The 72,089-nt window shown below is 36.7% G+C and overlaps 1 long non-coding RNA gene across 1 annotated transcript; it reads left to right on the forward strand.

The window, feature by feature from the left end:
* Nucleotides 1-5,129: 5,129 nt before the first annotated feature.
* Nucleotides 5,130-58,089, forward strand: LOC121144250. The gene is made up of 4 exons (XR_005881566.1): nt 5,130-5,219; nt 51,597-51,683; nt 56,944-57,113; nt 58,001-58,089. It is a non-coding gene; the product is annotated as an uncharacterized LOC121144250 (long non-coding RNA).
* The last annotated feature ends 14,000 nt before the right edge of the window (nt 58,090-72,089 follow it).

Consider the following 72,089-nt stretch of genomic DNA (forward strand, 5'->3'; position numbering starts at 1 on the left):
TATAAATGTTCTCTTGTCATTAATTTAATCAACCAGTGATGTGCATGTGGTTGGGTTTATTCACATTCTCAGTATTAACCCACGTTTTCTTTTTAACCTTGGCTGAAAGTCATTACATATGATAATGACTACATAAATCTTCAAAGGAAAAAATTAATGTTGATATTGGTAAATTTCCTTCTGGTGTCTTAGTGAACTACAAAATAGAAATAATAGAGACATTTAACAGAACCTGGGCATGTAAATGCATGGCACAATTTTAAGGGCACAAATATTTGTATTGGCTTTAAAATGTCACTGAATTGTAATTATAGTGACAACATCAATATAGAATCTACTGAGATGTTCTTAATATTCAAATTGAGGGGGAATTAATCCATTTCTGTCTTTAACAAATATTGTGGTATTCTTAAGATTCTAAAATAAAACAGATGTAAAAATTATTTAGAAAAACAATGAATCTTATGCCAAAAACACATTTTTATGGAATAAAATATGTATGCATATGCAATTTTCAGCAAGTGAATGATATATATGAAATAATATATATTTACATATTCTTAAGGAGGAGAATATTTACATTAAGATGGATAAAATAGAAGACCAGAATATTGAAAATGACAACCATAGTGAGGTTTGTCAACTTCAATAATCATTAGCTGTATAGTTTGCTATCTTTCTTACATTGTCATTTTGATAAAACAGCTATGATACTGATTTATATATTTGAAAATTCTCATTAAATTAGAGAAACAAAAATGTTCCAATTTCTGATACTCAACAACAACTTCAATGTATATATTTTGGCTTCTGACTTTAAGTGAATTTTTTTATGAAACAACCTAGGCAGACTTTCTATAGTTTTGTATTATATATGACACAAATTCTCTGGTACAACAGAAATGGAGATAGCTACATTAATTTTAGCTGACAGTCATATCTCGTGGAACACATGAAAGACCTGAGGTTCTTTGCATTCCATCTTATCATGCGGATTGTTTAATATTCTTTCATACAATGATTCCATACAATCAGAATATATGTGAGGTGTACTGAATACGGCACCTAAAGTTCTAAGTGTCACTGAAAAAAATACAATAGTAAGATAACAATCATTTCAATTTTGACATTTAATTTCATTAAATTTAGTGAGATAAATTTGAAGATCATGGTTAAATGATATGGACTAAAATAATCTGCTAAAGATTGTAGAACACACTAATGCAATCTTTGATATTTTATACAGAGTATATATATATAGGTTTTTATTTATATGAAAATATTCTTGATAAATCACTTAGTGGCATAAAGTGGCATATTTTCTTTCATAGTTTCAGGTTTTCAGTCAGGAGTTACAGGTAGTAATGAAGTTGGGTAGAATGATCTTGGCAGTAGTAGTTAGTGAATGGGAGGCTGACAGTCTGGGAAACAGGGAGGACCCGAAAAGAGATATGCGTGGTACTGTTGAGAAGAGGAATGGGGCAGGATCTCCTGAGTAGATTGGGAGCATGGGGCAAAGGGAGAGGGAGCTGGGAGAAAGAGAGGGGAAGAAGAGGAGGGGAAAGGAGGACATGGGGGAGCAGGAAGGTTGAATTGGGGGAAGAATAGAGGAGAGCAGGGTGAGAGAAACCATAATAAAGGGTACTATTACAGGTTTGAGGAGAGATCTGGCACTAGTGAGATTTCCAGAGATCTAGAAGGATAACAGCAACTGGCAATCTAAACAATAGTGGAGAGGCTACCTTAAATGACTTTTCCCGATAATGAGATTGGTGACTACCTTATATGCCTTCCTAGGAACTTAATCCAGTGGCAGAGGCAGACACCCACAGCTAAACACTGGAACCAAGTGTCAGAGAAGGAGATGTGATGATCAAAGGGGTCAAGATCAGCTGAATCCCACAGAAACAACTGACCTGAACAAGGGGGAGCTCATGGACCTCAGACTGATGGCTGAGAGGCCAACATAGCACACTGATCCTGACCCCCTGAACGTGGCTGTCAGTGAGGAGGCCTCGGCAATCTGTCGGGCCTAGGGTAGTAGATCATTATTTATTCCTGGCATACAAATGGACTTTGGGAGCCCATCCCACATGGAGATCCCCTTGGGGAGTGGAGGGAGGATGGGTTGGGGACAGTGCACGAACGGAGATAGAGGAAGCTGGATTGATATATTTCTAATTTAAATAAAAATACTGTTTTGAATGATTAATGAATCAAGTATTGATCATAGGTTTACATGTCTGATAAGGCATAGCAACTTAGTAAATAAAATGAGGAGTATTAGGGGAGTTATGTTTATCACTCAAGTTTAGCAATTTTTGCAGAGATTCATTGACATGCTGTTATTTATTCTTATGGCTATTGCTTGCATCATAGAATCAAAATTTTAAAGCAGCCTGCATAAGTCATAAAGTTTTAAAGCTCTAAACCAGAGTCAAAAGATCCTACTGTCTAAGGTACTGGAATATGATTACTTTAGAATATAATTATTTGATGACATGAATAAAATTTATTTTGTCAACATAATTAACATCATCATATTCATCATTTTATTGATGCAAAAACTAAATTATTTTTATATAAACAATGTAAAACAGTTATTCTAAGTTGCGATATTTATCATTAATCCTCTGAGTTATTTAAATGCCAACTTCTTACTACCCCAAATATATAGATATTGGATTCTTTCATATGTCCCTAGAAAGACATTGACAAATTCATTGAATAATTATTTCATGCCTCTAAATTTTAGTATGAGTGACCTAAGAGAGCAAAAGGGAGAATGCAAATTTATGACTTGAAGAAAATTATACAAATGGAAATATCTACAGATTGTGAAGGGCTAGTTCAAAAACATATGATTTGATTTCATCTGAAAATGATGAAATATGTATAATATCAAACACTAACTTGGTCTCAACTATCCAAATAGGTAAATTACTATGGTACTTGTAAATTGAAGGAACAAATGAAGATTTTGCGTTCTAACTGAGGGTTAACATTAAGACGTATGGGAAGTTTGTTCACATAGACTGAGTTTTATAATAAATTAAATCAAAATTGCTGTAATACAGTCAAAAATCATTATTTGTTACTCAATAACAGTGTTGCTCAATGTCCAATAAATAGCATGAATCAACAATGAAAAACCTTTCTGTTCTATCAGTATTGAATGGTTTCAAATGACATAGTATCTTCAGTTCTAAATGTGGTATGTTTCAAGCAAAGAGCTGCTTCTCATACTCTTTCTATCTGTACATTCTGGAAACAAGGTTCCTTTTGATGCCTGATGGGAGATGCCTTGGGTATTTTTTTTTCTTTTATTGGTTGATGCGTAAAACACTGTTTTGCCAATAGCCAGTAGACATAGGAAGATAGGCAGGGCTAGGAGATGAATAGAATTCTGGGAGAGGTAGGCAGAGAGGTGCTTCAAATAGTACAACAGGTAGCCCCCAAAGGAGAAATAGGTTCTGGAATTCTCTGATAAGACAAGACCATGTGGAAATACTTAGATTAATAGAAATGGGTTTATCATTAAGAAAGAGCTAGCCAGTAAGTAGCACTAGCTATCAGTTAACAATTTAATAATTAATATAGCATCTCTGTGTGTTTTCTTTGGTGCTTAGGGGTGACAGAACCTGGCAGGACAAGTAACTCCAGAATCAGAATCCATGATTTTCAAATATTTGGAAGATTCATTATGGGAGCTCTAACTGAAGTTAGTGAACAGAGAGAGGCTGGGGTCTAGGAAAGAAGTTTTAGTTGACAGGTGTATGTACAACAGCTATCAGTGGCCCAGAATAGCAACACAGAGCCATGATTCATACCAAAGATTAAAGGAAGTACTGCCTGGGGATTATGGACTGAGAAGAAAGTCTTACATGAACATCATAAACAAATGACTTATAATTTTTAAAAATATCTTTTGCTAGAATTTATAGTTATCAGGAACACTGTGAAAATCACTGGCAAATATCAAAATCTGGTTTCAGATGTGAGAAGTAATCTAAAAGTTAAGAGAAATAAATAACAAGAATGGGTCATTATTTTAGACTCCTTGTTATAGAAGAAAAGTGACATATGTCATGATATACGCAAGTGAGGTGGGCCAAAGTGAATACTGCTCTCTATTTATTTCTCTAATGTCTAAACGACAGGAGCTTGATGTTTATGGGTGACTAGCAGGTAGCTCCCAGAAATGAGACAGATGATGGTACATGAAACACAGGGGTAATGGATTGGGAAAGTCCCCGGAGGGTCCTCATAGTGAAGGGATCAACAAATTCATGTTATGGATGAAAAAAGAAACATCTATATATGAACAATGGGAGCAAGCGAGAACACTTACAGAATCCATTTGTACTGAAAGCATCACACATCACTGTGGTTGTCAAGGTAAATGTACAGGTCGCTGCCAACCCTGCATTATGTTTCCTGTGACAGATGTATAATGTCAAATAAAAAATTCGGAAGGCTGTGGAGAACTGCGATTTAAGAAATATCACCAGAAAACTTTTAAAATGATTCAGGTCATGCTTCTTTCGTAATTACTTAACTGTGAATAAGTGTTAAATAGTTTACCAAGTTTTTTGAACTTCAAAGTGAAAATTAGGTATGGTTGAAAAATATATTTTATGCATAACTTTTTATCTAACTTTAAAACCATGTTTCTCTGTTTTTTTCAAGCATTTCTAGTTTTATTTTCTTTCATTCCACTCTCTCTGTAGTACTCTCCATGAATTCTGTCTAGTTTAAGACATTCTCTCAATTTCTCCACTTCATCTGATCATAACCTTACATCTACTATCTGCCTTTCAAGATCTTTCTTCACAACCTACCCCTCCAATATCATGCTACCACTCTATTCACTTGGCTTCAGTAATTACTTCAGTATATAGTTAAATGTAGAGATTCAGAGCTAAGGTTTACAATTAAGAGAAAGCATATAGCATTAGTCTTCCTAGGGCTGTATATTCTCATTCAAATATAATGTTTTCTAGTTCCATCTATTTATGTGCAAATTTTGTTTAATTTTTATTTGCAGGTGAATAAACTCTACTCTATACAGCTTCCACATGTTCATGATAGATTCATCATTTGAAACATTTTGTTTTTTTCTGTTTGCTAGGTGTAGTGAATTGAGTGTCATTGAACATGGCTGAACAAGTACATCTGTAACAAACTACGTAGCCTTTGGACAGATGCCAAGGAGTGCTGTAAGTAGATTGTATGGTAGATAATTATTTAGTTTTTTGAGAATTCTCCATACTGATTTCTGTAGTAGCTGTACTAGTTTGCACTCTCATTAACAGCAAAGGAAAACGCCCTTTCCACACATTCTTACCAGCATTTGTTCATAGTTATTTTCTTAATCTTAACCCTTTTGACTTGACTAGGATTAAATACCAAAGAGTTTAAACTTGGATTTCACTGACTGTTCAACATATCTTTGTCATATTTATTTCTTCTTCTGAGAAATTTCTGCCCAGATGTGTATACCAATTTTAATTGGGGCATTGTTATTTTTTTGACTCTTGGGATTCTTTTTTATAATCCTGACATTAATCCTTTCTCAGATGTATAGCTGGCCAAGACTCTATCTCATTCTGTGAACTTCCAATTCACAATATTGTTTGCTTTAATGTACAGAAGATTCATATTTCTGTGTGTATGTGTGTGTGTAACAATAAAGCATAGCAAATTAGTTAAATATTTGTCTATATATGTGAAACCATAATAATAACAGAATTAGAATTAGAATTAGAGCTGGAGTTGGAGAGTATTAAGAGTAATTTGAAGTGGGAGAGACAACAGCAGAGAATTTTCCCCTAAACTAAAAAAGGAAGCAAACAAATAACCTAGCCTATCAATGTAACAGCTTAAAATTATTAAAATTTAAAAAGGTTTTTGTATTTTTATATGACACAGACAAGAAAACTGTGCTAATAAATGTTTTCTAGTTAGCTAACAAGAATCTGTGTAAATATACCCAAAATAGTTTAAATTGTAGGTATAAAAAGCAAGTAAAGGTGAGAAATATAATATTAATTCATAAAGGAAAAGAAAGGATAAATATCATGCAGTAGAAAAACCTATCAGCAGCTCTTAGTTAAAGGAAAATGACTTCTGAGGCAGCTCTTGACCTAGCACAGGCTTATATCTGAATGTGTACCTGATGTTACATTTTCCATATCAGCACTCAGGGCAGTGGGGTCTTAATTAGACTTCATCGACACTGAGGAAGTTGTTAGGTGGCAGTAGAAAGATCAATACGAGCACATCAACCTGAGACACTGGGTTTTGTAAACAACCATTCTCAAGACATCTGGATCTTTAGTAGCTCTTAACTTTGATCAAAATGTAAATTTTACAATGAGAAAACTGTTTTCTGATGACATAGAGGAGCTTCTGAATGTCAGTTCTGGATAAGTGAATGATATTTACATATGTAATGGAGCAAGAAGAAATGTTGAACATATCCGAATTTAATCAATATAGTCAGAAGATGGAAGAAAAGACACCATCATATGCTGTGTTGAAATATTCTTACCTCATTATTATGCATAATAGGTAAAGAGTTCAGATGTGTCATCTTTCCTTACATAATTCCTATCAATCTATTTAAAAAACCTTACATCTCAAACTATTCACGCAAGGGTATTAAATTCATCATTGTGAGGATTACTTCAAAACTATTTCCTCATCCACTGAAACATATGAAAATCTGCACAAAGAGCATCTGAGATAATTTCTGACACTTATACTCATGTTACCAAAATAGAAAGGACAGGGCTATCTATCAATTATTAGTTTCTACTTATATATTTTGAATATAGTGTCAATCAGTGTAATTATGGTAATAAAAATACAGGAATGAAATGCGCATTACACCATAAAACTTTTTTATTTTAATTTTAAATAGCTTGTTTTACACGTCAATCCCAGTTCCCTCTCCTTCCCCTCCTCCCGCACCCCCCAACACCCCCCCAGCTTCCCACCCTATTGCCAATTCCTTCCACATAGGGGATATCTAGAGTCTGTCATTTCACTCAGGGTAGGGTCCAGGCACTCCTCTAAGAGTCCAGGCTGAGAGGGCATCCCTCTTTGTGCTATGGACACATGATGTCTGTTTGTATTCCAGGGATAAACACTGACCCACTGCTCAGGGCCCCATAGGTTGCCCAGGCCTCCTCACTGACACTCACATTCAGGGGGGTTCGGATCAGTCACATGCTGGCCTCCCCGCTGATAGTCTGGGGTCCAAGAGCTCTACCCTGTTCAGATCAGCTGTCTCTGCTGGTTTTGCCAGCCCATTCTTTGCCAATTTGCTCATTGCTCCTCTCTCTCTGTCACTGGGTTCCTTGGGTTCAGTTCAGTGTTTAACTGTGGGTGTTTGCCTCTGCTTCCATCAGTCACTGGATGAAGGCTCCCGGATACCATAAAACTTTAAAGAAAATTTCTAAAATTGCTTCAGTGACATTCTTTGAAAAGTACATTTACTTGCTTTGTAGGTATGCTGCCGAACTCACTGTTGTGTTTAAGAAATATTCAATAATGCAATGACGTGTAGAATCCTACATTTCTACAGCTGCAAGTAGACAAACTGTTTCAGATTTTAATTCAGGGTAGTCAGTCTTTAAGGAGTCATCTAAAATTGTATTGATATAATGAATGCTTGTGCAGCGATCAGTCATGACAGCAGTGAACTTCCACAATTTTCATCTGCACCTTCAGTAAATTGGGGCAATTGCTTTGCAATGCTCTTACACCTCCTTCTAAATAAAAAATATTCACAATTCTAAAACTTCACCCTGGCTGAACAGAAAACTGCTCAAACTAGAATTAAATTTAATGATAAAATATGTTCAGAAATATTTCTTCCATGGTCACTGGCAAGAGATTAAAATTAGAATAACATAATATAGACAGCAGCCCTCATGTACTTTAATAGTTTCTACAAATATTAAATACTTTTATTATAGATTTTAATGGATTTGGGACAGGCAAGAGAACAATCTGCAGTGTAACTTAATTGGCTCAAGTCTCCACAAAAACTTGAAATTAAGTTTAGAATCTGGATTTGGTGCTGAATATTTTCTTTCTCTGAATACTATACTCTTGTGTTTATTACTTTCAAATGTGCATCATCCAATATTAAAGATAAAGAGACCACGTATTGGGGTTACTTAGCTCAAGGATGGCTCAAATTAAGTTTACACTCCTCTTTCTGAGTTTTCCATCTGTCTTTAACAAACAGCTTTGTTCTACATTTGTCTTATGGTACAGAAATCATAGTATGGAAAAGGAATTAAGAATGTGTTTGTTTAGGAGGGCAGTGGAGGTGCAAGCCTTTAAGCCCAGCACTCGGGAAGGAGGCAGGCATTTCACTATGAGTTCAAGACCAGCCTTCTCTATGGAGTGAGTTCCAGGATAGCCAAGGTTACTCAGAAAAACCTGCCTCAAAAAAAGTCTTTGTTTAATTGACATTTTGCCAGAGTTTACAAGACACAAAGTTACTTTATTGACTCCTACTGCAGCAAAATTACACCTAGAACCACTAACAGAAGTAAACAATCTATACTGACAGGCTACTTCCAAAATTTGGATGAATGATATTGTAAGGTTTCTTTCAATTTTTTTTGTTTTCTTCTGCTTTCAGCAAATGATTGCCACAACACACGCACACACACACACACACACACACACACACACACACACACACACACACACACACAGTGTAACTTTGATCAGTGGCATGGAAGTATACATAATTTGAGATTGAAGATTGAAGCTATGCATTTCCCCCATGTTTAAGATATTTATGCTCTGTAAGGTCTGTTATCTTCTCAGAATGATCACATGGTAGTAAGCCAGGCTTAGTACCCAGTTTTAAATGGTCTAAGGTATATTAACTTGGTTGTGTGGTCTGGCAGTGGTTCAGTTTCTGAAATCAAGAGGTATTTAGGAAGAGAGGAAGAGAGTTGGTCATGGGGGATCAGGAAGTTGAGTGGGTGGGGGTAGAATGTAGGGGGAAGAGGGAATCATAGGATAGAAGACAGATCAGGCACCAGTGAGATCTCTAGTGATCTAAAGGGATAACACCAATTGGCAAACTAAGCAATAGTGGAGAGTCCACCTTGAATGCCCATTCCTGATAATGAACTTGATGTCTATACCCATCCGGGAGCCTTCATCCTGTGACTGATGGAAGCAAGGGCAAACACACAATTAATCACTGAACTGAACCCAAGGAACCCAGTGACAGAGAGAGATGAGTGATGAGCAAATTGGCAAAGAATGGGCTGGAAAAACCAGCAGAGACAGCTGATCTGAACAGGGGAGAGCTCTTGGACCCCAGAGCGACAGTGGGGAGGCCAGCATGGGACTGATCTGGACCCCCCAAATGTGAGTGTCAGCGTGAAGGCCTGGGAAACCTATGGGGCCCTGAGCAGTGGATCAGTGTCTATCCCTGGAATACAAACAGTCATCGTGTGCCTATAGCACAAAGAGGGATGCTCTCTCAGCCTGGACTCTTAGGGGAGTGCCTGAACCCTACCCAGAGTGAAGTGACAGACTCTAGATATCCCCTATGTGGAAGGATTTGGCAGTAGGGTGGGAGGGTGGGGGGGAAGGGGAGTGCGGGAGGAGGGGAGGGAGAGGGAACTGGGATTGACATGTAAAACAAGCTATTTAAAATTAAAATAAAAAATGATAATAAAAAATGTGAGAACAAAAAAAGAATTTATTCTCATACGAATAATTGAATAAAGTCCAGATTTATTAGCACAATATATGATCTTCAGGGTTATGTATGGAATTAGGTGTTTGTGATGTATAAGCTTGATTGTCACCTTGACTGGAAGAGGAATCAAAGGGTAAACTGAGCATACTTGTGAGACATTTTCTTGATCAGACTATTAAAGTGAAGATTACTCACAAATATGGATACCTGCTCCTGATGGCAACCCATCTAAAAGCCTGCAGAAGGAATCTTTCTTTTTTGTCTCCTTTTCTTCACTTTTTAAATTTTTTTATTGAAATTAGAAACTAGCTTGCTTTACATATCAATCCCAGCTGCCTCTCTCTCCCCTACTCCACTCTCCCCTCAGCCCCCCCAGCCCCCTACCCAATGCCCACTCTTTTACCCAGGGAGAATGAGGCCCTCCATGTGGGATCTCCAGAGTCTGTTATTTCATCAAGGTCAAGACCTAGGCCTTCCTCCAAGAGTCCAGGCTAAGAGAGCATCCCTCAATGTGGGATGGGCACCCAAAGTACATCTGTATCTAGGGATAAATACTGATCTACCACCCAAGGTCCTATAGATTGCCTAGGCCTCCTCACTGACATATTCATTTATCCTGTATTCCTTCCCATCAACTCAAATACACCCTGAAGACCAGCGGATCTCCTAGAATCCACTGGGCTTCTCACACCAGATTTGACCTTCTGAGACATTCATTATGGCAGATTGAGCACCTACTGTGTTCTATATCTCTTCTGTGAGAGATAGTCATTGCTGATTTACTCAAATTACATCATTTAAGCTATTCAAACAAGGACCCTTTTAAAATATATTCATAATATAGTTTGGTTTCTCTAGAGAACTTTTAGTAACACAATATGTAATCAAATATATTTAATTTAAGCTTAGCAAATTTTGTTGCTTTATATTTGTATTTATCACTGCATATTATATATAAACTCTGATAATAAAACTGTTTATATAATACAAATAATAAATAAAATTAATGATAATAATTCCCTATTATATTTAGATTGATTAAATTGTAATAAATTTTCTACTTTTACTTTAAATGTCAACCTTAAAATAATCGTATAAATTTCGTTTACAAATTACATCTCAGTGACAGATAGATTTTAATATGAAAAATACACTTGGTTCTATTCTCAATACTTTCAGAAAATAATGCTGGTAGTGATTTTGTTAAAAATTAAGTTATATTTTTGTTATATGGACATGATAGGTATTATTTAAATGTGTGGGTACACACACAAGCACACATTTGCTATTTATTATATTCCAGTAAAAAGCCAGTAAATTAATATTCTATTTTATATTCTATATTGTATCTATAAAAATGAATTTCTTGGGAAATCTTTATTCTCCTACTATATCTGAAATATTTTATGCAAAATGACCATGTTTGGGTAATATTATATATTTCCCAAGAAATTCGTTTTTATAGATACATTATAGAATATTATTTTACCGGCTTTTTACTGGAATATAATAAATAGCAAGTGTGTGTTTGTGTGATTACTCACACATGATTAATTAATAAATTTCAAATTTGAGTAATTCTGCTAAAAAGGTCCATAATTAAAATTCTAATAACCCATGATTAAAGACTAGTTGGCATTTCATATATGAATATATACATATATACACATATATCAAGAGTGAAAGAGAGATAGAGAGACAGTAGAATTTTGAATTATATGAAAATATTTTAAGTTAATATATGCCAGTATAAATAGAGGAAATGTTTAAATGTGCATATGTAATATGGAACAGAACACCCCAGGGCTAATGAATTATTACTAAACTGATATACTAATGGATAGTGGTGTATACATGGAAGGAAGGAACAAATGCATGAAGCAAAGAAAGAAACATGGGAGGGAAGAAAAAGGTGGGTCAGGAGATGGATTGAGGAATGGCTTTCTGAATACTGAAGCTTACCCTGAAGTAGAAATTGACAATACTTGTATTAATATATCTCATCTTTTTATCAAAACATTCTGTATTTGACTTCAGTTCTTCATGCATTAATGACTTTTCAGACATTCACATTTCTGTTGATAGCTGATGCAAACCTTTATTCACTTCACCTCTTCAGGATTATTGGAACACATTTTAATTCCTCCATACCCTTGTGTGAGTGCCGATATTTTTCCCTTCTTATGACTAGCTGGCCTTGCCTGCTCCTGCTGTGTAGGTCCTCTCTTTATTGATTCCCCCTCGCACTCTCCCTGCTGTTTGTACATCTGCAGACATTGCTGTGAACTGCCGCATTGCTCAGAGTCTTGGCTTCTCTTCCCTGCCATTGCTACCCCCTTTTCTTTCCCACAGCTGCAGACCTTTCTAATAAAGCTAGTTCTTTCCCACTGTCTCTGCTCTCATTCTTCTTGGCTGCAGATCTGGGCACAGTTTACACAGCCAAATTCAACCAACCCTGTGACTCCAACGGAAGACAGGGATTTTCAGAAAAGATACCTTCTCACGACAGTAGTAGAGCACTTTCCCCCCCCCCTCAGCTCGTTGTCTTTAACAGGCTCATTAGAGCAAACTTCTGCCATCCCAGCTGTTTCACACCTGCAGTAGTGTGCCACTGGAAGAGATTTTGGATTCACATGTGAACTTTAATAAACGGTTTCCACCAGGTACTAGATCTGATGTGTCTCTGAGTCATAGCATTACTAGTACTCAGCATAATTTTTGTATTCAATTCATTTATTCAAGAAAATGCAGTGGAGTTGGGTGGACGGCAAATTAGGGAGTATCTGGAAAGACCTAGGAGAGGGGAACGGCATAATCAAATATATTCTGTGATTTTTTTCAATAAAATATGAAAGAAAATTAAGTGAAAATATGCAAGAGACTCAAATATGTTGTTGGTGATAGGTATTTTATGTGTGTTTCTCACACAAAATATAGGCCTTTCTTTCATTATAGACTTTTAATTCAGAGTGGCAATGCAAGTTACTTGCAAAGCACCTGTCTAACACATACAGGTTGAAGGAAACACCACCAAAACCACAAATTACTCTATGAAATAAAACTCCAACCAGTGTGTGTTTCCAGTATTAATAAATGAATGTTAATTTTTGAACCAGTAAAGGTGTATATGTTTACCTCTTATCATTATTGATCATTTCAAAACTTATGTGATTATCATTGTCATAATAAATTGAAAAACATGATGCCTTTTATTCTCTGTAACAGTCATGTGACATTGAGACTCATCTCTGTCCTCATTACACACCTTAAGATAAGTCTGCCTTACAGCAAACATTTGCCCAGCTTTACATACTATTAATAATAAAATCCAACTCCACACCTTAGAATTTTTTCTTTGAAAATAGTTTATTCTCTCATATATCACCACTACTTCTCTCATAGAATACATAACCACCACAGTTTCCCTTGAACTTCCCTCTTGCCAGTTCCCCCTCACTGCTGGTTTCCCCATATCCACTCCTCCATTTCCTTTCACAAAAAAAGCTGGCCTCCAAGGAAAAAACAAATAAACAAACAAGCATGTCAAAGCAAGATGCAGTAAGACAAGGCAAAAACCCTCATATTGAGGCCGGAGGGGGCAACCCAATAGGAGAAAAAGTGTACCATAGCAGGCAAAAGAGTCAAAGACACATCCGCTCCCTAAATATTCACAAAACATCAAACTAACAACTATACCATATATGCAAAGGACATGGTACAGACACTTGGAGGCCCTAGGCTTGCGTTTCACACGCTATGAGCCCATGTGAGCTCTGCTTAGTTGGTTTATTGAGGTTCATGTTCTAGTGTCCTCTGTCCACTCGGACTCCTAGAGTCTTTCTTCCCCTTCTTCCAGGGGTTCCCCTGAGCTCCAAGAAGAGGGACCTAATGGAGGCCTCAAAGTTAGCCTCCTTCCAAATAAAGCTGGCTTGAGTCTCCGCACCTGCTCCTTTCTGTTGCCAGCCGAAGCCTCCCTGATGACGAGTGGACAAATCACTGATCTGTGAGTATATCAGAGTATCATTAGGAGTCATTCCACTGATTTTTTTTTCATACTGCTTTAGGCCTCTGGGCTATCAAGGCAGTGTCTGGCATAGGTTCCCACTCATTGCTTCGAGTTAAACAAAACATTGGTTGGTCATTCCCACAAGATGTTTGCTATCATTGCCCCAACACATCTTTCAGGCAGGACAGAATGTGGGTTGAGCATATTGACGCTTGGTTGGTGTCCAGGTTTCTTTTTCCACTGTCTGCAGAGTAACACCCTTCACCAAAGAGATGAGAACCTAGGGGTGAAGGTTCCATGCAGGCAGCAGCTCGATCTCTCTATGTTAAATGAACTGTATGGATATTGTCCTTTGATATGGGGCCCCAATTGTCAGCTTCCAGATAGTGATCCTCTGGGCTAGCATCAGCCAGGTTTATTTAGGGAACTCCACAGGATCCCTTTGGGAAACAAGTCAGTCCCAGCACTGGAGGCCATGCCTGGCCACACAAGCCAGCCAGTACATACATACTATGAATTCTCCATTACCAGAAGTCCTCAATAGTGTCATTCTCATGCATTACAGATAATTTCCACTGAGCTAGGTTTTCACATTGTCCACCAACTCCCCTCCTCCATCTCCAGCTGTCTCTCCCCAAACTATATTCACAAGATCTATTCTACTCCTCTTTCCAGGAAGATCCAGCCCTGTTCCCCAGAGCACGACTCTCTTCCTAACCTATCTTGGTCTGTGGATTATAGTTTGATTACCATTTACATAACAACAAATATCCAGCTATAGGTGAATAAATACCATAATTATCTTTCTGGGTCTTTTTTTAAATCATTTTTTATTTTAATTTTTTCTCAATTTTTTAAATTTTAAATAGCTTGTTTTACATGTCAATCCCAGTTCCCTCTCCCTCCCCTCTTCCCGCACTCCCCTTCCCCCCCACCCTCCCACCCTATTGTCACTTCACTCTGGGTAGGGTCCAGGCACTCCCCTAAGAGTCCAGGCTGAGAGAGCATCCCTCTTTGTGCTATAGGCACACGATGACTGTTTGTATTCCAGGGATAGACACTGATCCACTGCTCAGGGTCCCATAGGTTGCCCAGGCCTTCACGCTGACACACACATTTGGGGGGTCCAGATCAGTCCCATGCTGGCCTCCCCACTGTCGCTCTGGGGTCCAAGAGCTCTCCCCTGTTCAGATCAGCTGTCTCTGCTGGTTTTTCCAGCCCATTCTTTGCCAATTTGCTCATCACTCATCTCTCTCTGTCACTGGGTTTCTTGGGTTCAGTTCAGTGATTAATTGTGTGTTTGCCTCTGCTTCCATCAGTCACAGGATGAAGGCTCCCAGATGGTTATAGATGTTAAAGAGAAGCTTTTTCCTTGAGAGAAGCCTTTCCGCCAGCCTGGTTCTAGATCCGCATCAGTCCCAAATAAACACACAGGAGGCTATATTAATTATGAAGCTGTTGGCTTTGCTTGTTTCTTACTAGCTAGCTCTGACTTAAGTAATTACCCCATAATTGTTAATCTAAGTATGTTTCTTACCGGAGAATAGTTCCAGGCTTCCTACCCCCATGGCGTTACATGTTGACTCTCTGTGTTTCTCCTTCCCAGAGTCCTCCTGGACTCCTAGTCCCTCCTATCTAGGTTTCCTATTGGCTCAACAGTACTTTATTGACAAATGCACAGGACTTCCCCCAACATCTCCTCTTTTCTGTTTAAACAAAAAGAAAAGTCTTAACTTTAACACAGTCAAATTGTGTATAACAGAACAGTTATCAAATAAGAACATAGTTACAATATTTTAGCAAGATTTAAAGAAAATATCATCCATCCCATTCCTGTGAGTCCAAAGTTCTATATGTAGCTTATCTTTTATCATCACTAAGGAAAACTATAACTATAACTATCTGGCTTCAACTCCATCAAAGACCACAGAAGGATAATATATAAACACTAGGATTGACAGAGATATCTTACTGCCTGGACAGTCACCCGAAGTTCCTCTGTAACGTTGGGGCATCCATCTTCAGCCCATAGGCCACAATGTGTTTGGAACGCTTCTCAGCAAAGCAGGAAATTTCAAACTGTCCATCTGCATTGGCAGTCTGTCAGTCATTTCTCTGTGTCCTGCAGATAGTCTGGTAGACTCTTCCATGAATCAGGAACCCTGTAAGACTGAGTTCAGCAGTCACTTTCCCATGGGTCCTCCATGTCCAGTTTATACAGCAACAGTCAAACAGTACAGGTAAGAGCAGTTTCTTGCCCAAATGGCTAATCTTGCCATGTTGAAAGCAAACTCCATAACAAGTTTCTTCAATGGACATCTTCCTCTCAGATGTAATTGGTAATGCCAGGAGTAGACATTTCTCATTGTCAAGAAAAACCCTAAACCATTTTAAATGCCATTTTCTGAAGGCCTTTGAGAGGTTTGGAGACTGTTTATCTATCTCAAATATATTTCTGTATATCTAGAAAACCTAACTTGCCTAACTATAAGTTCTGACTATTATAAGTAACTATCTATAGTCTGTATTTAATTATGCATTACATTTTAAAAGATCAGTATAAGCACAATACTTAATCAAGAGGAGAAATATACATATCACAAAATTGACCTTGAATTTGTATCAATAAATGAAAAACAATACCCATAATGTAATTCCCCTTTTTACCATTAACAAGAGATCGGCTGTGATCATTAGCCAATTATAAACAATCCCATTGAAATGAAAACAAAGATTTATAAACAAGATGGGAATTGGGACGTCGCTCATTCCAAACTGCTTCTTGCTGGAAGGGGGCGCCGTTCATACCATGGGGATCATGACAAAACTCAGAAACCTGTATAAGTCCGTATTTTCGGGGTCTGTAAAACTGCATCATCTTAGCTGTTTCAATAGTTGGAACACCTGGTCCACTGCTTCCGGGGGTCTTGGTTCGTCAAACCACAGAAGCATGGAAGGAATCCTCAGCTTTTCATTTTCTGTAGAAACATAAGCAAAAACTCCTTTTCCAAGTAACATATCCTTATACTTAAATTTTGAAGTCAAGGCATTTTCAAAAGATAGAAGTTGAATTAATTCAGCAGCATTTATAATCAAGTGTACTTCAGTAGCTGTTCCTTCCTTAGCAATGAAAAAACTGAAAAACATAATAGTGTACAGTATCCAGACTCTCTGTGTATTTTCCATCTTTATGTGGCTTAATTATTTATCTATTACTACTTTATTCCTTTTATTTTTATTTATTTTTCTCTGAGACAGGTTTTCTCTTTGGAAATCTGCCTGCCTGTGCCTCTGGAGCAATTCCTACTGTTGTGCGCCACCATAGCCTGCTTTTGTATTTACATACCACTTTGCCGTTTCATTTTCTCTCTCAATCTCACATATATTTTTAAACACACTGTAAACCTTTAGAGGTTTTGTTCATCCAAGTCTGACTTTACTGTAAATCTTTACGTTTTTCTGGCCACGTGTCTTATCTGTAAAACCGCGGCTGTTTTAAACTGCCGTTTCAAGATGGCGGGCGTAAGCGTGATTCCAGCTTACCGCCTCAGTCCATGCTGACATCCAGCAAAAGCTGCCACTTCCAGCTGTACGCACACCCTTTTTAATCGTTAGCAGAGTCTCTTAAAACAACCTTTCTGGCTGTTTTTTTTTTTCTTTTTATGCCGAGTCAGGAAGACTCCCGTAAGCGAGCCGCGTGGATCTCGGCTAGTGGCTAGCAAAACAGAGCACACCTGAGAAAAATGTTGCTACCAAAATCTGTGCTTCTCTCTGTTCTTCTGTTTCTAAAATTCCTTTAAAGCTTTTGTTATTTTGCATGGAAATTCATAATCCCACTCCTGATCACCATTTTGTTAAGAGAAGCATTTTCTTTGCAAGCTGCTTTGGTTTATCCCCCCTGTCAGCCGCCTGGGCTCTGCTGCATTGTAGTCCCCAAATAAAGACACAAGACGCTGTATTAATTATGAAGCTGTTGGCTTTGCTTGTTTCTTACTACCTAGCTCTGACTTAAGTAATTACCCCATAATGGTTAATCTAAGTATGTTTCTTACCGGAGAATAGTTCCAGGCTTCCTACCCCCATGGCGTTACATGTTGACTCTCTGTGTTTCTCCTTCCCAGAGTCCTCCTGGACTCCTAGTCCCTCATATCTAAGTTTCCTATTGGCTCAACAGTACTTTATTGACAAATGCACAGGACTTCCCCCAACATATAGACATCAAGTTCATTATCAGGAATGGACATTCGAGGTGGTCTCTCCACTATTGCTTAGCCTGCCAATTGGTGTTATTCCTTTAGATCACTCGAGGTCACTCTGGTGACTGATCTGTCTTCTATCCTATGATTCCGTCTTCCCCATATTCTAACCCACCCACTCAACTTCCTGTTCCCCCATGACCAACTCTCTTCCTCTTCACCCACTCTCTTCTTCCCAGCTCCCACTCTCCCCACCCCTCTCCGTGTTCCGCATCCATTCAGAGGATCTTGTCTCAATCCTCTTTTCTTGGGTACTATGCTTATATGCATATCTTTTAGGTTCTTTCCTGTTTCCCAGACTCTCTATCAGTGGAAGTGCAGACTAGCACTATCCTGATCCATGTCTAACATCCATATATGAGTGAGTATATACCATTTTTGTCTTTTTGCGACTGGGTTACCTCACTCAGGATGGTTTCTTCCAGTGCTATCCATTTACCTGCGAATTTCAAGATTCCATTCTTTTTTTCTGCTGAGTAATACTCCATTGTGTAAATGTACCACATTTTCTCTATCCACTCTTCAGTGGAGGGGCATCTAGATTGCTTCCAGTTTCTGGCTATTACAAATAATGCTGCTATGAACATAGTGGAGCAGATGCCCTTGTTGTATGAATTTGCCTCATTTGGATATATGCCTAAGAGTGGAATTGCTGGGTCTAGTGGTAGATTAATTCCCATTTTCCTGAGGAATCTCCATGCTGATTTCCAAAGAGGCTGTATGACTCGGCACTCCCACCAGCAGTGAAGGAGTGTTCCCCTCTCTCCACATCCTCTCCAGCATAAATTGTCTTCGGTGTTTTTGATTTTAGCCATTCTGACAGGAGTAAGATGGTATCTCAGAGTTGTTTCGATTTGCATTTCCCTGATGGCTAAGGATGTTGAGCACTTTCTTAAGTGTCTCTTGGCCATTTTAGCCTCCTCTATTGAGAATTCTCTATTTAGCTCTGTACCCCACCTTTTAAGTGGATCCTTTGGTGTTTTGGAGATTTGTTTCTTGAGTACTTTGTAAATATTGGAGATTAGCTCTCTGTCAGATGTGGGGGTAGTGAATATCTTTTCCCATTCTGTGGCCTGCCTTTTTGTCTTTTTGACTGTGTCCTTTGCCTTACCAAAGCTTTTTAGTTTCAGAAGGTCCCATTTGTTAATTGTCGATCTTAATGCCTGTGCCACTGGTGTTATGATTAGGAAGTGGTCTCCTGTACCAACTCGTTGAAGAGTATCTCCCACTTTCTCTTCTAAAATTTTCAGTGTGGCTGGATTTATGTTGAGATCTTTGATCCATTTGGACTTAAGTTTTGTACAAGGCGATAAACATGGATCTATCTGCAGTCTTCTGCAGACCAGTACCCAGTTATGCCAGCACCATTTGTTGAAGATGCTTTCTTTTTTCCATTGTACAGTTTTAGCTTCTTTGTCAAAAATCAAGTGTTCATAGGTGTGTGGGTTAAAATTAGGGATTTCGATTCGGTTCCATTGGTCTACCTGCCAATTTTTGTGCCAATACCAAGCTGTTTTCAGGACTATAGCTCTATAATAGAGCTTGAAGTCAGGTATGGTGATGCCTCTTGAAGTTCCTTTATTGTATAGGGTTGTTTTGGCTATCCTGGGCCTTTTGTTTTTCCATATAAAGTTGATTAATGTTCTTTCCAGGTCCTTGAAGAATTGTGATGGAATTTTGATAGGGATTGCATTGAATCTGTAGACTGCTTTAGGCAAGATTGCCATTTTTATTATGTTGATCCTACCAATCCAAGATCATGGGAGATCTTTCCATTTACTGGTATCTTCTTTGATTTCTTTCTTTAAAGACACAAAGTTCTTGATATACAGGTCTTTCACTTCCTTGGTTAACATTATCCCCAGATATTTGATGCTGTTTTTGGCTATTGTAAAGGGTGATGTATCTCTGATTTCTTTCTATGTCACTTCATCATCTGTATATAATAGGGCCACTGATTTTTTTGAGTTTACCTTGTATACTGCCACATTTCTGAAGGTGTTTATCAGCTCTAGGAGTAATCTTGCGGAGTTTTTTGGGTCACTTATGTAAACTATCATATCATCTGCAAATAATGAAAGTTTGACTTCTTCTTTTCCTATTTGTATCCCCTTTATCTCCTTTTGTTGTCTTATTGCTGTAGCTAGAACTTCAAGTACAATATTGAAGAGATATGGAGAGAGTGGACAGCCTTGTCTTGTTCCTGATTTTAGAGGAATTGCTTTGAGTTTCTCTCCATTTAGTTTGATGTTAGCTGTTGGTTTACTGTATATTGCTTTTATTATATTCAGGTGCATTCCTGTTATCCCTGATCTCTCTAGGAACTTTATCATGAAGGGTTGCTGGATTTTGTCAAAGGGTTTTTCAGCATCTAGTGAGATGATCATGTGGTTTTTCTTTCGCAGTTTGTTAATATGGTGCATTACATTGATAGATTTTCTAATGTTGAACCATCCCTGCATTCCTGGGATGAAGCCTACTTGATCATGGTGGATGATTTTTCTTATGTGTTCTTGAATCCGGTTTGCAAGTATTTTATTGAGTATTTTTGCATCGGTGTTCATGAGGGAAATTGATCTATAGTTCTCTTTCTTAGTTGTGTCTTTGTGTGGCTTGGGTATCAAGGTAATTGTAGCCTCGTAAAAAGAGTTTGGCAGTGAGCCTCCTGCTTCTATTGCATGGAATATTTTGAGGAGTATTGGAATTAGTGCTTCTTTGAATTTCTGGTAGAATTCAGCACTGTAGCTATCTGGGCCTGGACTTTTTTTGTTTGGGAGACTTTTGATGACTGCTTCTATTTCATTAGGGGTTATAGGTGTGTTTAGATTGTTTATCTGTTCTGGATTTAGTTTTGGTAACTGATATCTATCCATGAAATTGTCCATTTCCTTTAAATTTTCAAATTTTGTGGAGTACAGATTTTCAAAGTATGCCCTGATGATTCTCTGGATTTCCTCAGAGTCTGTTGTTATGTCCCCTTTTTCATCCCTGATTTTGTTAATTAGCATGCTCTCTCTCTGTCTTTTGGTTAGTTTGAACAGAGGTTTGTCTATTTTGTTGATTTTCTCAAAGAACCAACTCTTTGATTCATTGATTCTTCTCAGTGTTTTCCTGGTTTCTACTTGATTGATTTCAGCTCTCAATTTGATTATTTCCTGGCGTTTGCTCCTCCTGGGGGAGTTTGCTTCTTTTTGTTCTAGAACATTCAGCTGTGCTATTAATTCTCTAGTATGACTGTTCTCCAGTTTTTTCATGTGGGCACTTAGTGCTATAAACTTTCCTCTCAGCACTGCTTTCAAAGTGTCCCATAAGTTTGTGTATGTTGTGTCTTCATTCTCATTGAAATCAAGGAAGTCTTTAATTTCTTTTTTATTTGTTCCTTTACCCAGGGATGGTGCAATTGTGCATTTTCCAATCTCCATGAGTTTGTAGGGTTTTTGCGATTTGTGTTGTTGTTGAATTCTAATGTTAATGCATGGTGGACTGATAAGATGCAGGGGATTATTCCAATTTTTTTTGTATTTGTGGAGATTTGCTATGTTTCCTATTATGTGGTCAATTTTAGATAAGGTTCCATGTGGTGCCGAGAAGAAGGTATATCCCTTTGTATTTGGGTGGAATGTTCTATAGATGTCTGTTAAACCCAGTTGGGTCACAACTTCTATTAGTTCTTTGGTTTCTTTGTTAAGTTTCTGTCTGGAGGTCCTGTCTAGCGGGGAGAGTGGAGTGTTGAAGTCTCCTACTATTAGTGTGTGAGATTTTATGTGCATTTTGAGCTTTAGTAATGTTTCTTTCACGAATGTAGGTACCTTTGTATTTGGGGCGTAGATGTTTAAAATTGAGACTTTGTCTTGATGTACTTTTCCTTTGATGAATATGAAGTGTCCTTCTTCATCTCTTTTGATTGATTTTAATTTGAAGTCTAATTTGTTAGATATTAGGATTGCTACACCAGCTTGTTTCTTGGGACCGTTTGATTGGAAGAACTTTTCCCAACCCTTTACTCTGAGATAACGTCTGTCTTTGATGTTGAGATGTGTTTCTTGTATGCAGCAGAAGGAAGGGTTCTGTCTTCGTATCCATTCTGCTAGTCTGTGTCTTTTTATAGGCAAGTTGAGGCCGTTGACATTGAGGGATATAAATGACCATTGATTGATGATCCTTGTTTGTGCTTGATTTATTGTTAGTGAAGTTATTTTGTGTACTTTCCCCTCCCTTTTGGTGTTTTGTAAAGTGGGATTATATATTGCCTGTGTCTTTGTGAATGTAGTTATCTTCCTTGGCTCTAGGTTTTCCTTCTAGCATTTTCTGTAGAGCTGGATTCATGGATACGTATTGTTTAAATCTGGCTTTGTCATGGAATATTTTGTTTTCTCCATCTATGGTAATTGAAAGCTTTGCTGGATATAGTAGTCTGGGCTGGCATCCTTGTTACCTTAGCGTTTGTAGGACATCTGTCCAGGATCTTCTGGCTTTCATCGTTTCCATTGAGAAGTCAGGTGTAATTCGGATAGGTCTGCGTTTGTATGTTACTTGGCCTTTTTCTTTAGCTGCTCTTAATATTTTCTCTTTACTCTGTAGGTTTGATGTTTTGAATATTATATGGCGAGGTGACTTCTTTTTCTGGTCCAGCCTATTTGTTGTTCTGTAAGATTCTTGTATTTTCATAGGCGTATCTTTCTTTAGGTTAGGGAAGTTTTCTTCTATGATTTTGTTGAATATGTTTTCTGTACCTTTGAGTTGTATTTCTTCGCCTTCTTCTATACCTATTATTCTCAGGTTTGGCTTCTTCACGGTGTCCCATATTTCCTGAATATTTTGTGTTAAGGATTTGTTGGTTTTGAGATTTTCTTTGCTTGACGACTCTATATCCTCTAATGAGTCTTCAACGCCTGAGATTCTCTCTTCTATCTCTTGTATTCTATTGGTGATACTTGCATCTGTAGTTCCTGATCGTTTACCCAGCTTTTCTATTTCCAGCATCCCTTCATTCTGTGTTTTCTTTATCGTTTCTATTTCAGCTTTCAATCCTTCAACTGTTTGAGTTGTTTCCTTAATTTTTTTGGTTGCTTTTACTTGGTGCTCTTTAGATTCTTTGAGAGATTTGTTTATTTCTTGAATTTTTCCCCCATTTCATGGATTTTTTGGTTGTTTTTTCTTCTATTTCTTTAAAGGATTTCCTCATTTCTTCTTTGAGGGTCTTCATCATCTTCATGAAATAATTTTTAAGGTCTGTCTCCTCTTCTTTGTCTATGTAGTGCTTTTCGGGTCTTGCAGGTGTTGGATCCCTAGATTCTGGTGGGGTCATGTTGGTGTTTCTATTGCTGAGTGAGCTCTTATCCTGTCTTCTTCCCATCTCTTCTTCCAGTGGGTGCTGGTGGGGTCTTTCTGTCTTCACTGGTCTCCTTCCTTCCTGAAGCTGAAGCGGGGGATGCTGACACGGAGTTTGGGTCCTGGAAGGGCTGATGTCTTTCCTGAAGCTGGACTCGCTGGGGTTGGGGTCTTGGAATGGCTGACGTCTTTGCTGTGTGGGCCTCTTTCTGGGTCTTGGTGACCATATTCAGGATAATTTTTTTTCTAATTACATTTGAGTGCCTGCAAATTTCATGATGTAATTTTTTTTAACAACTAAGTAATATTGCGTTGTGTAAATGTACCACAACTTTTTTTTTATCCATTTCTCTATACAAAGCTCCAATGAAAACAGTTGAGTAATGTATTTGTGGTAGGTTAGAAAATCTTAAGTATGTGACCAAGAGTGATATAATATACATTTGGGTCTTGAGTTAGATGGAGTCCCAATTTTCTGAGGCACCACCATATTGATTTTCAATGAACCTGAACAAGTTTGCATTCTCACTAGCAGTAGAAGACTGTTTTCCTTGTTCCATATCCTCTCTAGAATGAGCTGTCGTTTGTGTTTTTGATATTAGCCATTCTGACAGATGTAAGATGGAATCTCAGAGTCTTTTTGATTTGCATTTCCTTTATGGCTAAGTATAATAAACATTTATTTAAGTGCTTCTTGGCCATTTGAGTTTCCTCTGTTGAGAATTCTGTTTAGATATGAACCCAATTTTTAAATGGAGTATTTGAACTATGTTCTAGTACTGTTTTTGTTCGCTTCAGAGAAATACCTCCTGTGCCAATGCATTCATGGTTATTCATCAATTTTTCTTCTAGTAGTTTAAGTGTATCTGCTTTTAGGTTGAAGTATTGATCTATTTACAATATGGACCTATTTAATTATTCTATGTGCTGACATCCTGTCATACTAGCACCTTGTATTGAGGATACTTTCTTTTTTCCTTTGTATAATTTTGACTTTGTTGAAAATAAGATGTCCCTGGGGATTTGTGGGGGCATAGGATGATGGGAGGGAGAGGTAACTGGGATTTATATGTAAAATAAGATTGCTTCTAATTTAAATTAAAAAATCTAGAGAAAAAAGGAGTGTGAAGGACTATGTCTGTATCAACAAATTTCCATATATTCTTCAATTATGTAAATATAGTAAAATGTTAAAATTAAAAAAAAGAATAAAAGACATCCCTAAGTATGTGATTTGACTTCTGAGTCTTCTATTAGATTCCACTGAACAATCTGTAAGATTTTATGCCAAACGATGTGGTTTTGTTGCTATAGTTCTAGATCATGACTTGAAATCAGGAATGGTGTTACCCCAGCAATTACTTTATTGCTCAAGATTGTGTTAATTATCATGATCTGTTTTTTGTTTGTTTTTTTCATATGCAGATGAGAATTGTCCTTTCAAGATCTGCAAAGACTTGCCTTGAATTTGATGAGAATTGTTTTGAATCTGTAGACTGATTTTGGTAGGATGACCATTTTATCTATGCTAATCATACTGAATCATGATCATGGAAGATGTTTCCATCTTCTGGTGTCTTCTTTAATTTATTTCCTCAAGGATTTGAAGGTTTTATTTTTGAAGCCTTCTACTTTCTTGTTTAGAGTTACCCCGATATATTTTATATTATTTAAGGCATATCTCAGTCTTAAGAAAGTATAAAATGAAAGTTCATTTGTATAGTGAATTAAAAAACATGAAATATTTTGTTGGCCTAATGATCTCTCATGGGATTTCATGGAGTAAAAAAGGAAGTCTGGAAATGGTTTAGGGTTCATTCCTTTGCTAAGTAATAATTGTTGAGGTAATACCCCACAACTTAGCTTGAACTTCATTGATTGATAATCTTGTTGATAATTAATAAGCTTGTAAGTCAGCAGCACATGGTAAATAATATATTTTATAAAACTCATTGAAGTGGATTGTCAACTTGCCAGAACTACAGAGTACTTTTTAATGACAGTACTAAAACTGAGGAGAATATATAAATTATTTAGAGTAGGAAAAATGTTGACTTTTCTACAGTGATAATGAGATTATTCACAGAACAGAAATCATGATAATTTATTTAAGATGATTCATTTAGTTTACTTTCCATGGAAGGATAAAACATAGGCATTAAAATAAAAGTGGCAATCAATTTTGCTTTATTTCTTAAAGTGAGATTGTCTTCAAAGTAACATTAGTGATGTATGCTACTATGATTAATTTCTTAATTAAAATAGTATTTTAGAATTTATTAATATCTAGAAGTATCTCATTTTAATGAGTAAACTGGTACAGAGATTTGTTGTGCAGACATATTTTTTTGATGTTTTCACTTGTATTCTTAAATATGTAATTCTGTCCTTGTAATGAACCTTCACTGAACCATTCAATAGGAGTAATTTGAATGCCTACTATGTGGCATGAACTGCTATATCCACTGGGAAGTATAACAAAAGAAATATTCCTGAATTTAAATCTCCTTATGGAATGTTAGTCTCATATATGAACCTCTATTTGTTAATTTCTTTATAAATCATAAGTGATTGTTCAAGCTTATTTCTGATATTTGTGCATGATAGCTATTTCAAGCTCTATTATAGAACTATAGTTCTGAACACAGCTTGCCACTGGCACAAAATAGAGAGGTAGACAATGGAATCGAATTGAATATCCTGGTATTAACCCACATACATAAGAACGCTTGATTTTTGACAAAGAAGCTAAAATTATACAATGGAAAAAAGAAAACATCTTCAACAAATGGTGCTGGCATAACTGGATACTGGCATGTAGAAGACTGCAGATAGATCCATATTTATTGCCATACACGAAACTTATGTCCAAATGAATCAAAGACCTCAATATAAATCCAGCCACACTGATCTTCTTAGAAGAGAAGGTAGGTGGTACCCTCAAATGAATTGGTACAGGGGACTGCTTCCTGAATATAACACCAGTAACACAGACACTGAGACAGACAATTAATAAATGGGACCTCCTCAAACTTAGAAGCTTTTTTAAGGCAAAGCACACAGTAAAACAAGATACATAAGCCCATAAAATGGGAAATATTCATTAACCCTACATCTGACAGAGGAATGATTTCCAAAATATACAAAGAACTCAAGAAAATAGTCACCAAAACACCAAATAATCCTACTAAAAAGTGGGTACAGAACTAAGTAGAGGATTCTCAATAGAGGAAACTAAAATGGCTGAGAAACACATAAGAAAGTGCTCAACATCTTAATACTTAAAAAACAAAAATGTTAGCCGAGATAGTGGAAAGGGTTTTTTCTTAGGAATGCTATTTAGGGTCAAGAATTCTTAAATCTGTGCTGTCCTTTTAAGTGGTTCTTACCAGAGCATTTGGGTGAACTAATAATATGCTATTTCAGTTCTTGTCTTGTGAACACTGCTGAATATTTAATCTTCTGAATATTTAATCTTTGATATTCAAGAAACTTATTCATAGATGAGCATGCAAATTCATTTTCAAAGATATGTATCTATATGGTCTGGTCATATGTCATCTTGTTATTACTTAGTATTCCAGGCTTTTCTTCCAGATGCTAAGTGGCTCATGAGAGACATAGAGTTATTACTAGGCTGTCAAAAGTATAATTTATGTGAATGAAAATATTTCTACTTCTAAATTAACACAACGCACTAAGATGTCAGTCTGAGCATGATGTCTTTGTAATCATAAATATAAGTACTATGTATTTGGTAAATTCATATTAAATATGGATGATATCGTAAGCAAAATGAAAGACTTGTAGAAAAAGAACATGGGTTTTTACTCAAAGTTCCTCATCCTAATGATTAAAATTAGTCCTTTTGTTTTGTTAATTCCTCTGCATGAGTGACTTATATTGGTCACTGTATGTGTTGATGGCTTACATCACAGTGACAGCCTAACAAGAGGACAGGTTTATTTCAGCTTATGGTTGCAAAGGGTCAAGTGACTGTTATGGATCACATCAGGTTGGTACTGATGTTATTATGGGCCCTGGTCATAGTAGGTCCCCAAACCAAAGCACAACTGATTTCATCATGACAGCAACTTTCAGACTGCAAAACTTAACACATAGACAATACTTTTTGACAAATGTAAGAAAAATCCTAACCCATTAAATTTTCTATTTCTGGGAAAGTCTCTAAATATTATAACATTGCCTTTGACTTCTATAGTTCTGCTTCTGGCTAACTGTTCTTCTTAACTGAAGTATTTCTACCCTGGACATATTTTATGTTCATAAAATTTCACCCTGAGAAAGGTTTGGGGTTATACTGGGGTCCCTAATAATTAGTATAGTCACCAGCAGGTTAATGAAGACTTTCTATTGGCTTAAACCCATATCTGAGCATCCTTCTATGGTGAATTCTGTAAAACATTGCAAAACCAACTGAGGGACAGACATGCTTTATAGAAGAAAGCCGATTAACCCTTTGGTGACCAGAAAAAAGAAACAGCGAGAATGAGGCTAGAGCCGATATATTTCCTTCTAGGATATATATCTCTGTGTAGCCTAATTCTTGCACCTTGGTAATGTGCACTTAGAATTTATAGCCTCTGTAATATTTGATCAGATTAGGAATGCATCAGTAAGCTAGTTCATGAACAAATGGAGCATTCTTATAATTCATGACCTAGTCTTTCCTAAAGTTCATTGCCTCTCAAGCGAGCATTCAACACATGGCTTATGAGAGATACTTACATCACACTATATGTTTTCTCCCTACTTATACAGCTCTTCCCAGATCTACCTACCCTTTGCCCCTTCCTGATGATACAGCCTGGTATCCTTTTTTATGGAAAATAGTTTCTTCTCTCATTCAATACAACCCAACCACAGTCTCCACTCCTCCCACACCCCTCCTCAACTTTCCCTCTCTCCTAGATTCACCCCCCCCAATCTCCCTTGAGAAAAGACTAGCCATACAAGAGACAACAGCCAAAATGACAAAACAATAAGACAGAGCAAAATCCCTCATACACAGGCTTGACAAGGCAACCCAACAGGAGGGAAGAAGAGATAAAACAGTCAAAGACACATCTGCTCCCACAGTTAGGAGTCCCAATTTGAGCTGCTCAAATTGCTTTGGATTCATCATTTTCTAATGGAGTATGTGATGCTTACCATGAGCTATGAGCTAACTGTTTTTTATGGTAACCTACTTCTCCCTCTTCCAGCAGCTAACAATTTACAATAACTCTGAGTTAGCTGGAGATTGCTGGAGTCTTCCATTTGTTTGTACAATGACCTTGGGCAAACATACCTTACTCAGTGGAAACACTGCCTTCTTAAGAGTTTCAGTCTAATTGCTAACTTAGGTAGCTATTACTATGTATATTTCCTGGAGCATTTGCACTGAATTCCTTGTCACAGAGGCTTAATGTTCCAAGTTATGCACATTTTCAAATGGAATTCCCAGTCATGTTACCCTCCAGATATTAATTTACATTTATCAAGACCTTCTATATATTTACATTCTCTGGCACCTGTTGTATTGCAGAGGGTTGATGGTGACATTTGAAAAAAAAGCATTTGTATGTTGGAGAAATGGATCTGAGGCATTGGTAGCTAATGTGATCAGGAATGTTCATATTTGCATACTTTCTTCAAGGAACTGTAAGAATTATTAATATAATTGTTTTATAGATATCCCTTATTGTGGGTTCCAGGACCCTGCAGCAGTGGGTATCACATGCATTTGGAAAGGAGGATTGGCAGACAGGGACACAAGCCTCTAGTTTCACTTCAAGAATAAATTATTTTTATTTTATTCACTGCTGTTTAATATTGTTTAGCCAGTTACTAGAGATAGCAATGCAGGCAGAGATTGAGCAAACAGTGTCTTTGATACTTAAAGTTCTACTGAGTTCTTCTTTCTTTACTTCTTAAATCTATTTCTTTTTAATCTCAGAAAACACTGATTTTAGGCATTGTCTTTTGTTTGTCATTTACCAAATGCCATAGTGCTTCATCTAATTCAGGGCATGTGATTGAGAGGGGAACTGTATACTGTCTGGACCTTAACAGTATAATCAAGGAAGTGATAAAAACATCTATAGGTTCACATTTTCAAAGATAAATACCAATTGAAAACACTCATAATAACAAAAAATGCAATGCAACAACAACAACAACAACAAAAGAACAAGGTAAAGAACTAGCAATATTGGGGAAATAAAAGCTGACAGTTAAATGAACCACTCACCTCCTGGGTTCCACAGAAACCCTAGTATCATTGGACAAGTTCTCTGCCTCTGGCTGCTGTCTAGTCATGAAACCTGGCCTTAGGTATAGTTCAAATTTCATGAATAGAAACAGTAGGAGGGGCAAGTTCATTTACTTCATTAAATATTACAGTGATGCAAGACAAGACACAGAAAGCATGAAGTTTCCCTCCTAGAGAATAAAGCTGAAACAGTGCCCTTTGAAAGGAAAACAATGAACAATTGCTCTTCAACACTTGTTATTTCTGACCCAGGAATGCATTATCTTAACTTCCACTGTTATGATGAGTCAGGAATGTAATGGCCTTCTGCATTCAAAAACTAGAATGATAATAAGTATATTATCTCTGCATTTATGAGATTGATGAACAAATGCATCTGTTGTTCCTACTGCTTTTGTCTGAAACCAGAACAACTTATTGAATTTTACAATCAAATTATTTAGAATTGATTCTGCTGTTTCTGCATTTCCACCAGTATTATTTTTATTTTATTTTCCTGCCGTTGTTGAATGAAACTATTTTTGGTCTGTTATTATTGATTCAAAGAAACCTGAAGCATAAATGTTTTCCTGTCTTCAGCAATGAGAGTCAGTGATGTTATGACCATCCTGGTATAGATCTCTTGAAGCAAATTGTCTTTGCATATATTGATCTACATGGAATATTTAGGTCACATGAATGAATCACTCTATCATTCCTCATCAAATAATCATGTATAAGCATGTAGTAAAACACAATTTATACTACGTTTGTAAGTTTGCTTTTAAGATGTGAATATTCACAACTTTAACTGAATACATGAACAGAAGTAAGTTTTTCTTTCACCCACTGTAGAATTTCCTGAAAAATGTCAAACAACCTCAAATGATGTGCTCTTTAAAAACTACAGTTATTGTTTTTCATTTGTTTGTTTGTTTGTTTGTTTGTTTTTCTAGATAGGGTTTCTTGGTAAAACAGTCCTGGCTGTCCTGAAACTTATTCTGTAAACCAGGTTGGCCTTGAACTCACAGGGTTCAGCCTGCCTCTGCCTCCCTAGTGCTGGGATTAAAGGTGTGTGCCACTAACGCACAGCAGAATCTACCATTTTATCATTAGTTTTCTTACTGTTCCAAAGTTAACACTGAGGCTCTCACTTTCTGTAGAAGACTTCTGAATTCTACTGTTAATTTGTGGGTATGGACAGGGAAACATGAGATGAAGTGGTCATAATGGCTCTTAGTTAGGTAGACTTAGACTGACACAGATCCAGTTTGCCACGAGTGTATTAATATGATCTGAGTGCTTGCTGATTCAAGAGGAGGGAATTATGAATAGAATATAATAAAGAAATGAAGGATCAAACAGAGAGGCTGAGCTCAGCATGGCAGGTGCTGTTATACATATGAAAAAGGAAAATTAAATTAGTTTTGCACTCATACCGAAAATAAACTTTATGGTTATTACAGACATAAACATAAAATTAAACATTTTATACTTTTTAAAGAATTATAGCACTGTAATGTCTCTAGGTTGTTAAGGATTCCTTAAACAAAATTCAATAAAGTGTAACTGCAGTGGAACACATTAATGCTCATATGCATAAGAGGATTTTAGAAGACTTGCCCATGAAAAGAACCATAAAGGTTTTCATTAAAGCAAAGAAAATTATTCACTATGTTCGCATGACCAGTGGTGCACTCTGCATTGAACCTCTCTCATATTTGAATAAGAAACTTCTGCCATTGCCTTCAAGAGAAACGTAGTTGGAAATGATATCCTCTCCTCTTTATACCACTTCTATAAACTTTTTTTGGGGGCGGGGTAAGATAATATTGGTTGTCTGATTTGAGAATTTTAGACAAGAACTTATACAAATTCTCCTTTTCCTTTTCTAATAAAGTGACCTATTATCAATACTTGCATTTACTTTACCTTACAGAATTAATTTACTCTGTTTGTTTGTCATTCTGAAGTGACTGTAGGTGTCTGTGCTCTCATCTGTATGGTGACACTCAGTTCAGGGTCAAGCATATGAGATATGACTTGTGTCACTACAAAACTGCAATTTTTAGTCAAATTCATAACTTGGAAATGTTTTGACTAGTCATTTCATTCATATATAATATTTTTTATTTATGCTAAACTGGAGGATGATTTAAATGAAAAAATACAATATGCATCTATAAATGTAGTATAGTGATAAGTATGTATAATTTTGAGTCAATAGATACCATATCTATGAATCTTTAAAAAGCTAAGTTTTGAGCTTCTAGGGCCAAGCTTTGTGTTTCAAAATTCCACATGATTTATAGGAGTGAAAATCATGAATTTGGACATTACCTATATACACATAAGTGTAATTACACATAAAACTCCTGTTTACTAAACTTTATTTTGGGAAACTTAATTTTAAATCTCATTTTGGTGAATTTTATTCCTCTCTGATACAAAGTAGACTAAATTAAATTCAGTTTAATTCCAGGACCCTCCCCTGGAAAGTATTAAATTACAAGTAATAGAATGACTAAAGCTGTTGTATTTGAAAGTTTTGCTGCTTATAGTGATCTTAGCTGGCATCTTTGATCTCTGGAGTTTTTACATCTGTCAAGACTCTTATGGCCTTTAGTGTCTCTATTGAAATTTGAGGTGCTATTTTAATCCACCTGCCTTTATTTGCTATTTTTAATATTTTTCACTGTTATTAGTATGTTGATTATTATGTGTCATCTGGAATTTCCTTTTTGTTCCAGTATTTGGCATTTTTTAAATATTACTTTACATTGATAGGAACGTTGATCTTTTGGTTTGAAAAAAACTGTTCTTGTCCTTTTTCTTTGTTTTTTCTCCATCTGCTAATATTGAATAGGTTTGTTCTTCTTTTAAGCTTTAAATTTTTCTTTGAATGAGATAGAAATTCCTTTTATCTTGTCCCCAATGCCCGAGATTCTCTCATATCTGGTAGTCTGTTGGTGATGCTTCTCTCCAAGGTTTCTGCTTAAATCCCTAAATTCTCGTTTCTAGTTTTATGTGTGTTTGGATTTTCTCTGGTGATTCAATTTTCATTTATTGAATTGTTTTCTTCATTCCTTTCCACTGTGTGCATTTTTGTGGTTTTCAATAATGTATTTATTCATATCCTATTTGAACATATTCATAATTACTATTTTGTAGTCCTTGTCTTTTGTTTCAAATCTAATGAATTTCCCATGCACTACTGCAATAGGATTGTTTGGTTCTAGCACAGACATTTTTCCTGGCTTTTAACGATTGTGGTTTTATGCTGTTGTCCAGGCACCGGGGTTTAGAATTATTTTTAATCTTGGTGTTGGTATTTTTTGCTATTGTTGTTTAATGTGTGTTCCATTTCTTCTTTTGTGTGTCCCTTTTGGACCTTAGTAAATACGTTGGCTTTGTTTTGCCTAGGAGGGATTACTTCTGAGACCTTGCCAGGTGTGCCCACTTAGGGTTCTGTGTAGATTGCATTTCTTTCTTTTTATTTTTTTTTTATTTTAAATAGCTTGTTTTACATGTCAATCCCAGTTCCCTCTCCCTCCCCTCCTCCCGCACTCCTCCATCCCCGCCCCCAGCGAAGCTATTGCCAATTCCTTCCACATAGGGGATATCTAGAGTCTGCCATTTCACTCAGGGTAGGGTCCAGGCACTCCTCTAAGAAGAGTCCAGGCAGAGAGAGCATCCCTCTTTGTGTTATGGACACACCATGTCTGTTTGTATTCCAGGGATAAACACTGATCCACTGCTCAGGGCCCCATAGGTTGCCCAGGCCTTCTCACTGACACTCACATTCGGGGGGGGGGTCCAGATCAGTCCCATGCTGGCCTCCCCGCTATCGGTCTGGGGTCCAAGAGCTCTACCCTGTTCAGATCAGCTGTCTCTGCTGGTTTTGACAGCCCATTCTTTGCCAAGTTGCTTATCACTCCTCTCTCTCTCTGTCACTGGGTTCCTTGGGCTCAGTTCAGTGCTTAATTGTGTGTTTGCCTCTGCTTCCATCAGTCACTGGATGAAGGCTCCCGGATGGGTATAGACATCAAGTTCAATATCAGGAATGGGCATTCGAGGTGGTCTCTCCACTTTTGCTTAGCTTGCCAGTTGGTGTCATCCCTTTAGATCACTAGAGATCTCACTGGTGCCTGATCTGTCTTCTAACCTATGATTCCCTCTTCCCCTTATTCTACCGCCCCACTCAACCTTCCTGCTCCCCAGTGACCTACTCTCTCATCCTCTTCTCCCCCTCTCTTCTTCCCAGCTCACACCCCCCCACCCTTCTATTTGGAGCTGATAAGAAGGAAAGTGGATCAGCTATAGCAGCTGAGAGGTTCCAGCATAGGCCCCTGGGAATTTTGAGCAAAGACGAAGGAGATGGAATAGCATGTTGTCTGCTACTAGAATAGAAATAAGACTGGGAGATTGTAATTGAAAGATAGAAGGAGGAGTGAGAGTGATAATTGCCTATCTGACTCTCTGACCCTTTCTGTTGGTGGGTTTCCAGGGGGTGACTCAAGGGTATTTTGGACAAGGCAAATGGTTGAAATGGGGAAGGAAGACTTTAGGAAAATGTGCATGTAGTCCCATGGTACTGGGGGCAGAGAGGGAGGATAAATTGCACCAAGTAGTTTGCTACAAAGTTGGCAATAATTCTGAGGAATTAGAACTTTATTATATAAGAGTAATGGTTACCTAACTGTTTCGATGGCCATTGTATACCCCAATTTTGCCTTATTTTTAATTTTAATATACTGCATACTTTTAACTACTTTTATTTATATATTTTATACATTATCCATCCAGAACAATGGGTATCCATATATTTGTGGCCAAAATAAGATCACCATCTGCTACTCTGTACAAATCTTAGGACCTAAATTTCCGACAGAGAAAGAAAATGCAAACCACACAGAAAATCACATCATACCAGACAGACTTTTTCCAAACAATTCTTAGAGAAAATGATCAAGAAGATGTCAGAAAAATAGATTTCATGTAATCCTGTTGGGAATGAGTATTACTATAATTCCTTTGGATGTCAGTATGAAAGATTAAAAATAGATGAAATTAGAACTAACATATGAGGTAACCATATAATTCCTAGGCATATAAATAACAGATATGTCAACATAAGTATTTTAATCATGGCACTAATAACCATCAACACATTCTAGGCACAGATGTGCCTTCTGTGCCCATAAACTGATGAATGACGAAAGCAAATGTGATTTATACACAGAAGAGTTTTGTTCATCCATAAGAAAAATATTCTGCCATTCAAAGGAAAACACATGTATTCTTTCACATTATGTCAAATAAAGCCAGATGCAGAAAGACAAGAATCACAAGTTTTCTCCTATGCTTAGAATATAAGGTTTAAAAGGTTTGAAAGTAGGAATTAGGTTATTTGGGAAGCAGAAGGATTCCAGTGAGGAATTGTAGGGAGATACAGCACTGAACAATAAGAATGTAAATATGATCCAAAAATGGAATACATTGTATAAAATATCATTTTACAGTTTTTATTCAATATAACTACTGACAAAATTACACAAAAGCAATTTTTTATGTTTGTCACTACTTTAAAAAAGTTTTCTTTAACAAGTCTCAGGATCAAACTTAGTACTTTTATAGTTTCATAACTAGTGTTTTCACATTCTAAGAACATAAACACACTTAATTTCATTGTGTATACATTACTGAGAATTACCTTAAATGTGATATTATGCTTCATATACAATAATAGTATATATGAAGTGTTACTTGTGATAAAGAGCAATGGCATACCAAGAACATAGGTTATTCTTCCCTTAAGCAAATCTAAAATGTCTGATAGGTTCTCTACATTAATATGATAAAATTGTCTGGATTTCAACATGTACCTTGGCAAACACTGAAACTTGCATACACTGATACAAAATTCCTCTTGATGGAAAGTCTACTCATTTAAACATAATCTAAATGTGAGAATAAAAAGAACAAAATGTTGCTGCAAGTTCATAAAGTATCAATCAGTGCTGTATATCATCCCATATTCAACATCTTAAGATAAATTCTCTCGCTAAGCTAATACTTAACATTGTTAAGAGGGCAATGAATGAAAAGAGGTTAGAAATGCAGTCCCTTGAAATGACTGCATTTTGTTCCCAACCAAGAAGAATGACCTGACACATGATAACTGATCAGTGCAGGAATGTTTATGTATCTATTATGCACCACAGCTGAACTAGATAAAACCACAGATTAATGTGCCTCTGCTAAACAGTTTTATCCTCTGAAGCAGCGTAGATAGTAAGCTTGAAAGTATATGTTCATGTGATCAAATTAGTGGTAAATGGTGGCTGTGAGGGAAAGTTTGAGGACATATAATATGAAGGATAATTTTGACATTTGGGAACAAGGAGTGATGTATGAACTTCTTGAACTTGTTCACTCTGAGATGAGGGACTCTTTTCCTTTCATTGAGAGTTGGTCATCATCATTCACCAATGCCACACTCAACATGTCAGGTTGTGATAATGAAAATTTCCAAATACAGCTACTGTGGAATAGAAGGAAAGAATAATTTATGGGAAGGATGTACATACCTCACACTCTAGTATTTGCACAGAACTGAAGACATTACAAAATCTAGAACATCTTGATTTCCAAAGCCTAAACAGAATGAAAATATGACTAGAAATTATAGATATCAAAAGATTTACCAATGGAAAACAGTGAACTGAAGGCATGTTTGTATACTCATGTGTGTTGGGACATTATTCACAATAGCTAAATATAGATTAAATTCAAACTTGTGTTAACCAATGAATGGATAAACAATATGTGTTATGTATATACAAAAGGACATTAAACTGTCTTTCAAATTAGACGTACTGACTTCTATCACATTGCAGATGAGTCTGTGGATGTTATGTGTTGTGGTTTATGTATGAAATGCAACCCTGCCCCCCAGAGGCTCACATTCTAACAGCTTGATATCTAATGCCATGTTTGGATGTGCAGCATTCAGTAAGTGACAGTACCATGAGTCAAAAAAAAAATCTATCCTTTCTGAGATTACTTTTCACAGGAATAAAAAAGAAAGACAGCCGTAGGGTTCCACTTGTGCAAACTCTTCAGTGGTCATATTCATACAGATGCAAAATAGAGTATCTGTTATCAGAGTTGCAGAAAGTGGCTCAGTGGTGAATGAAGAAAACAGTATTCATTATGTTCTGCCCATCCATTTAGGTAAAAATATGTGGAAATAAAGACAAATGATGATTATTAAAAATGTGAATGTTCTTCATGTCTGATTTATACACTTAAAACTGCTAAATTGTTACATGTTATATATTGTCAATTTTTTCATAATAAAAATTCATGTTTGGTTAACACACTAGGGAAAATAAGTCAGCAGTAAAGAGCTTTCTGACATTAGAAAATGACCTCGGTAAAAGAGTCTGCAGTACTTGAGAACCAGCAGGTATTGGAATATCTATATTATTTCAGCATTTGATGAGGGACTTAGCAAAACACTGTATACAATTTTATTACAAAACAGGTGCTATATTCTTAAATATCCCTTTGGAGGCACACTTAAAACTATGCCAATAAAGTGGATCACAGTATAAAGTTCACATCAGTGTTTTCTGTCAACAAGACAAGAGTAATTGCTTAAATGTCTATAGGCAAAGAAGGTTCAATAAAAACTACTGTCATGAAGGAAGAAAGTAACCTAGATTGAAGAATAATGGCAGAATGAAAGGATACTAGTTACAGTAGGTGTAAAAAAATTAACCCTGAAGGGCTTTGGTGCTAGCATCGTGCATAAAATGCTTGCTTTATGAATGAAGACCTGAAATCTGATCTCTGACACCAATATAAAGGTACTGAGAAAGTGGCTCATACTTATAATCCCAGATCTTGGGAAGCAAGAACAGAGTGTAACCCTGAGAGCTTGGTAACCAGTTAGAGACCTTGTCTCAAAGAGATCAGAAAGACAACTGATAATGACTTTTGATCTCTGTGCATACACATAGATATACGTATGAATATATATACACACAAAATTCACATTTAAATACACAAATGGTATTATACTTCAGGGCTGTTTACATACAGCTGTACTTAAAAAGATCTATAATCTGTAGATCAATGTTATTCCCACATACCAGAGAGAGTCTATTTACCTTGGGCCTCTAAAAGATGATAAGGAATTATGAGAAAGAACAGGACGTTTAAGACAGGAATTATCAAAATTGCTTTTATGATTTTATTAGTTTATGGTAGACATACAGACACTTATGATATTATGCTATACAAATGCATAAAATTGCAAAGTATCACACTATGTGTTTAAAAACAGAAGAATTTAAAATTATGCAACTGAAATCAAGTATGTACTCCATAATCTTACACAATATGGTACAGTTTTACTTTGTTGTACACTAATGTCATGAGAAATTGTTTAGAATGTTGTCCTTGCTTATAAAATGTGAACTTTTTTTTTTTTTTGGTTTTTCGAGACAGGGTTTCTCTGTATTGTTTTGGAGGCTGTCGGTCCAGCCCGGCCTCAAACTCACAGAGATCTGCCTGCCTCTGCCTCCCGAGTGCTGGGATTAAAGGCGTGCGCCGCCACCGCCTGGCATAAAATGTGAACTTTTATGACTCTCTTCTCATGGTTTTTTTGAAATAAAATTATATCAAACATTTTCTTCATAAAAATATTTAACTAAAAGTAATGAGATAATAATAATATCAGTTTTAGCAAAATGTTTCTGGGAAGTGTACTATAGTAAATAATATTTGGTTTAAGGCATAGTAAATTAAAATATTTACTTACACAAATAATAAATTATTTTGTGGTTCTAGTCTCGCTGAACTTCTTACCCATGACAATGTAAATAGTTACATGTATTTCATTAAAAGATTAGTAAATAATATATACAAGATATACCCATATCCCAGACCCAGGTATGCCCTCAAAGCAAAGGCTAACCAGACTATAATCCACAGTCCCAGAGAAACTAGGTAAAAAGAAGAACCTAAGAGGGATGCAGGGATCACTCTGGGAAGGGGAATAAGATTAGTGTTTAAGTGTTTGCAATATTAAAATTTAATTAGAAAGATAAAGGAAGTTTATGTTCATATTAAGAAGTTTAGGGTGAATGTATAGCTCTGAACATGGACTTGCCACATATACATAGTCACTGAGCTACATTATTTTTATCCATCATTAATAAACCCACTTCTCTAGGGGTAATGGATGCAAATAGCTGCATTGGTGTGTTCTCTGCACATCTTCTAGCTTCTGTGCCGATGCATTAACTAACGATTACTGACTGCTCACATAACTAACTTTGGGAAGAACTTATGGCCTTGGAAGTTTCCTCAACTACCAGAAACCAAAACGAATGCCTTCTCCCTCAATGAGGGAATGTCTGAACTTGGACAAATACCTAAAAAATTAAATACTGAAAAGATTGGGAACACGGCGAGGGGTGAAGGGGAGTGGGAGCTGAGAAGAAGAGAGGGGGAGAAGAGGAAGAGAGGGTAGGTCATGGGGGAGCAGGAAGGTTGAGTGGGGGGTAGAATAGGTAGAAGAGGGAATCATAGGTTAGAAGACAGATCAGGCACCAGTGAGACAGACCTCTAGTGATCTAAAGGGATGACACCAACTGGCAAGCTAAGCAATAGTGGAGAGACCACCTTGAATGCCCATTCCTGATAATGAACTTGATGTCTATACCCATTCGGGAGCCTTCATCCAGTGACTGATGGAAGCATAGGCAAACACTCACAGTTAAACACTGAACTGAACCCATGGAACCCAGTGACAGAGAGAGAGGAGCGATGAGAAAATTGGAAAAGAATGGGCTGGCAAAACCAGCAGAGACAGCTGATCTGAACAGGGGAGAGCTCTTGGACCCCAGACCGACAGCTGGGAGGCCATCAAAGGACTTATCCAGACCCCCTGAGTGTGAAAGTCAGTGAGGAGGCCTGGGCAACCTACGGGGCCCTGGGCAGTGGATCAGTGTTTATCCCTGGCCTGCAAAAGGACTTCGTGTGTCCATAACACAAAGAGGGATGTCTCTGTCTCCCTAGTGCTGGAATTAAAGGTGAGTTCCACCAATGCCCAGCGACAAAACTTTACTTTTAAGTGAGGTGCTATGGGTCATTGAGAGCCTCTAAGGGAGGAAGATTCGTTCTTTGACTGACTACGCACTGGTAGTTTCCACATGTATAGTTCCACAAGAGAGTACACAGGAATGACAAAAAAATGAATTTTGTTGGTTATTGAAAGGTTTTTTTGCAAAGTATGACATGAAATTATGGGATGGAATCTAAGAGAGGTTTGAAGGGGATGTGGAAGGTGGATATGGTCCTATCATATTGTATACATATATGAAATGGTCAAATATAAATCATTAAATTGAAAATTTCAGAAATAAATGAATTCAATAACCAAAATGAAAGCATCTGGATAGAGCACATTAGAGTTTTATTCCATTAATATGTAGTCAGCTTCATTAGTAGGTGATGTCCTGGTGTTCCGTTGAATATTCATCTGTTAACTGGGACAATATATGTCACTTACTTAAGATTTCCTTTGAGACAATGAAGTTGCTTGTTAAGTAGGAGATTTATTAAGTAGGAGCTTTATGAGCCTGATGCGGTATGATATATCTCCTTATAGGAAGCATTTTTACAATAGTACACACAAAAATAACGATTGTTTAATGCTAGCACAAATTGGATTTTTTTCTTTTCTCTTTGGGGGGAGAGGTCACAAAGGAGGAGGGTGGGCCTGGGAAGATTGAATAGTGAAGGTGATTAGAATGTGTTATGTGAGATTCCCAAATAATAAGATGTAGTAGAAAAATGATTGTAATGATGCTGTTACTACTTAAAATTCATAACTAAGTGACACGGATGTTTATATTATGGACTATATCTAGATCATTTCATAAGTTTTATATGTAGGACATGTCCTTTTTTTAAGTTTTTTTAATTTATTATGTATACATTGTTCTGCCTGTATGTATGCCTGCATGCCAGAAGAGGGCGCTAGAATCATTATAGATGGTTGTGAGCCTCCATGTGATTGCTGGGCCTGTGGAAGAGGAGCCAGTGCTCTTAACTTTTGAGCCAACTCTACAGCCTGAGGACAAGTTCTAATAGGGCTTAATTAAAAAAGAAAAAGAAAAAAAACAAGCCCAAATAGCCCAGAGTGAGATATAGGGGAAAATGCTGAAGGATCTAAAAGATGAAGGAACAAGTCACAACCACCTTTACCTCACTGACTTCCGAGCAATAATGAGACTATGCTCCTCCTTATCACTTCCCCTCTCTGCGAGCCATGTCACTTTCTGTCTGTCTATACAGACCTCCAGACCTCTACTGTTAATTAGTGACTAGTACTACCTGCTGATCTTCAGGAAAGCTTTATTTGTTAGAGCATAAACAAGGTATCATGTCATGTATTTATATATCTGAGCATGCTTTCACAAGAGTCAGCACTATGGTGACATTAGAAAATGGGAAATTCTAGCTGAGACTAAATGGATGTGGGACTATTAATGACTATTTCCCATGAGGAATCTGTGAATGTGAGAAGCAGAAATTAATGAATCCTGTATATGATTTTATGCAGAATGATCTCACTCTAGGAAGAAACATAATTTAACTTGTATTCATAGAACCACCAACTATGTGTCATGTTACTGTATCTGTAGTCATAATACAGTGGTCCTGACTATTAGATTTTAACCTACAATATATTCCAAAGTTAGATAGGGACGTTCAGGCCCTGGAATTGCTGCTTTACTCATATGTTATTTTCTGACTTAGATTATGGATTCATGAGATCACCAGTACTTTATACGCAACATCCTAATATTTCAGCCTTCTTTCATGTCCCCATTTTGTTGCAATGTTTAAGTATATATTACTTACATGCCAGGAACACTCTGATTTTCTCTGGGACTAACAAGCCAAAGTCATTTTTTTAGAACTCCTTAGAAAAATGCTAGTAATTTTTTAATATAATTATATACATTTTGAGCATTTATGGATGCGGTTATAAGCCATCCTTAATCAAAAAAGTGGATTCTTTATCCCACTTGTGATGTTATTAAATATCATGTAGTTAGTAACTCCTGCACTCTTGATTTTGTATCAAAATGGCAGTGAGCTTTGAACTGGATAGGTGTAGCACCTTCAAAGTTTTTAAAAATATGCATCCTAAGAAACTTATACATTTACAGAGCAGATAGATAATATCAGAAATCAACAAAGTGAAATAGCCAATGGTGAAGACAGTAACATTTTTTGTTTATGAAAACTATGCAACATGCTCTGCTGAGACTATTAACGAATTACTAAGGAGATATTTTATATTTATTTCAAATTCTATGTATATGTCTGTGGGTTTGTGAACATGAGTTCAGTGCTAATGAAGTCTAGGAAAGGACACTATTGCCCCATGGAGCTGGAGTTAGAGGAAGCTGTGAGTAGCCAGACATAGGTGCTAAGAACTAAGTGCAGGTCCCTTGGAAAGCAGAAAGTAACCCCAAATTTTGAATCAAACATATCTTCCAACTCTGAATATTATTTTTAAATACCAATTTGCCATAACTATGTTATATTCTATTTCTCCTGTCATTTTCAGATTCCTAGTGAGTAGACCACTTATAAGGACATTTTTCTCTTTGAAATAGAGTATATTTTTGATCAATGGTTTCTAGAAAAGCAAAAATCACAAAGTGTTTTTATGCTTTTGAGGGGTGATATTTGATTTTATTTTTTTCTGTTTTATTTCTTTGAGAGTTTCATGCAATGTGTAATGATTATACTCACTCATTCCTCTTTCTCAACCCAGATCTCCTATGCTGTGCTCTACCCACCAAACTTTGTATATTCTTTTAAAATGTATTATTATTATTATTATTATTATTTATACACATCAAGTCAAATTTGTGCTGCCCTTATATCCTTAGAGATGTGACCTTCCTCTGGAGAGAGAATAAATTACCCAGACAAGATTGACAAAAAGCAAACACACAGAGACACACACATATACACAAATTAAATAAATAGCTAAATAAATAAATAAATCGGTTCTCCCTGTCTTAATCACTCACTATCAATTGACAATAACTCCCCAACATAGTGTGTGACTTTATATCATCCTTTTCACTTCATTCTGAGTTTTAATCTGGAATGGAATTGTCAGATCTTGTACATGGTGACCACTTCCTGTAAATGCAAATGTACAGTCCACCCTACTGTGTCTGGAGGACATATCTTTCCATGATTCATCAGTTCTTTCTCTAATACTCTTTTTTTAATATCATTTTTTATTTTAATTTTAAATAGTTTGTTTTACATGTCAATCCCAGTTCCCTCTCCCTCCCCTCCTCCCGCACTCCCCTTCCCCCCCAGCCTCCCACCCTGTTGCCAATTCCTTCCACATAGGGGATATCTAGAGTCTGTCATTTCACTCCGGGTAGGGTCCAGGCATTCCCCTAAGAGTCCAGGCTGAGAGAGCATCCCTCTTGGTGCTATGGGCACACAATGACTGTTTATATTCCAGGGATAGACACTGATCCACTGCTCAAGGCCCCATAGGTTGCCCAGGCCTTCTCACTGACACTCACATTTGGGGGGGGGGGTCCAGATCAGTCCCATGCTGGCCTCCCAGCTGTCAGTCTGGGGTCCAAGAGCTCTCCCCTGTTCAGATCAGCTGTCTCTGCTGGTTTTGCCAGCCCGTTCTTTGCCAATTTGCTCATCACTCCTCTCTCTCTGCCACTGGGTTTCTTGGGTTCAGTTCAGTGTTTAACTGTGTGTTTGCCTCTGCTTCCATCAGCCACTGGATGAAGGCTCCCAGATGGTTATAGGCATCTAATACTCTTATCACCATCTTTTCTACACTGAGAATGAGCCTTGAGGGGAGAGAAATGTGATATACATTATCTGTTTACAGCTGAGCTCAATATCTTTTTATCTTCACATTGGGCAGCTATGGGGGTTCTTGCTACATAAGATATAAAAATTGCATATGTTTCGTCAGCATCATGTCATATGAAGATTTTCCATAAACATGTTAGATGCTTATAATTTAAGGTTTACATTGGTTTAAAATTATCTACTTGCCTCAAAGATTAGCCATTTCCTTATAGTACTGCAGTCATAATGAACGTTTCTTGCATTTGGACAGGTACAGCTTGTTATATTTACCCATGTTACCTACTGAGAAACTTGTAAGACTCATTGTCCTTTAGTCAACTCTCTGTCTCCCAGTCCTCGTCTGTACCTAATCTCTATTGACCAGCATTCAACACTAAGACCTACAGGACACACTTTCTATATTCAACATATGTGGTTTTTAAGCTTTATAGAACCAATTATATGTAATTTATAATTAGCTCCTTTCATATTAACTTTTTGACACACATACATTATTTAAGCATAAGGGTAACAGAATATGAATAGAAATTAATATTCACATAAAAGTAATACTCATATCTTTGAATTGTGAATATTTATGAATGGGAATTATTGAAAAAAAATTTTAATGCTGATTCTTGTTCTATAGATTAATGGTAACTTTCATTTTGAAAATGAGTAAATTATTCATAGTATGACCCCTTGGTTTATGTCAAATAAATTGACTTTTAGCTAGACTCCAATGTTAGATCATTTCCTCCCCAGGATCTGTCCTAATTATATCTGATTTTAATCTAGTATCAAGTTGTTTGCCAAAGCACTATGGATTTAAATTAGAAAGACCCTGAAACATTTGGAAAACTAGTTTCCAAAAGAATTTTGTAAATTTTCTTTTCTGTGTATGAGATCATGGAGCTGAAGTTTTAAAATAGTTTATGGAAATGGATGCTGTTTATTCACATGGGAACCAAGAGTGTCTATTAGAAGATTTTTTTTTCTCATGCAGTAGTCAGCTTTATTCAGAGTCCCAGACAGTTTATACCAGAATGTTGAGAAAGGTCACCAGACTAAAGTTCACATAAGTTCAAGCTGTATACAATCCCAAGGACAAGCCTCATGTGACAAAACATGTTTTTCTATGGAGACATCTAAAGGATAATTTACAAATTTAATTGAATAACAACAGAAAACAATAATAATTATTCTGAAGTAAACTCAGTACTATCAGCTACACCTGGAAGAAGCACAAAAACATATTCCAAGAATAGTTCCATGTTTTGAAGAAACTGAGGTCACGAGATTCTTGCATAGAAGATTTTTTTAAAACACTGATCTGGAGCTAAGATGCACTGAGAAAGTGATAATCTGATCAGGTCTAAATAAGATTTTTTTATGACATCCCTGTAAGGCAGAGGCAGCATAGCAGAATAGGAGGTGGAGAGAATGTAATAGATAGAACACAGATAGAATGGCAACTAAATAAAATGTTCTGGTAAAGACACAGCCATTGTGATCATGAACTCACAACTATTATAAATACCTCTGCAAGAACGGGCTTCTAAACAGTTAGCTTTGTGTGGTGAAGAGGGGCAGGGGTCCTTAATTCCTATTGGTGGGCTATGTTTTGCTGAAAGATTCAGAAAGAGGAAGAGTCATCGTTTTCAGCTGCACACCCATTGGTGACCTAACTAGGTTCTATGAATAGATATAGTTCCAAAGATGGTCCTGACTTAAATAATGGAGCTAGAAAAGAGTCTGTTAAGAAATGATGAGGATAACAAGGATTGGAGAGAGATAAGAGAATGTTGAGAGAGAGAATAATCAATAACTTTACATACCTTTAATTTAAAGAACAAATGAAAGAAAGAGAGAATGTGGATGAGTGGGTGAACATTGGAATTTTAGGATAATTGATTAGGATGTGCTTGCTTCGAAATTTGATTCCCAGACACTAAGCCAGAGGAAGCAAGGGAATCTTACAATTATGTATAGCATATTATTTCAGTCATTCAAATTCAGTACCATAATAAATCTAATCGGGATATATATAAAAACAGTAATTAAAACCTCACATTGTATAAAAAGAAATAATATTAATGAGACTTTTCCAGAACCAGAAATAGATAAATAAAAATACAATGTCTAACTTCTCCATATTAATTGTAACCTGGATATTTCAAGAATAGAAATGAAATCGAATTTATATTTTTAACTGCTTTGACATATATTGAAGTTTCTGGAATTACCAGACATTATAAGCAATTATTAATGTTAGTTTATCACTGATATTAGGTTATTTCTAAGGATTAATTATTTCATAAATTAAAATTTAAACTCACATTGCACACACATATAAATGAACTGAACCTTTCAAAGGAACGAATGAAAGATTACTACATAAAAATATTTTTCTCTGGACTCTTAGGGGAGTGCCTTGACCCTACCAAGAGTAAAATGACAGACTCTAGATATCCCCTATGTGGAAGGATTTGGCAATAGGGTGGGAGGGAGGGGGGAAGGGCAGTGCGGGAGGAGGGGAGGGAGAGGGAACTGGGATTGACATGTAAAACAAGCTATTTAAAATTAAAATAAAAAATGATAAAAAAATATTTTTCTTCCTATTAAAAAAAACTGATCAAGAGACCTATCACAATATTGCAGGATTTCACAGGTTACTGAACTTATAAATATTGTCTATAACATTTTGAGTAAATATTACCATTTAACTGAAGGAAAGTATATTTTGACAATGAAATACTATGAGGTTTTTAATCCATAAATAAAACTTATATTCTTTATTTATTTGCTTCAATTTAAAGAATAAAGTGTAACTGAAAATTTAATACCAAAATCTCAACACAGCAAAAACCATTATTACTTACAATAATATTTCTCAGAGGTAGTGCTGTATTTTGTCACATATTGACTACAGTTACTCTTCTTCCTCTTTCAGGAAAAAAAAATTATCAGAGCAACTGTTTAACAGCTTATTTACAGAGAGTAGTTGGCTAGCCTTTAGAACCTTCATTTGATATGTATTTTGGTCTCTCTAGACAAGCAGACACCTGGCCTGTAAGAATGCAAACAAGGCACTGAAGACCATGCAACTTGCAATGGCATAGAGACAAAATTAAACCATGTGACGAGAAGTTAATGTATTTGAACATATTATCTGATAAAAGTAAAGAACTCTCTTTACTTTAGCTTGAACGATGTTATGGGTGATTTTTAATTACCAGAGAGTCAAACATGTCATTGTGTTCATTTAAAAAATATTGTGTTCACTTATTTGCTATATTTTAAAAAACAGCGTTGTTTCAAGTCATTGATATAATTTGCCCGCAAATTATAGCACTAATAATATGATAAATGTTCTTACCCGTTCAAGTGATACACTTGTAAAGAGACAAGCTCAAATCCTTGCTTCAGCAATATAATGATCATTAGAAAAGCAGTGGACATCTGAATTTTATTTAATGTTCCATAAGATTGTAAGAATGGAAGTAAACACATAACCATAAGGGAGCTATAAGAGGAGGGGGGAGAACATGTGGGAGTTAAGAAGATTGAGTCAGGGAAGAATAGAGGAGAGCAAGAAAAGAGATACCTTAATAGAGGGAGCCATTATAGGTTTAAAAAGAAATTATGGAAATGTCCAGAGATATACTAGGATGACTCCAACTAAGAATCTAAGCAATAGTGGAGAGGCTAGCTTAAATGCCCTTCCCCTATAGCAGATTGATAGTTACCTTATATGCCATCCTAGAGTCTTCATCCAGTAGCTGATGGAACCAGAAGCAGAGACCCACAGCTAAGCACTGAGTCAAACTCCAAGAATCCAGCTGTAGAGAGGGAGGAATGATGAGGAAAGGGGTCAAGACCAGGCTGAGGAAATCCTGAGCTGACCTGAACAAGGGTTGCTTATGGTCCTTAGACTGACAGCTGGGAAACCAGTATAGGACTGAACCAGGTGCCCTGAACGTGGGTGTCAGTTAGGAAGCCTGGACAGTCTATGGGGCCTCTGGTAGTGGAACAGTATTTACCCCTTTTATACAAATGGACTTTAGGAGCCCATTCCACATAAAGGGATACTTTCTCAGTCTAGAAATATGGGGGAGGGCCTAGATGATCCCTCATGGAAAGCCTCACTCTCTCTGGGGAGCAGAATAGGGATGGGATAGGGAGGGTTGGTGGTGGGCATGGGAGGATGGGAGAGGGAACTAGGGTTGATATATAAAATAAGATTGTTTTTAATTTAAATAAAAAATGTTTAGTGTTTCTTCTAACTGGTGTTAGACAGGAGTTCAAAGTCAGAAGGTCTCAGGGTATTGTTTTCTCCACACACCAGGATGAGCTTTAGCAAGCAAATATACTTATGTCTGCAATAGGCTTTACATTCTAGTCATAGTCACTATATGTAAAGTCTCATTGTTAAGTTAAAGATATTAACACAATTTTACATTGGTACTAACAAAATATTTGGTCTACATCATATCCAAATTGGGCACTCAATGGAATATCTATTCACTCTCAAGGAAAAGCAGGTTGTGAAAGAAAAATTATGACAAGTATTTCTGAGACTGCAAAGCAGAGAGCTAGCTGCTTTTGCTGGCACAGCCTCTAAAGATGATTTTCAAAGGTCTACCAGTATGCTTAGATACATGATAGATAGAAGTATAGAGATAAACACAAAATTCTGTGAGTTGACTATTCTACAACTACGGTATGCTCCAAAAGTAAGATAAACAGTGAATAAGCAGTAGCATGTGATCTACATGTGTTAAAGCATGGGACAAGGTAGATGAATGCATTCTCAATGGGGCTTGAATGTAATAGACTGTAGGGAGTATATAAAGCTGAAGAGCACAATACAAAGCTCATAGGTTAAGGAATCCTGATTGCAGTAATTCACTGGAGGTGTGCAGACCAAGAGGAAAGTTATGAGATTTCTGATTCAGTTGGAAGTTACCCAAATCCAATGCTGCTCATATCAGATGCTTGGGATATTCCAGGAAGATGGTTAGGATGTGGATTCTTATAGTCATACTATGTGCATCCCTGTGTGCATACAATTGCATGTGCATTGTGTGAGTATGTTCTTGCAGGCCAGTGTACAGCATAAGAAGTCATTCCTCACATGATATCTATCACTTTCTTGAGTCAAGGTCCCTGTGTGAACTGGACCTCTACAATTAATGTATGCGTGATAGCCAATGATATCTAGGGAATCTGATTACATCCATTCTTTCAGTCCTGAGATTACAAATATGTGCTACCATGCCATGCTACATTTACATGGATTCTGGGTATTGACGCAAACACTTTGTTATGAGAGCTATTCCCTAGCCCCTAAAATACAAGGTATTGAATATATGTTTTGTGTCCTTGGATTGTATAGTAAAACATAATATATAATAAATCATATTTGATTATTCAACTATTTTTTAAGGAAATTTTATATCTTGTAATTATTTATAGGGTAAATTGACTTTATTTTGCATGATGATAATGACATCATTTATTACTATACAGTAATTATTAGTAATGACATGTAATATTCTTTCTCCATGTTAATATATTAAATAATCAAAAAAACCCAAGATACTTAGCATTTCAATTCTTTTATCATGTAAACTATATTGGTTAACATTTTTGAATAAATGAATTGCAGATGCTCAGTTCTACTTTTTCATATATTTCTTCCTTTCTATCTCTGATGTCAATGCTTGCCAAGTCTCCAGTGATGCTTTGCTGTTTCTAGGATGCCTGCAGTGATTCTGATCTACATTAAAATGTTTCTGGATACTTTGCACACAGGAAATACAAAGCATGGAATTGCTGACTGGAAGGCTAGTATCATACCCAGAGCTTTGAAGGCCTTAATCAACCCTATAGTCCTCATGAACCCTTCTTAGTGTGACATAGTAGGTTAACTGACACCTAAAAGAAAGCAACAAAAGAAATGAATATCAATTTGGTGATGTCACTACACGTTTGGATTTTCTTTGCTGTATTTCTCACTGCATCATTGTATGGGGCAGTCATGTACAAGAGTCAATGTGAAAAGGGAACAAGAAATTGCACTCTCACATGTGGAGGAGTTGGTCACACCCACTCTCTATAGTAGAAACTCCCAATAAAGCCACAGCTTCAGGCAACAACTTTCCTGTAATTTCCTGAGAGCTATATGAGAGGCACCCTGCTGAAAATCAAAGGTAAAACAGCCAGACATTGCCTGAAGCAGGGAAACTGATGGTGACTGACAACTGAGAAGATTCTGTGCTCTACTCCCATTTGTGCAGTGATGATTCAGCATTTTAAAGGGAAAACGAGGGAGGGGGGACCAGACAAGCTGGGATCAAATACAGAGAGGAGGCACATCACAAAAAAAATTGGTCAATGTAAATGTGATGGACCAGTTGGATACCTGGCAACAGAAGAAGGCAGGATTCTGTTCAGGATACAACTCAGGGGCACTACCTTACCTATGATCATACTTCAGACAGGAAGTGTTTATGTCCTTTACAGACATGCTCTAAATTATAGGGGCTACAAGTCTGTCTGAAAGGGACCAAAGGTCAATTCATGGTTCTAAGCCCTTTTATTAAGTGTTCTGAAAAAGAAGAACACCTTCTGAATGCAGTTTTTACTAGGTCAGAAAAGGAGCATGAACACCGTAGGATGCTACTTGAAGATATCCTAGAGTCCGGTCTTGTCCTGGTGCACAGGTTTGCACTAGAGTCTGGTCATGTTTTAGTGCAGAAGTTTGCACTTTCATAAGCATCTCTTATATATTTTACCTCATCTCACAGAAAATTGGAGATATCAAACACCACACACTGTATTAAATAGCTGTATAGTAATAATTTGTATGGGTTTGTTCCAGTAAAAATTGGGTGCAAATAAACAAAGTGAAAGAATGTTTTTTAGAAAATCAGAATGATATCTCAGGAAAATTTTGCAAAAAAGCCAAGTTCACAGGACACACTGTGTGTTTCTGCACTGAAAAAGTTGCTAGTGAGGCTTCAAGGAACCTATCAAGTATTTTATGAATATGGCAACATAATGGAATTGTGTGATACTGTCATATAAAATTTTGTGGAAAAATTGACTGAAAGTATATTCGATGCACAAGTTAGAACTTAAAGTATTTTATTAAACAAGGTTCACTAGTGGAATAGCTTGTGGTATGTATGGGAGGAGTTCATCATGGTGGTGGTGGGGGTAGTGGTGGTGTGTATGTTTGTGTGTTTTTGTGTGTGTGTTTGTGTGTTTGTGTGTGTGTGTGTGTGTGTGAGAGAGAGAGAGAGAGAGAGAGAGAGAGAGAGAGAGAGAGAGAGAGAGAGAGAGAGAGAGAGAGAGAGAGAGAGAGGAGCAGAGTAGTTCATAATGTTAATTTGAATGCTATCGATGGTCAGTTGATAAACTGGCTGATGTAGCATCTCATTCCCTGAACATTTTCTACTGTTGGTTCTATGTTAGAAGGACAAGGAAATACAAGTCTGACATCAATGAATGATGGAAGCTTCAAAATGTTTGCTTAACAGGCATGCTTAGATGTGTGCCTGCTGGATGGTTTTAAAGCCCACCAAATTGATGAGACAAAGCACCACAAAGCTGATACAAGGGCTTTTCCACTTTTTAATTGGATCCTTTGGTGTTTTAGAGACTTGCTTCTTGAGTTCTTTGTAAATTTGAATATCATCTCTGTCAGATGTGGGATTAGTGAATATCTTTTCCCATTCTGTGACCTGCCTTTTTGTCTTGTTGACTGCGTCCTTTGCCTTACAGAAGCTTTTCAGTAATTAATTGTTGATCTCACTGTGTGTGCTACTGGTGTTATGTTCAGGAAGCAGTCTCCTGTACCAATTCATTCAAGGGTACCTCCCACTTTCTCTTCTAAGTGTTTCTGTGTGGCTGGATTTATGTTGAGATCTTTGATCCATTTGGACTTAAGTTTTGTGCATGGTGATAGACATGGATCTATCTGCATTCTTCTATATGCCAACATCCAGTTATGCCAGCACCATTTGTTGAAGATGCTTTCTTTTTTCCATTGTATATTTTTAGCATCTTTGTCAAAGATCAAACATGTATGGAGTACCTATATGGGTTGTGGAAGAGATATGGAAATGCTTCTGCTTGTTTACAAGAAAGGTAGGTAATTACTCTCTTCTAGCAGTATGCTACTGAAATGTAGTGATGTGTATGATATTTTTAAGGAAAGTAAAGTGTTTCTCATAATCTTTATTCAAATAATAAAACTTAAGAGGATGAGTCTCAGAGAAAGAAAGAACTGGGCAGCAGAGAGGCATGCTTGACATTTTAAAAATTCTCAGCATCGAAAAATTACATACAATGCTAAAATTAAGGAATACATCCAAGCAAGGATCAAATCTATATGTCTGCCAAAAGAAAAATAGTCTAAGAATTATGCCAAAGACTAAATTTCGAAAAGCTTTGGAAATAATATATCCTTTAGCCTCTTATTAATTGTTTTAGCTTCTGAGGGGGAATAAGGTCATTGTCCTTGTTCATTATGAGATCATTGTTAGGATCTGTTACTTATGATGTCACTTCCCAAGTAGACACACACACACACACACACACACACACACACACACACACACACAGACACAGACACACACACACACAGAGAGAGAGAGAGAGAGAGAGAGAGAGAGAGAGAGAGAGAGAGAGAGAGAGAGAGAGAGAGAGAGAGAGAGAGAGCATTCTGGGATTGCCTTGAGTAAGCATCATCATTTAGGGAGACAAAAAACTGCAGCAGTGGTGAGAGCGAGTTTGCAAGTCTTTTAAATACACAGCCAGGAAGCATTCTGGAACAGCTGTGTATCAACAAGCACATCTGAAAAGAACCTACAGAAAGGAATGATACTTCAGGAGACAGAGCTAGGAGTCCACAAGGTGCATGAATCACTGGCAGGTTTCTCTAGGCTCTTGCAGTCTTTTCTGGATTCCCAACTGTAGGGTGGGTCTTTTCAGAGCTAGTGTTGACCAGTACTTCATTTTTTGCCTCATGTTTTTTCACTACTTTGAACAGCAATGTAAAATAGCAGCAGTTCTATGTCTATATCTTGCTATTTTTCTGAAAGAAAGGACAAGGAGTCCTTTATTTCCCAGGCAGATGGCAAGTTGTTTTGCACTCTAGGATAATTAAAAACCATCCAGTGTTAGACCTAATATCATTCTTTGATTTGGTATTTTAAGCAGAGTTTAGAACAAGAAGTCTCTGACAGCTATGGAAGCTTAAAAGTTTTACAGACAAATTTCATGGGTGATGGAGACCAGAGAATAGCTATGGCATGAGAACCATTAAATTGTTTTTAATTTTTCATGTTCCTGATGGCCCCAACTTTATGCATGTTTTGAATTTACATACTCAGCATCAACATTTGATTATTTGATTAGTTATGATGCCAGTATATCAAGATAAACTGTAAAATATGGAGAAATAAGTAATTAAAGGGAAGGAAGTTAAAGGAAAAAAATCATTCAAAAAGTTGCATTAGAAATGTAGTAGATCGCCGGGCAGTGGTGGCGCACGCCTTTAATCCCAGCACTCGGGTGGCAGAGGCAGGCAGATCTCTGTGAGTTCCAGGCTGGGCTGGACTGACAGCCTCCAAAACAAAAAAAATGTAGTAGATTAGTATTTATCCCGGGTATACAAATGGACTTTGGACTCCCATCCAACAATGTGAGATGCACTCTCACCCTGAACTCTTGGGGGAGGGTCTAGGCCCTGCCCTGGATGAAATGACAGACTATGGACACCCCCTTGGAGAGCCTGAGGGGAAATGAGGGGGTGCTCGGGGGTTCCCCGGTGGGAGGACGCAGAAGGAGGGGAGGGAAAGGAAGAGGGACCTGGAATTGACACGTGAAGCAACCTTGTTTCTAATTTAAATTTAAATTTAAAATAAAAAAATAAAATAAAATAAAGAAATGTAATTTTAAGTGTATCTTACAATACAGACTTCCACCTGTCTGATTTTCAAAAGTGGCCACATGATATTCATAAAAAATATTTGTGAGCCAGGCGGTGGTGGCGCACACCTTTAATCCCAGCACTCGGGAGGCAGAGGCAGGTGGATCTCTGTGAGTTTGAGGCCAGGCTGGACCGACAGCCTCCAAAACAATACAGAGAAACCCTGTCTCGTAAAAACGAAAAAAAAATATTTGTTCACAAACCTGCAATTATGTTAAATTTCTACAAATACCTTATTTTTTAGAATCACAACTACAATTTTGTAGTATTATGTAGATAGACAACATAATAGTGTATAATGTTTTATTTTTTCTAGTTACTTTTTATGTGTGTAGATATGAAATATGAACCCAAATGGAATGATCATTCCATTTGTCAATTCAATTTCATATCCCTATATGCATAAATACATATTCATAAGGACCATGAAACCTACCCCAGGCTCTACTCAGGGTACCAAAGTGGAAATGCTTCTCAGAAATGAAGGAGGGGATAATAGATTTCTATAGAAAATTTACACACAATCTGAGGATCTTTCTCTTTATTTCCTGTGATCTTTATTGTTCTGTTTCTACTCTAATTATTCTTTCCTACTTCTGCATGCTTCTTCTTTCAGCTTCTTCTATTCTAAAATCTTCTCTTCTTCAGGGGCCTTGAAGAGATAATGAAGTTTCTCATTGGTCAAAAGCACATTCCTAGAGGAAGCAATAAGGAGCTGAGTCATTTATCATGACAACCCAAGACAAGGGTCTAAGGCCATAGAAACAAAACCACAACCAGAGAGAGGGAAGGCACAGTTCCCAAAGACAACTTTAGTACAGGTCTATTGCGAGTAGACTGTCAAGCGAAGAATTAGCATGCTTCCTCTCTTAGTAACCTTAGTAGACATCTGTGACTCTGACCTTGGGCAAGCTGTAAAGTTTCCTTTGTACAAAATCCTTTAGTCTAGTTTGAACTTGCTCTGAGGTGAAAGTGAGCTAATTTTATGCAGTTAATCTTAGTAAGAGAACAAGGCAGGCTATTAAAAGTTAACACTATTTAACACCTGCTATATCTCTTATGGCCCTGACATATGTTTGCCATTATTTCTTAAGCAATTAATTATTACTAAAGTATAAATACTTAATGACAGGTTTCTATAATTCAATCTTCCGGTTGTTTCTCTTGAAACATTTACGTAGAAGTCAAGTGGTCTCTAATGATGATGCAGCTACTACCTGAACTATTTGTGGTGTACGTAATTTAAAAATGCATACAGAGGACCTGGAGATATAGTTTGTTAAAATATTGTCCTACAAACACAAATCCCTGTGTTTAAGATGAAGTAACAAAGGAAAAAAGTCAAAAGAAAAGCAAAAACAAATGAAAAATCAAAAATATAAAGGCAGATGTGTCTTAGAAATATCCATGATTACATGAATTTGAGATGAGAAGAAGATTCAAGCTGAGAAAGTATACCATAGTCTTTTGGAAGGACTACTCTGGAATAACATGCAGGGTAAATATTTAGTGCCCTAAGACAAATAGTTTTGGTTTATAATGAAGATGTTATGATATGCCTTGAAGAAATATTTCAACAAGAAAAGGCTCTTTATAAATATGGGTATTCATCTAGAGATAATGGTGAAAAGTTCAATATTCATTTGAGCCTATAGCTTGCTATGCTTATAAAATAATTTATCACATTATAATCACATCTAATACATTTTACTAATTGTTTCTTTACGGCTTAATAGGGATTTGCCCATCAAAGCATCCAGCTTAAACAACGTTAATGAGATCAGACTTAATTTCTACCAGACTCAGTGAAATGAAAAAATTAGGCTAGCTTGACTCAACACAGCTGGAGAAAAGGCCACTCTCCGACCTTTCTTTGAATTGCGTGCCTATATTCTGTCATCACAAAACATGGCACACTTACAGATTGGCTCCACAATTCCATCAATAATTACTTGTTCTAGTTTGCTTTCTATCATTGTGATAAACACCATGATTTAAAAAAAAGCAATTTGAAGAGGAAAAGCTTTATCTGACTTTCCCATCCCAATCAGACCATTATCAGAAGAAATCAGGGCAGGAACTAAGCAGATGCAGATGGCGGAACTGTGCAGAGAAGTCGGGCCCTGGTTTGCTGGCCAAGGATTACTCAGTTTGATTTTTTTTTAATTTTATTTTCCAGTTTAAATTTAGATAAGAAACAAGGTTGCTTCACAAGTCAGTTCCAGGTCCCTCTCCCATTCCCTCCCTTCCTCCCGTGCCCTCCCCCCCGTTATCCCCTCATTTCTCCAGGGAGGGTGAGGCCCTCCATGGGGGTGTGCATAGTGTGTCATTTCATATAGGGCAGGGCCTAGACCCTTCCCCAAGAGTTCAGGGTGAGAGTGCACCTCACATTGTTCTATGGGAGTCCAAAGTCCGTGTGTTTTTAATATGACACAGAATTACCTTCCCAGTCATGACACTGAACCTCAGTGGGCTGAGCCCCTCCCTCACCAATCATTAATCAAGAAAGTGAGTCATAGACTGCCTACAAGTGTATTTGATGAAGGCAATTATGCAATTCAGGTTCTCTCTTCCTAGATGTATAAAACTCTCAAAAAACAGGTACATTTTTATAGTCTTGAATTCGTCATTCTGATGTTTGCCACATGTTTAATAGAGTTATTTTACCTCTTTGTAGCTAAGTTTCTTGTTTTATGCAAATAGAATAATAATTTCTTTGGCTTATGTTTGAGAAAATTTACTGAAGTCCTCCATAATGCTAAAGGATTTCACTTCACAGCATAAATACTAGTACTTAGGTTTTAACATGTTGTTTTGTTACTGTTCATACAGCCCCATTAATCTTCTTCAACTTACAGTATAATTTGCTAATTCTTTCTTTGACCAATGTCTTGCTTTCTAGGTTCTTAGAGACATGGTTTCATACAGGCCATGCAAATTTTCAATGTACCTCTTTCTAGCATGGAACTCCTAAATCCCTTGCCCCTAACTCCCAATTGCTAGGATTATAATCTATACCACCTATGCCTGTTTTCAGTCCTAATTGTGGCATAAGGATTCTTCATTTATTTGTATGAATTCAGTATATCTGAATATAAACTTGTTTAGTATGACGATAACCTAGACAAAATCAATATTAGTGTTACTGTCATGCTCTTTAAAATGTATTTATTTAACTAAACTTTCTGTTGCTCAACATTACAGAAATCGTCTTGAATGTCTCTGTTCCTCATGTATTAAGCAACCAGATGATTTTCAGATATTAAGGAAGCAAACTGTGATCCAGTATAAACTTTCAACTATCTGTTGCTTAAGAGAAAAATAACTGCATTGATTTTGAATAGGATCATGGTGAGATTAATGTTTTCATTTGTTTTTAACTTTTGCTCTTTCTCCTATATACATTAATTCTAGGTCTCACCATGGCCAGAAGTAGAAGTGGGAATTTTCAGAAGATTAAACAGAAAGAGAGAGAGAGAGCTTGTGTTAAAATTTGATATTGGAGATGACATTTTGTTCTGCTTCCTAGCAGTATCTGCAAATTACTGAAGCCTCAGAAGAAGTCCCTGCTGCATTTCTATATGGTTCAGTTTCTGTTTGATTACATTTCTCTACACTCTCTAATGTCTTTTAATCATGGGGATTCATAATGTGACTTAGTTCACTTAGCCCAGTTTTTGGGTAGTTAGTACCATGCTACATTCTAGGTGTCCACTTTAATTTTAAAAAAGAAAATAAAACTTTCAAATCCTGTACCAACAGGTTTCTCTTGCTGCAGCATGTTATCACATGTGAATACAGGAAGACATTTATGTGTAGTTGTTTCAGTGGCGTCTCTAATCTCTCTACAGATTAGAGACATGTAGGACAGCATGTTTTCCAATTACTTCTCTACATTCCAGACCTCATCCCTTGGCTAGAGGTCGAAAGAAAAGACACACTGACTGCTGAATAGAGAACATTTATTATTCTACAAGACTGAAAACAGTACTGAGTTAGGACCTCAAAAGACATGGTCAATCTAACATGCCAAATTTTAACTTTTGTTCCATTTGTAAATCACGCAGTGTTTAAATCATTAAGCTTGTTTGTTTTTCTATATATATCAAACATGTACTGAAGTTGAATGTTAGTCATTTATCCCAGGAGCTAGCATATTATTAACATCTTCAAACATTCTCTAGTTCTGTGCATTTCCTTGACTATTCTACCCAGTGTCCCCCTGCTATAGAATTTTCCATTGTCTCTAGTACATGGGAAGGCTATATCTTCTTAAGAACACAGGGAACTAGATAATCTAGCTCCTTCTCTGAATACAGTAATGACAGGAATATGGTTTTTAAGAAATGGGCAAATAGCAAATAGACTTGCTAAGAAGGGTCTTGCAGAGAAAGAATATTGTATTTTATGTTGAATAGAAATTTCTCACTGGTTGCCTGTCACTGTTGGTTAACACCCATTTCTCTTGCAGCTTGACTTGAATGACGAAGTGCTTCTCTTCAACCTCCAACTGTGCCGTATTTCTTTAAATGCCTAAAGTCATTTTATGTGCAACACAATAAAGGGAATTGGAAAATTTCCTAATTAACGTATTTCTATTCGTCTTCATTTTCTTAAGATAGAAAAGTACATGTTAGCAGAAGAGTGAAACTCAGCTGTTGTGTTCCTGTTTTTTTGCTTCACAACTGGTTCTCAACCAGTTTACTGCTTTGTTTTAGTATTAGACATTCTAATGATGATTTTTCCAAAGTTCAGAAATTTCTCCTTTTTATTCTATTACACAGTGTTACAACTTTTGGGGTATTTAATTTTTTCTCTAAATACAGAATACTTGGATATTCAGCAAATATTTGAAAATAAATATTACCCAATTATTTATATTTATTTCACAAATATATTCTACCTAAAGCATTTTTTATCTAAATAACTTCTTTTGGTCTTCTATCAGTGATCCACACATGGAAATTTTACTGTTCTTCTTCAAACTTTTACAGCCAATTGTTTGCAAATCGAAGTGACAAAACTTGACAAGATTTTTATTTCCATTTTTTCTTTTTTGCAATTCCAATACCTCCATTTGGAACTCATTATTTTCCCCCTGAATTGTTGGGTTTCTTCGTAACCAATTTCCTTGTCTCCAATGTCTATTCATTCAAAGTAAATGAATTGTATACTTGCTACCAGAATAAGTCTTTTAAAGCAGGATTTCTAAATTTTATTTCTCTCTATTATTCAAAGATTTTCTGTAACTCCTGGATGCATGTGTGAAAACTCACTTATGCCTTTGCTTTCATGGATTTGCAAAGATAGTTTCATAATTATCCTGTCATATAATCAGAATAAATTTATAATTCCTGTCCTTATACCTGGAGGTTGTAAATCCATCTTTTGTTCTAGATGTATCCCTTTGCAGCCTTCTCTCTCTCATCACACACACAACTCATATTCATTTCTACACTGGTACTATCTTTCCTGCACTCACAATGCACCTTCATGGCCTGTGCTATTTATATCGTAAACATCATATTTTGTTTAATTTTATTTACCAAAGTCATGGCAATAGATATATGACAGAGAGGTGATTAGATGGATAGATATAGATTAGACAGACAGATGATAGCTGACAGCTAGAAAGATAGATAGATTCACCTAGGATACAGAGATGAACAAGCAAATAATGTTATACTTGTAATTGTTTTCAGAAACCACATGTATATTATTTTCATATTAACATTGGCCAAAGTGACATGAATGATGATTTACTATCAGAATTCACATTTTAAAATCCCAATTCCAAGATAATGAGGTTATACATAGGATTTAGGAGTGGGTCCTCAAAAGACATTAGGTCTACAAATACTTTTGTTTGGATTTCTCAATACTCAGAAATGGTTTAGTAGTGTTCATGTAAAAGACCTATTTCTCAAAAAAGTTTGTGGTTGTTTTGGCTTGATTCTTTGTCCAAGATTCAATTAAAGTTAGCAATTTACAAAAAGATAAAGATCATTCTTGGCTCTCTAACATAAGTACTTTCTGAAGGACTTTTGAAACACCATGAAAAAATTCCTTTTAGCTCTACTTTCACACATATGTTATACTTTTCTAGGTGTGTATACATTTCCATTGCAAAGCCTATCTTCAACATTATTTTTAGTACACATTTTCAGAAAAGATGTTTGCCTCCTAACAATGCACAGATACCAACTCCTGTCTCAGATTCATGAAATCACTCAGTTTTACGTTCTAGTGACAAAAGGGAATTTATTCCTTTTTACAGACTTAAAAACTTGCCCCATCTCTCTAAGTATTGCCATTATGACAGCATGCTTTCCCCAAGGAAACATTCTTCTTTGAATTATCTGTTATTTAGCTTGACATTTTAAGCAATATAGTTTATAGTATTTTTATAATAGCCTGAGAAGGCCAAGGCATTGTCCCACAAGATAAATTAATATTAATTTCAATTAACAAAATCTCTTTTTAATGAAATGACACCTTAAGAAGTAGTAAACAGTAGCATAAAAGCAATGAAATTGTAAGTCTCAGAGGACACTTAGCTATTAATACTCAGAACTCTTCTCTGATAGTTCATTCTGACCCAGCTATGTTTTTTGGACTGTTCTTCTATCATGTTATCTTGTAATTGAGCCTAAAAGATGCATTAAAAGTCTTGATGCCTCCAGTAGACTTTTGAAGTTTTCTGTTTAAACAGAGAGCTTTCCAAACTCAAACCCTTATTGAAGAGGCTCCAACATGTTTATAATTGTATAAACTAAAACCTGAACTATGTCATAGGCCCATATTCTAAACTGACCTCTAGCATGCACTAATCCAAAAGCAAAGAATGTCATCAGATAGTTTGTGAGTCTGCTAGCAGAGACTTCCACACTTTTCTGTAAACTGACTGTCTGAGACTATAACACTATATTTTACCAAGTTCTATGGGATTGCTACCAGGAATAAACTTGGTAGTTGAGAAAACTTGAAACCATGTTCCTAGGCTACAGTTGCCCTTATTGGTTCTTGAAAAAAACAAACATTTTCCTTTGAAGTGAAACCACTGGATTAACATTGGCTGGAAGAACATTTAAAAGTATTACTTCTAGCTTTGTGAAATGAATGATGTCTCAGCTAGATGGCAAGAGGGAAGATAAATTTACTTTTTCTCATGGAAAAGCAACCCTTCTATTTCAAATGATTAGGTAAAGGATGGCATCACTGGGGAGAACAAACTATTCTAATTAATCTTCCAGTATCAACGGTGACTGAAATTACAGACTTTCTCCAAAGTAATATGTAACCAAATATATGTTCACCATCTGGCTAAGTTTGGTGGACAAATAAAAGTAGCTACCAAACTATGTAGTTAGTAAAAGAACACATAAAAAATACAGTTAGAGTGTGCTAAAATTTAAAGGCAATTCTTACAGAATAAAAAAATACAAAAACATTTGGACAACTTAAACTACTGTTATTAAATAAACCTGTTAATGCACAGGCATCCATTACAATTTTTTCCTTTATTCCATTTTAAAGGAATGCTTGGTTTTAGAACAAGAAAATACAGGAATTATTATTTTATATAAGGTTATTAAGACTTGCTTTTAATTATTTGTATGTATGTGTATCTGTGTTTGGATATGTTTACTCAAGTGCAGGTGGGGTTGGATAAGAGTTGTCCATTACTTTATGTGGGCATAAAGAAAAAAACTAGGATCCTGTAAAAAGATGCATACATTCAACCACTGAGATATTCTTCTAGGACAAAATAAGTATTTGAATAGACAACGATTATACACAGGGCCCATTTAAGAAATCTTATTTATATTATTCAAACAATTAATTTTAATTAAAATATAACATGTAGTTTTTGTGTGTATTCTTGTTTTTGTTAGTTTGGTTTTAAGGAGAGAAAAAAATGAACATAAATTTGGGTGAGTAAGGAGGAGGATATCAGGAAGGAATTTGAGGAAAAGTGAAAAATTTATAAAAAGGAAAAAATGTAGAAAAGAAATATGTTGCTAAAATATTTAATAACAGTACTCTTTACTATCTTTCTATTAATGAAAATGATCAACTTACTATGAAGGCTAATATTTATCACACTCACCAGATTATTTTTTCGTTGCTAAAACAACACATTATAAATGTCCACACAGCCCGGTGTTGGTGGCACACACCTTTAATCCCAGCATTTGGGAGTCAGAGGAAGGCAGAACTTTGTGAGTTCAAGGTCAGCCTGGTCTACAGAGCAAGTGCCAGGACAGCCTCCAAAACAATATAAAGAAACCCTGACTCGAAAAACAAAACAAAACAAAAACATAAATAAAAACATAAATGTCCACACATGGTTTTAAAGTAAAAAAAATAATAGCATAATTAAGGTGAATTTCATAATTCTTTGAAACCAAAAGAATGAGACAGAAGAAAGGAGATCTAGCCAGAGATGTACAGAAGGATGGATGACACTAGTTGGTGACAGTAATGAAAAACATCGTATTTGCTATGACTTGCCAAGTTGAAAGAAATGAAAATATAACATGCCTCTAGCATGGGATAAGCCCTGTGTGAGAGCAACCAAGGAAATGATATCAGTCAATCGACCAACTGGACCTGATTTGAGCCAATATCAAGATAAGTACTTCTTGTGGTTTTGTCTCAGTATCAGAAATTAAGGAACAAACTTTTTTAAAAAATTTATTTTTAAATTGAAATTAGAAACAAGGTTGCTTCACATGTGAATCCCAGATCCCTCTCCCTTTCCCTCCCCTCCTTTCACATCCTCCCACCAGCCCCTTTATACCCCCTCCTTTCCCCATGGAGGGTGAGGCCTCCATGGACGGGTCCATAATCTGTTATTTCATTCAGGGAAGGACCTTAGACCCTCCCCAAGAGTCCAGGGAGAGATTGAATCTATTTCTGGGGGTTAAACCAGCCCAGTCCTAATTCCTTTGCTCATCAGTCCTCTCTCTCTGTCACTGGGTTCCTTGAGTTCATCTCAGTGTTTAGCTGTGGGAGTCTGCCTCTGCTTCCATCAGCCACTGAATGAAGGTTCTGTTTCCCAGACTCTCTGGCCTTGGGATTGTAGGTTGGCACTCCCCAGATCTATGTCTAAAATCCATATATGGGAGAGTACATGCCATGTTTGTCTTTTTGTGACTGGGTGACCTCACTCAGGATGGTTTCTTCTAGTGTCATCCATTTGCTTGCAAATTTCAGGATGCCATTTTTTTTATGCTGAATAGTACTCCATTGTGTAATGTACCACATTTTTCTATCCACTCTTCAGTTGAGGGTCATCTAAGTTCTTTCCAAGTTCTGGCTATTTTAATAATGCTGCTATGAACATAGTGGAACAGATGTCCTTGTGTGAATGGGCATCTTTTGGATATATGACTAAGAGTGGAATTGCTGGGTCTTGTGGTAGGTTGAGCCCCATTTTCTGAGGAATTTCCATACTGATTTCCAAAGTGGCTGTATGAGTTGGCAATCCCACCATCAGTGTTCCCCTTTCTCTAATCCTCTCCAGCATAAACTGTCATTGGCGTTTTTGATTTTAGCCATTCTGACAGGAGTAAGATGGTATCTCAGAGTTGTTTCGATTTGCATTTTCTGATGGCTAGGCATGTTGAACATTTTCTCAAGTGCCTCTCAGCCATTTTAGACTCCACTATTGAGAATTCTCTATTTATATCTGTAGCATTTTTAAAATTGGATCCTTTGGTGTTTTGAAGACTTGCTTCTTGAGTTCGTTGTAAAATTTGGAGATCAGCCCTATGTCAGATGTAGGGTTAGTGAATAACTTTTACTGTACTGTGGACTGTGCCCTTTGCCTTATAGAAGCTTCTCAGTTTCAGGAAGTTACATTTATTAATTGTTGATCTCAGTGTTTGTGCTACTGGTGTTATGTTCAGAAAACAATCTCCTGTACCAATTCGTTCAGGGATATCTCCCACTTCCTCTTGTAACAGGTTCAGTGTGGCTGGATTTATGTTGAGGTCCTTGATCCATTTGGACTTAAGTTTTGAACTTCATCTCCTTTTTGCTGTCTTATTGCGCTAGCTGGAAATTCAAGTACAATATTGAAAAGGCATGGAGAGAGTGGACAACCTTGTCTTGTTCCTGAATTTAGCAGAATCAAATTTGGTTCCTGTCAATTTAGTTTGATGTTGACTTGTTTGCTGCATATAGCTTTTATTATGTTTAGGTATGTTCCTGTTATCCCTGATCTCTCCAAGACCTTTATCATGAAGGAGTGTTGGATTTTGTCATAGGATTTTTCTGCATCTAGTGAGATGATCATGTGGATTTTTGTTTCTCAGCTTGTTTATATGGTTGATTGCATTGATGGATTTCGTATGTTGAATCGTCTTTGCATCCCTAGGATGAAACTTCCTTGATTGTGGTGAATCATTGTTTTGATGTGTTCTTGGATCTGATTTGCCAGTATTTTATTGAGTAATTTTGCATCAATGTTCATGAGGGATATTGGTCTGAAATTCTCATTCTTAGTTGTGTCTTTGTGTGTCTTGGGTATCAAGGTTATTGAAGCCTCATAGAAAGAGTTTGGCGAAGACCCTTCTGTTTCTGTTGCATGGAACACTTTGAGAAGAATTGGTATAAGCTGTTGTTTAATTTCTGGTAGAATTCTGCACTGGGGCCATCTGGACCTGGGTTTTTATTGGTTGGGAGATTTTTGATGACTGCTTCTTCTTCCATAGGTGTTATAGGTTTATTTAAATTGCTTATCTGTTCTTGGTTTAATTTTGGCAAGTGATAGCTATCCAGGAAATCGTCCATTTTCTTTACATTTTCAAATTTTGTGGAGTATAGGTTTTCAAAGTATGACCTGGTGATTCTCTAGATTTCCTCAGTGTCTGTTGTTATGTCCCCCTTTTTGTTTCTGATTTTGTTAATTTGCTTGTTCACACTCTGCCTTTTGGAAAGTTTGGATAAAGGTTTGTCTATGTTGTTGATTTTCTGAAAGAAACAACTCTTCTTTGCATTGATTGTTTGTATTGTTTTCCTAGTTTCTACTTCATTGATTTCAGCCCTCAGTTTGTTTATTTCCTGGCATCTGCTTCTCCTGGGGGTATTTGCTTTTTTTGTTCTAGAGCTTTCATTTCCGAGATAATGTTTGTCTTTGAGGCTGAAGTGTGTTTCTTGTATGCAGCAGAAGGATGGCTTCAGTCTCTGAAGCCATTCTGTTATCCTGTGTCTTTTTATGGGCGAGTTAAGAATGGAAATTTATTAATATTGAGGGATATTAATGACCATTGATTACTCATTCTCCTTTTATTGGAATGGTTGTTGTTGGTGGCATTATGTGTGGCATTCTATCCCTTTTTTCTTTTGGCTGTCTGAATGGTGGGATTATAAGATGTTTATACTTTTCTGGTTGTAGTTAACTTCCTTGGGTTGGAGTTTTCTTTCCAAAACTTTCTGTAGGGATGGGTGAGTGTATATGTATTGTTTGAATCTAGTTTTGTCATGTTTGTCATTAGTAGGGGGAAACTTAGGACTCTGCCATTAGCCATGTGGCACTCAAAAGATGCATATGGATTTGGTAATGCCAGGACAGAACTGCGCTGTTAACCACACCAACTTTGGGCATGACTAGACACATAGTGTCGGAACTATGCCACTAGCCAGGCCCACTTTTGGGCATGGCTAGGGGCATGTACGGAGGGAGGAATAAAAGACTGAACAGCAGAGCGCTTGCTGTCTTTCGGCTTCCAGTTTGGTGGCAAAAACTACTCGACTAATCTGGGTTGCTCGTTTTTCTCTTGTGAGTAATTTCTCTAATAAACAATTACCTATACCCTCAACAAGTGTGCCATTTATTGTTGCAGCATCAGTCATGAAATATCTTGTTTTCTCCATCTATAGTGATTGAAAGCTTTGCTGGGTATAATAGTCTGGGCTGGCATCTGTGGTCTCTTAGTGTTGGTAGAATATCTATCCAGGACCTTCTGGCTTTCAGAGTTTCCATGGAGAAGTCAGGTGTAATTCTGATAGGTTTGCCTTTATATGTTACTTGACATTTTTCCTTAGCTGCTCTTAATATTCTTTCTTTATTCTGTATATTTGGGGTCTTGATTATTATGTGGCAAGGGGCCTTTTTTGTGGTCCACTCTATTTGGTGTTCTGTAAGCTTCTTGTACCTTCATAGCCATGTCTTTCTTTAGGTTGGGAAAGTTTTCTATGATTTTGTTGAATATATTTTCTGCCCCTTTGAGGTGTTTTTCTTTACCTTCTTCTATACCTATTATTCTTAAGTTTGGTCTTTTCATGATGTTCCTCCACGTTTCCTGGAAATTTTATGTTAGAGATTTGTTGGACTTAAGATTTTCTTTGGTCGATGAATCAACTTCTCCTAGTGTATCTTCAACACCTGAGATACTCTCTTCCAACTCTTGTATTCTGTTGGTTATACTTGCATCTGTAGTACCTGACCATTTGACCATCTTTTCTATTTCCAGCCTTCCTTTCGGTTGTGCTTTTTATTTTCTCTACTTCAGTTTTAAATCCTTGTCCTGTTTGAATTGTTTCTTGCAAGTTTTGTTTTGTCTTTTCATCCATTTATTTCATTTTTTGGATTTTTTGGTTTGCTTTTTCTTCCATTTCTTGCGTTTTTTGGTTTGCTTTTTTTCCATTTCTTGCAGTTTTTGGTTTGCTTTTTCTTCCATTTCTTTGAGGGATTTTCCCATATCCTCTTGAGGGCCTCTATCATTTTCATGAAGTTGTTTCAAGGTCATTCTCTTCTACGTCATTTGCATTGGAATATTGGAGTCTTGCTGGTGTGGAGTCTCTAGAATCTGGCAGTGTCATATATGGTTTTCTGTTGCTGAGTGTGTTTTTGTATTTTCTCCTTCCCTTGCCTTCTTCAAGTGGGTGCAGAAAGAGCCTCTTACTGGCCTGGTGATTAGGGGACCAAAGTTCCCTTTTGGTGGGTGCAAGCAAGTCCAATGCTGTAGTATTTTTTCCCTTCCTGGTCCTAGTCTGGTCCCATGGATGAATAAGAATCCCGGGAGTCTGGGGTTCATAGGCTCCCCCCTGAAGGGGACACTCAGTGGCAGTCTCCAGGCACTGTTGCATGGACCTAGAAACAGACCACGAATTGCCTTGTCCCATGGGTCGAAAAGAAGACCAGGAACCTAGGCTACATAGGCTCCTGCTGGGAGAGGAAGCCAAAGAACAACTCTTAATGTTTACCTAAATAACACGTTAAATGGAGAAAATCTTAAAAGAAACCATATGCAAGGAGAGAGGTAAAGCATGAGTTTATAGCCAGAATCAATTAAAATAATATAATATGTAGGTATCTGCTTCATATATATATATATATACTTATTTTGCAAATTAAAGACAATTATATTGTTTATTTGCAAATTTTCAATACGGAAATGAAATGGGTAAATGATTCTACCTTTAAAGGTCAGTTTAATATTAGCAGGTTTCTTATTTCAAAAAGTTATTAATTCATCTAAATTTGTATCCTCAAATGAAATTTATGTTTTTAATGATCTATGAAAAATGTCTGTATGCCAGTAAACAATGCATGTTTAGAAATTAAGTAACTACTTCAGAGAGTAGAGATTTTAATGTACTTCTTTTACTTCACAGATGTCATAATAAATATCTAATCTAATAGAATAGAAAGCCAAAATAACTGTTAATGAACTCATCTGGCTAAGTCATTATCTGTCTCTCTCTCTCTCTCTCACTTTCTCTCTCTCTCTCTCTCTCTCTCTCTCTCTCTCTCTCTCTCTCTCACACACACACACACACACACACACACACACACACACTCTGAAAGGCTAGGGTGCTATCTCTTATTTATGATAGTAACTCAAGCAAGCAGTATGTAGTCCTGTCACGCTAAAAACTATTAGAAACAGTTCTAAGAAACAAGAATGTCTAACATCCATAGTAAAAAATCAAAATATAGGCCTATTAAAATTGAGATGTGAAAGTATGTAAGATTTTTATTTGTTGTTCTATAATTTCAGTAACTTTGGTATCCATTTCGGTTTCTGTTTCTTAGTCAGCCATTATAGGTGGGCAGCTGGGAAGGAGTCACATTCATATTTGGCATAAGAGTGTAGTTCCCATAGTATCTAGAATACTTATGAAAGTATGTAGAATTTGAAGCTCATGAATTAATTATATTCATTGTTATATGCATGCTCAAACAATCAAGAATATGGAGTTGCATCAATGTTATCTTTAAAGCAAAGCACAACTATATCCTCAGACAAGTGTGGAATATTTTCTATGTTAGGAAAAAATGGCAAACAGTATAGATATGGTGCCTCTGGAATGATATACATATATATACATATATATAAATATATATGTAAATGAGTTGGACTAAATAAAGTAAATATTCATTATACATTAGTCATAAATTGCAGCAGCAAAATTGCTAATTCATCTGAATTACTTTTACTGAGTCTTTATAGTTAACTGTGAATCATCTGCAGATTAGAGTCAGTTAGAAAATGAGTGGGTCTAAAAGGTCTAAATATGAATCATTTTTGATATGCCATAGAGTCTAATCTGGCTTTCAGTGTCTCTGCCATGTATTTTCCACCCATCATAAAGCCTCTATCTTAGTAGGGTTCAAGGGCAATTCTCCATTGTTGCATTAAACTGTACTCTAGACACTCTAGATAAGGAAGTACAAATATTTCTTTGTTCAGAAGTAGAATTTTGAAGATTATGAATGTCTGTAAAGTTTTCCATATCTTCTCATTAGACAGGTGACCTAAATGAGCAAGTAACACCTTTTCTCAAGTGTTACCCTGGGGGGATGGGCTCTGAACTCAGATACTTCAGAGAGCTCTGATATTACAATTCTGCCTTCCTTATCTCTTCCCCTGGTATGATGCTCTTAAATTTTAATGTATAGAATAAATTCCTTAATAGCACAGAAGCATCACAATAGAAACAAAATTACCCTGAATATGTTGAAAAAGCTTTGAAGGCTTATATTTTTCCCATACTAAAAAAGTAATCTCCAATTCTCAGAGCAGTTATTGGTGTTGGGAAGGAGAGGATAATTTTTGAAAGTCTCCCTACCATCTTCAAAACTATTTGGAACAAATTATCCCACACACCTATGAACACTTGATTTTTGACAGAGAAGCTAAAACTATACAATGGAAAAAAGAAAGCATCTTCAACAAATGGTGCTGGCCTAACTGGGTACTGGTATGCAGAAGACTGCAGATAGATCCATGTTTATTGCCTTGTGCAAAACTCAAGTGCAAATGGATCAAAGATCGCAGCATAAATCCAACCACACTGAAACTCTTAGAAGAGAAAGTGGGAAATACTCTTCAATGAGTTGGTACAGGAGACCACTCCTGAACATAACACCAGTGGCACAGACACTGAGATCGACAATTAACAAATGGGACCTCTTGAAACTTAAAAGCTTCTGTAAGGCAAAGGACACAGTCAACAAGACAAAAAGGCAGTCCACAGAATGGGAAAAGATATTCACAAATCATTTCTGACAGAGGGCTAACCTCCAAAATTTACAAAGAACTCAAGAAACAAGTCTCCAAAACACCAAAGGATCCAATTAAATGGTGGGGTACAGAACTAAACAGAGAATTCTAAATAGAGGAATCTAAAATGGGGGAGAGACACTTAAGAAAGTGCTCAACATCCTTAGCCATCAGGGAAATGCAAATCAAAACAACTTTGAGATACCATCTTACTCCTGTCAGAATGGCTAAAATCAAAAACACTGAAGCCAATTTATGCTGGAGAGGATGTGGAGAGAGGGGAACACTCCTCCACTACTGGTAGGATTGTCAACTTGTACAGCCACTTTGGAAATCAGACTGAAGATTCCTCAGGAAATTGGGAATCAATCCACCACAATATCCAGCCATTCCACTCTTAGGCATATATCCAAAAGAGGCAAATTCATACAACAAAGGCATCTGCTCCACTATGTTCATAGCAGCATTATTTGTAATAGCCAGAACCTGGAAGCAACCTAGATGTCCCTCAACTGAAGAGTGGATAGAGAAAATGTGGTACAATTACACAATGGAGTATTACTCCGCAGAAAAAAAATGGAATCTTGAAATTCCAAGGTAAATGCATGGCACTGGAAGATACCATCCTAGGTGAGGTAACCCAGTCACAAAAAGACAAACATGGTACTCACTCACTCATATATGGATTTTAGACATGTATAAGGTTGGTGCCACTCTGCACTTCCACTGACAGAGAGTCTGGGAAACAGGAGAGAACCTAAGAGATATGCATGGTACCCAAGAGAAGAGGAATGAGGCAAGATCTTCTGAACAAATGGGGAACATGGCGAGGGGTAGGGGTTTGGGAGCTGGGAAGAAGAGAGGGGGAGAAGAGGCAGAGAGAGTAGGTCATGGGGGAACAGGAAGTTTGAGTGGGGGGTAGAATAGGTGGAAGAAGAAATCATAGGTTAGAAGACAGATCAGGCCCTCTACTGATCTAAAGGGATGACACCAATTGGCAGGTTAAGCAATAGTGGAGAGACCACCTCGAATGCCCATTCCTGATAATGAACATTATGTCTATAAACATCCTGGAGCCTTCATCCAGTGACTGATGGAAGCAGAGGCAAACACCCACAGTTAAACATTGAACTGAACCCAAGGAACCCAGTGACAGAGAGAGAGGAGCAGTAAGCAAATTGGCAAAGAATGGGCTGGCAAAACCAGCAGAATCAGCTGATCTGAACAGAGGAGAGCTCTTGGACCTCAGACCGACAGCTGGGAAGCCAGCATGGGACTGATCTGGACCCCCCCCCCGAATGTGAGAGTCAGTGAGGAGGCCTGGGAAACCTATGGGGCCCTGGGCAGCGGATCAGTGTTTATTCCTGGCATACAAACAGACATCGTGTGTCCATAACACAAAGAGAGATGCTCTCTCAGCCTGGACTCTTAGGGGAGTTCCTGGACCCTGCCCTGAGTGAAATGACATACTCTAGATATCCCCTATGTGGAAGTTAGTGGCAATAGGGTGGGAGGCTGGCGGGAATTGTGGGGGGAGGAGGGGAGGGAGAGGGAACTATGATTGACATGTAAAACTAGCTGTTTAAAATAAAAACAATAATAATAAAAAACAAATTAAATGAAATAAAGAAAGACCGACATGTATTCACAGAACAAGGTGTGTGTGTGTGTGTGTATGTGTGAATGCATGTATTTGTGTGTATGTGTATCAAAAGAATCTTTTATAATTTCAAACCTAAACTGAGGATATTTCATGTATGACTGTAGAATCATTGATAATTTCTGCATTTCTAAGTCAACTTTTGAAAGCTATGATTTAGACAAATTAAATCCACATTTAGCAAGGAATGATGTAGAAAATGACTTGTGTACAATTGCCAAAAGAGAGGCTATTTCTGTAATCCAGGTGTAAGATGATGAGCTACAGTTTTAAGGTGGTGGGGGATAGCTCATAAATGAAATGACACATTTGAAGACATTTAGAAGGAGGGATTGACAAGGAATGATTGCCTGTTAGATAAATAACTGACAAAAGAATCATCTGTATTAAAAATAACCCTAGAGATATCAAGCTGTTAACAAATGATTTGATTTCTATGCATATTTTTGTTAATTTTCCTAAAGCAGATGACCATATAAAAACAAGTGGCTTTGATATGATAGATAAAATAATGACTTGGGAGATAACAACTCTCATGAACAGATATTAATAATGAGTTAAGTCTAGGTCAAGAATCAGGCACAGGAAAGACCTAATAATTAATGAATAATAGTAAGAAATAAAAAATTCCTGTCCTGACATTTATTTTAGTGAAAAGAGACAGGGAAGATATGAAGAAAGAAAATAAGTCAATGTCCAGAAATATTACAGTGGGTTGAGGAAAATCCATCACAACGTAGGCTTACAAGCACTGGAAACAGACAAGTTTTCAGTAGTCTGATGCAGATTAATCATCAGAGAATATGGTCACTATACCAAGTCTAGCAGCTCAGCATTGGCTTGTCCATTTAAGAGCACTCAATGCAAGACCAGTCAGTGTTAAGAATCCAGTGTTAAGAAAGACACTTAGGAAAACTAATAGAATATTCCTAGGATAGGGGGCTCCAGCTGTTAAATGTTGCACAGTTTAGGCATCTGCCAAGATTTTAATTATGCTTTTAACTTATTTTGCAAATTCACAATTTCTAAACACACACACACACACACACACACACACACACACACTGAATACTTTCCCAGTGAGGAGTGTAGAATGTATTTGGAAGAATTAGGGGAATGATAGAAGTGATATGTTAAAATACATTGTGAGAATTATCATAAAATTAATAAAATATGATTATATATAAGATCTACTTTGTTCATTGCTATTGCAGTGTTATTGACTCTGAGCTATATAAGGAGCTGTTGCAATCTATTAGTCTTTCTGTGTCTGAGTCTATGAGCATATTCAGAAACCATTTTCCTTCTTGTCTAAACATCATTGGAAAACAGTTATATTTTATAACTATTTTTACTCATTAACCTCATAAGTCATTTTTTAA

The sequence above is a fragment of the Mesocricetus auratus genome, unplaced genomic scaffold (assembly GCF_017639785.1).
Source record: "Mesocricetus auratus isolate SY011 unplaced genomic scaffold, BCM_Maur_2.0 Super-Scaffold_100015, whole genome shotgun sequence".
Lineage (NCBI taxonomy): Eukaryota > Metazoa > Chordata > Mammalia > Rodentia > Cricetidae > Mesocricetus > Mesocricetus auratus.